The sequence below is a fragment of the Calliphora vicina genome, chromosome 1 (assembly GCF_958450345.1).
Source record: "Calliphora vicina chromosome 1, idCalVici1.1, whole genome shotgun sequence".
NCBI classification, from domain to species: Eukaryota; Metazoa; Arthropoda; class Insecta; order Diptera; family Calliphoridae; genus Calliphora; species Calliphora vicina.
In genome coordinates, this window is record NC_088780.1 from 91,658,011 (window position 1) to 91,730,099 (window position 72,089).

Genomic DNA, 72,089 nt, shown 5'->3' on the forward strand with positions numbered 1-72,089 from the left:
ATATATTTTAAGTAAGAATAAACATTTGTTTTAATATTTCTCAAAATATGTTAATTTTGTTCCTACATTTCTTGTTCGAGTGGCCTGAGACACGTTAATGGCCTGGCGATTTTTTAATAACTTTAACATTTTTTAACCAATTTTTGTCTTTTATATCTCATTAGAAGTGCACATTTCGATTATTTTAAATTAAATTGCAAAAGTAATTATTTAATGGCAAACATTTTAAAAAACTTTTTCCCCATGTAAATGCACCTGAAAACTAAATCGAAAGGCCCTTCTTAGAAGAAGCTAAACATTTTTTTGGTTGTATATTAGGTCATTACGAAAGTTTTCAGCGGGCACCGTTTCAACATTTCAAAAAATTGAATTCTAAGGGATACTCTAATATTCAATATAAATGTATGGATATATGCCTTTATTCTGTTTTAGCGAATCATTAACCACCAAGTTGTAGGTATACTTCTCACCAAAATTGTTCAAAAATTTGTTTACATTGGTTAGGTATGAGTTACAATATGTCTTAGCAAATATGGTAATGGAAAAAAGTAGATATTATGATGATGATTTTAGAAGAACATTGTTATCATTGAAAGTGAATTATAAAGCACGGTTTCTTAATCATCACTCATCTAATGGGCTTATAAATTTCTAAATATGACACAGTTAACATAACTATTTTAGGTTATCTATTTTGGAGATACAATGATCTAAATATGTATGTGTCAGAAGCTAAAAGGCCTAACAAAATAAAAATTTCAAAGAGTTCTAATTAGATAGCAATATAACAAAATTGAGAAATTTTCGAAAAGTGGAGTTAGGCATTTTAGCTTCTGGCACATCCATATCTACAAAAGGAATGTGGTACATGAATTTCAAGTTTCTGACTTGAGGTTGATAATGTTGAATAAATCAGTTAGTAGTCACAAATGCTAACTAAGCTAATTTCTTATTTTTTCATACAAATTACATACACCTTTGTGATGTTAATATAAGAAACCTAGGAAAATAAAATTCATACTTTAACCGAAATCTCATCGGATTATATGGATGCTCTTTATCTCAAAAGATTGCATCCATAGTTGTTAGTCCCAACAACTAGTCGTTACTCATCGGAAAGCTCAAACATTTATCTCGTGAGACACAAATTTAGTTAAAATGCGAACAAATATTTCGTCAGTGCTCGGATCTTTTTTGGTGCTTTTTTAAATCTTTTACCAGTGTAATTTTTTATGCTGTAATTCAAATCAAGAGAAACTACTTTCGAAATATACAAAAGCCGAAAAGTCGGCTTTAAATTCATAATATCGACTATTAGTTAATATAATAGTCATACCATAAAACAAATTTTAAGCAGATTTTTAAATTTTGTTTTAATATTATAAAATAAATTTTTAGTTTGTTTAAGTTGCTTTTATTTGAACTTTTAATTTTAATTTATGAATCGAGGTCTCGAGCTCAACTAAATTATTTATTTATAAAATAAACTTTTTGTTTTGATATTTGATGTATTGTAGTTTTGGTTTTTTGAAATTTCTTCGGCCATAGAATAAAATTTACGTAGAAGCGTTACTGAGAGACAAAAAACCTAATTCTACTACATGTAAATCAATTGGGGGATTCAAACGGTCTGCTATTAGGTCGTATTGTCATAATGTCGTAAAATATTTTTTTTTATATATTAATCTTGTATTTATATAAATTTAATATCATATAAATAAATAAATTTTTTTTGTTTAAACAAATTCTTGGTGTGCTGCAAACAAAAAAAGTGTTATTTTATGACAAACCAATAAACATAGTTCTAAAAGTCTTATTATTTATTTAAACTAAAAAAATATTTTATGGCAATAGGAGACCGTTTGAATCCCCCAAATGTATTATCAATGTAATATTTTTTAATATATTTTACTCTCAGTTGCGCACTATGTCTTTGAATTTAACGAAAATTAACTTTAACTTCTTTTCTAGTTAGGCTGACAGGACGAAAAGGATTACAGAATAAACCCCCAGTATCCTACTTAATATGTAAAATGATGTGAAAAGTATTTATGAAATCGTTAATTTTTTAATTGTATTTAAAGATAGCACAGTGATGCAAAAATAATGAAGTAGAAATACCCGCGAAGTGATATTATTTTGTTGGTAGGTGTTGTTGAGTACAATAAGAATCTGTTTTTGAAATTTGCCAAACACCTCCAAAATCTTGGGTTACGGGTATATATCGCGTTTTGCAATGCAATTATAATAAAAATGTCAAACAAACGCAATAAATTTTGCTGCATTTCTGGAGACTTGATTTGAAAAGGTCTGTAAATTTGTCATGAACTTTTAAAAAAAAAATTTTTAATTACCCAAAAGTCGAACTTTTTCTCTCAGCGATTTTTTTGCAATTCAAATATCTAGTGTTTTATTCTGTCACATATTTTTCAAGTTTTCTTTACTACTATCTTGTCTTTTCTAAGTTAACTTTCTTTGGAATTTGTTCTATTTTTGTATAAATTCTAATTTAAAACAACTTTTAAAGTAAAAATTATAGATTACACAGGTCAACAGCAAAAAAGGCTTGAATAAACATTATATAGATTTGATACATCATGGCTACCTTAGTACAAATATGGTCCAAATTTTAAAGTCTATGAAGAGATATTTGTAAAAAAAATTTTAAGTAAAGTTGTGAATTTTTTTAGACGCTTTTCCACATAATTTATATTAAACCAAAAACAGTCTGATATTACTAAAATAAACTTTGAAAATTTAAATTTAGATAACCTTTAATCCGTTTATAAATTGCGTTTTAATCGGCTCAGTAGTTTCTGAGTTATAATAGCGTTAAAATAGCTAATTTTTTGTTTAAAAAACTAATGAAAAATCAAAAACTGCAGGAATTGTTCAGGTTTATTACTTTATCACACAATGATATATCGATTGGTTCTTTACGACTTTATTCACAATTAAGTCAATTCGCTCACTTTTACAAAATTTTATGTGTGACATACATCAAATTGAGTAGTCAATGTTCTTCTTTTGAATGATTGGATTTTAAAAACATTTTTCCCATGCTATGTACAAATGTTCATATATATATTGCGCTACAATCGTCTCAGTAGTTTCGGAGTTATAATAACAAATTTAAGCAAAAAATAGCTATTGTTTTTTGTTTTAAAAAAATCATGAAAAATCGAAAACTTTAGAAATTGTTCAGATTTATTGCTTTATCGCAAAACGGATGTAAATTTATTGTAATAATATCGGAATAATCGTTTTTGAGTAATCATTGATTATGTGGAGAAACGTTTAAAATGTACCACAATTTTATTAAAAAAAACTAAAAAAAAAACTTTAAATAGAATATAAAATTTGGACCATATTTGTACTACTGAAACCGCAATGCATCAAAATTGTGTAATGGTTTAAAAAGCCATGAGATTGTTATCATCATTTATTTTTAGCCAATAAACCATAGATTGGTAGCCGCATAATTATAATTTATCTCATTGTATTGCAACTACAATATCATGCCTTGCCAAATACAGTTCGAAATGAATTATCATTTCCATTATTGCCTCATTTGGAGTTTAGAAAATCTAGAAATTGTTGCAACACAAATTGGCGCCTGAGGGCATCATTACAACACTCCTGCTCCAAACAAATCTGATATCAGATGATGGCATACATCTCAATTGAATTGTTATTAATTTTTACCAAATTTCATGAAAATGAGGCCAAAAAATATCTAACTATATCCTTAATATTGGCAGTGTTGGTCCCAAACATGGCCACAGTAACGAGCTAATCATATTACGAAGACACTGGCTGGACTAGCATATCCCGGATGAAAATAAAAACGGCATCACAATGTTAACCGATCGTACGTCTTCTGGGTATGTTGCGGATTTATATGCAAAAGCATGGTTTTTCTTGAGCTTCCAAATACCATGTAGAACAATTATCTATCCAAATCAAACATATTACTGTAAAATGGCACAGATTTGTTAGGCATATTTTATTGATATGAAAATCTTTATCCTAATTTTTAATAAAAATATTCGCCATGTCGAATTTGTTAAAGAAAAAGCATCAAATGTTGTCGACTAACTTCTTTCGATATCGAATAACATTTTGCTTCAAAAATTCATTGTATAAAAAGCATTTATATTTGTATACCCTACACCACCATACTGGGGAGGGTATAATGCGATGGTGCATATGTTTGTAACGCTCAAAAATATTAGTCTAACACCCACCTTAAAGTATACTGATCGACTCAGAATCACTTTCTTAGTCGATTTAAACGATGTCCTTCCGTCCGTATGGCTGTCCAATGCTGGCTGTCCAATGCACGGTGTGCAATTTTGAAGATATTTCGATTAAATTTGGCTCAAGGACAAACCCTATTGAAACGGGGTGAAATTGGTCTAATATTTCACCTAGCCCCTATACAAATGTCCTCCCGAAATTGGACTTTATCTTTCATAACTGTTTAATTTATGAATTGAACCAAGGTTAGTTCTATTGGATAGTAACTCAGACACAATTTTTCAACAAGATCGCTCGAGAACTCTCTGAGTTAGAGGGCGTAAAAATTTTACATTTTGGCCAAGCCGGTGTTTTTTCTTATCCATGTATCTTATTACCTATTGTTCTTAGCAAAATGGGTCCCAAATAGCTTAGATAGCCCTTTCTTCAATCTTTCGAAAAAATATTTTTTTTCCGAAATCAAAAACTTTTTTGAACTTTTTTTTAATGGGTCTTTTTTTTCTTAAAATAAGGCTTAGATATTTTCCTTGAAGACCTATTTGCTCGCTTAGTAAGATGCGAGTGGGATATCTATCAAAATAAATATTTTGTAACTCAAAACATACAATTTTTGACTTTACTTACTTACCCAACGATTTTGTTACTTCACATATACAGTTGCTGCCCATCACAGTCATTTTTTACGAGTACGATCAACTTAAGTACTTAGTTGTTAAAAATTTAAAGAGTTCTATTTTAAGAGTGTAATTTTTGGGCATTGAGTGATCCATAGCTAATTAAATGGACAAAAATATGGGACAATTTTGTTAAATTTTTAGGCAATATCTTGATTTGTTTGAAGCATATAATAGGCGCATATTTTCTAATAATAAATACATGACAATATGGCCCTAATTTACTAACTACGATGATTTGTAGTTTTAACCTTTATGTCAATGGCAGCATACCTGGGTATGTTCTGCATTTTTAAAATGCTTTAGCTCGGAATTGGATAATCGGATCGACTTGAAATTCTTGATATCCTAGCCAAAACTGTTTTCCGCTATTGTCCCAATTTTGGTTAGGATGGGATCACCAGTTTGGAAGATAAAGCCCATTTACAAAGTTGCACCCTTACGTCAACAGCATACATACCTGGGTATCCAAAGTAAAACGCATGCAAATGTAATGATAAAATTGAAAAATATAGTATTTTTTCAACGTTTTTACCCATCCTACTCCACACTTTTGATAACAGCGGGTCCAAATATATCCCGATTTTCTGCATTTTTCTTTTATTGGACTAACAACAAAAGTATATCTCAAACAAAAAAGAGCTATTTAAAAATCGTGACTATCTCCAAAGTTATATGTAAAATTAAAATTTAGGGCAAAAATTCTCAAATCCCATAGTCGATATCAAAATAAAGTAACCTATTTTGGATGGCCAAATATGTTTTTAATTATTTTGCAAAGTGTTCCGATAATCCCGCTCCTGGTGTGGATATTATAGCAAAAAAAATAAAAAATCCCACTTTTGAGATTTTTTCAAACTTTTTTGGGAATTACGGGATTCTGGATTATAAATTTCAAAATTTGTTTCTATTTTTCTATATCTAATAGTCTATATAACTGTAAAATTTCATTAAAAACTATTAATAAATAAAAAAATTATTTTAATTTGAAAAATTTGTCAGAAAATTTTTGAACCTTTTGTCTATTTCCAACAAACGAGTTAGATATTATCATTTTTATGCTAACGGCAGCCATTCACCATACAAAACGTATGAACATACCCAGGTATGTTACTGTTGACGTGAGTAAAGCAGTTCTGCTATTGACATACATGTTAAAAATGTTTTAAGAACTTACAGAAACCTTTTAAAAAACTAGTAATGTATTGCATCATTTTATGTTTTAAATCATGTATTAATAAGAACAATTTCATGTTGCATTCATTATAGTTTACTATTTAATATTAATCATTACTTAAATAAGTTGAATTATGAAATTAAAACTTGTTTCTTTAAGCTTTTTGAAGTATGAAAAAGGTTTAAGGGGTTGCATATCCCTCTCATACACATATCATATTTTTAAAAAGTCTGTAAAAGTAAACCTTTTATTTATTGTAAAATATCAAAATAATATTAATATTTAACAAACATTAAATATTTACAAGAATATTTAATATGTAATACGTACATTTGCACAATTACATACATCATACATACAGGATATTAAATAAGAATTTGTATATGAATATGTATGCATATATTTAAAAAAAATAAATTGTCTGTTGCAGTAAATAATATTTGTACGTTATTCCTTTTTTTTGTCTGTATTTAATAAATTTCATCTCAATTCATGTGCTTTTAAAATAAATTTATTTTTATTTCGTTTTCATTATAGATTTACAAAGTGTATGCTGTTTATTTGTGACTGATTTAAATGTTCCGGAAATTGTTGATTTTCGTGATAATGTCACATTATCATGTAGTTACGCCATGAGTGGACACACACTGAATTCTGTCAAATGGTATAAAGATAAAATGGAATTTTTCAGGTAATTCATGGAGCATCAGAGAAAAAAGTGTGTGTGATTTTTTTTATCACAAAGGATTTAACTATTTATTTATGCAGTGTATTCTTTTTTTGTTAATGATAAGTTAGGGTAGGTAACTTTAGTCAGCAATGACGAATGTGAAACATCATCCACCAAGAAAAAATATATTAAAATATATCTTGAGATTAAATGATAACTATTTTCATAAACAATTTTTAAATGTTATAAACAAATTTACCTTGGGTCTTCCGCATTTTATCATATTGTTTAGAGTCATTTGGACATTTCAACTTTAATTTTTTTTTTAATTAAACAATTTAATTTTTATTTGAATTTTTGGAAAATTAAAATAAAAAAAAAAATATACAAAAGAATCTAAATACATTCTATAGATAAACAAATACAACTAAATGAAATATTTTAAAATCTTCATGTGGCAGTAACAAATACATACTTTTATTTATAATTTCATAGTTGCGCCTAAATGTATGTGAAGTTTTTGTAGCAAAATTAAACTCCTCAATTGTACCATATGACTATTTCCACTTTCGTTCAAATTATGTGACACACATGATTGTGTATCTTTAAATATTCGTATCTTATGAAGTTTTTGTCAGATTTATCGATGCATTTGAAAGATAATAATGTCCTCTTTGGTCTACAATAAAATAATGTTTGTTCTTTAAAAATGCATTCATGATAACAAATAATTTATTTAAATATTTTCAAAATATATATAAAAAAAAATGTGTTTGTTTTTATCAGTGCCCTTTTCGGTTTATTTACACAGTGTAAAGGCTCATATCTTGCAAACTGTTCGGAATTTTTATTTACTCTCTGAGGCATAGTCCTTGTCATAAAGAACAAAAACTGTGAACATATAAAATCAAAAAAACTTAATTTTCAAGATCAAATCGCAAAAAACTTTAAAAAATTCGATTTTAGGTAGCAAACCGTTCAAAATTCAAGGAAACAATCAACTACAAAAATGTACCTGAGATCTCAGTAAACAACTTTCTAGAACATATGAACTTCCTAGGAATGATTATTAACACCGTTTCGGTAGGTCAATATAAGTTAGTAAGAAAAAACTAAAGGAATTAAGTGATTTGGGTCATAAACTATAAAAGTATTATAAACTAAAGCATACTTTTAGGCAGCTTTAAAGAAATTTATTTCTAAATTTATTTAGAATTTTTTAAAGTTTTTAGCGATTTTGATCTTGAAGATGATTTTTTTTGATTGTACAAGGTGGCGCAAAAGTAATCTTCCTATCAGAAAATGCTATAAATTTTGCGATTGGCCCCTACTGTCAGTTCTGTTTTGACATTTGTGTAGTAAACACATGCGACATACACGTTAATAAACAATGTTACGCTACACTGCTCCAGAACGCGGAATATTGCTGACTATTTATTTGACCAATAAGGAAGATGATTTAATAATCATGAGTGATGAGGCCCATTTACATCTTAGCGGGTACGTAAATAAGCAAAACTTACGCTTCTGGGGTACTGAAAATCCGCGTGTAACCCACGAAGAGCCATTACACCCGCTCAAAGTCACTGTATGGTATGCTGTTTTCGCTAGAGGAGTCATCGGACCTTTTTTCTTTGAAGATGTCGCGGGCCAAACGGTTACTGGTGAGCGCTACAGAGCAATGATCAACGAGTTCTTTTTGCCGCAACTTGATGAATTAGGATTGGAAAACATGTGGTTCCAACAGAACGATGCAACGGCACACGCTGCACGTGCCACAACCGATATGCTGAAGGATGCATTTCCCGGGCGCCTAATCTCCCGTTTTGGCGATTTGCACTGGCCAGCAAGATCGCCTGATTTGACCGCTCCAGACTTCTTTTTGTGGGACTTTTTGAAGTCGCGGGTTTATGTCAACAAGCCTCAGACTCTTGTAGCTCTTAAAGACAATATCCGTCAAGAATGTGAGGACCTATCGGAAGTTTTGGCCAAAGTGATGGAAAATACCATAAAAAGGGCTCAAATGACAATCAACTGTGGCGGCGGCCATTTACATGACATCATATTCTCGACTTGATGTAAAAACAATTAATAGACCAAATAAAAATAATCCACAAGAAGCATCAAAGTTTTTCATTATTTTTTTTAATTAGAGCCAAAAAACTTCGGAAGTTTACTTTTACGCCACCTTGTATATGTCACTTTGTTCTTTGTGACAAGGGCTACAACTTTGCTTCAGAGTGTAAATCAAAATTCCGAACTGTTTGCAAGATATGAGCCTGAGAAAATTATTTGGGGTACCATAAAAAGAGCATGAATTTGGGCAAAACTGGGAGCACGGGTCTTGTTTTTTTTTTGGGTATTTTATCGCGTAGTGGTTTACGTATACAGTTATATTTCCATGACTCCAAAAATTACACGCAGTATTATTAAACGTCATATTCATAAACAGCATTTAAATTTATCAAGGCTTTATAAATCAAATTTTGTATGGAAATTTTGTTTTATGGGGGTAAACTATAATAATTTTTTCAAAATTCAACAGGGATTAATTTAATGAAAATACATTTTAGAAAATTGAAAACACAATTGCATTATGAATGCACATTTAATCAGTTTTATTGAGTTAAGAGTGGCTATATTTACCTTCGAATGGTCTATTTCTACGATTATTAAATTCTAGTGGAGAACATTTCCAAAAGTACATCTGAAAATTTGATTGGCTTCATGAATTCATATTTTTTTTTAAATTATGTAGCTTAAAGAGGACATAATTGTCTTTCAAATGCATCTTAAGTCAATAAAATCCGACGTAAGGTTTATCATATACGAGTATATAAATTTACTTAGCTTTGAAAAAATTTAAATCGCGAATAAAATCGGGCACAAAAGAGTATGCGTTTAGCGAACTTGTGTTATTTTCTAAGCTCTTTGGTGGAATTCATGAATTTTAAATTTAAGACACTATCATTTTCAGTAACGGTTTAGTGTTGCATAAGTAATGCATAGTTGCAAATACTTGTTGCAATGGTGGAGGGTGTAATAAAATGAAATTAAAGCAATTAAATTTATATAAAAATATACATATACACGCATTTTAATCTAATTGTATGTGTGGATGTAAAAATAAAATTAAAAAAATAATAATAATAAACCAACATAATACTTGTAGATACTCACCTATGATGCATCCGGTTTATATAAAGTTTCCGGTGGTTGGTGTACATTTGCCAGATGGTAAATACTATTGCAATGAATCATCGTGTAGAGTGGAATTGAGTATGTTAAGTGCAAAATCATCGGGTGTTTACAAATGTGAAGTGTCTGGTGATGCACCACATTTTCAGCTGGCAGCTAAAGAGGACAATATGACAGTAGCAGGTTGGTAACGCAAATTAGCTTTACATTTACAAAAACGAAAAAAAAACACAACGAAAAAAATATAAATTCTATATAATTTATTTTATTCTTGTCGTTTTAGCTCTACCTCAAAGTGATCCATTAATAGAAAGCTTTAATCCCATGTACCGTATGGAAGACTATCTAAGTGCCATTTGTACCTCAGATTATTCCAGTTTACCCACCAGACTTACATGGTTTATCAATGGTGAACAGGTAAATATCAATAAACTCTCATGAATAAGTAAATACAAAACAAAATGATTAAAAGCAAACCAAAAACAAGTAAGAGCATTATATTTTATATAGCCACCATCATTATGAGACAATAAAATATATTCTGATACAGGGAGCAGGAGTCAATTATGGACTAATCTTCAAAAAAGTTGGTAGAAAGATTTAGGTTCATATTATATCTAATTTCATCAAGATATTTATTAATTATTATAAAACAATTATGAATATTCACGCCATTTTCTGAAGGGGAGCTTCTATGAGGAATAAGGAAAAAAGCTGCCCGATTTTCGTCACACTTTACTTTAATTTGAGAGCACTTAGAACTAATTTGTGCACAATTTTATCAGGATTGCCGCATTATCAACATATTTGTGGCTGATCAAACAGTATTTTGGGGTAACATTTGTATGGGGGCTAGGTGAAATTATGGGCTGATATTGCCCGTTTTCAATACCAAACAAACCTTATGGACATAATAGAGCATTTGTGCAACAAAATTTCAACATTCTAGCTACCTTTATTTCGGCCCTATTATGTTTTCAACAGATTGACAAACTTACGGACATAGAAATTAGAATCTTATGAGGTGCTGGAATAATGTGGGCCTGCGACAAATATTTATATGCGTTACAAATAGAGTTTTTCTTTTCTCGCACTTTTTCATTTCCCGGGAAATCGGGTTTCATTTTGATATTACCCGAGATCAAGGGAGTTCCCGCCTAGAAGAAATTTTAAGAATGTAGACTTCGTTAAATGTAATTGGATACAAATAAAAAATCCAACCAAAATTTAATATAAATAGTTAAACTGACTCGATGTATATATAGTTTAATTTGATTTAAAATTAAACACAAGTAAGAAAGTATAGTCGGTCGGTACTGTGAAATAACTCCCAAATTCAATAGCCTCCAATGAAATAACCCCAATGGAAGCCAAAATTAACTACGTACTTCCAAATCTTAAATACTGAAATAATAACGCTCAGTAAAGACTTCTTGTATTACAGGCCTTCGGCAAGGTGCACAGTGGTATTTTTTTTTTTGGCAAAAAGTAAATTTTTTTACTGTTATTTTTTAGAAATCTAATGATGTAATTCTGTAGAGAAATTTTTCATTAGTAGAAAACCATGATTTGTTTTCGAAAAAAGTAAAATTTTGTATAAAATAAGTAAGAAAGTATGATCGGTCAAGCACATTTTTCTTTTAAAATTTCAATAATTTATATTTTTGAGTGATTTTCGGAAGTGGGCCTTATATGGAGGATATGACCAATTATGGTCCGATTACCATGAAATTAGGTCGTTTTATGTCTATATTAAAGTTAACTACGTTGCATTTTGTGTGAATACAAATATTTTGAAGCGATTTATGCACGTTAAAGTGATTTTCGGAAGCGGGCATATATGGGAGCTATGACCAATTATGGACCGATCGTAACAAAATTTGGTGACATGAATATATAAAACTTATTTGGAGCGGAATTTGTGGAGATACATATATAAATTAAACATTTATGACCGATAAAGTCCAATTTCGGGAGGACATTTGTATGGGGGCTAGGTGAAATAATAGACCGATTTCAGCCAGTTTCAATAGGCTTGGTCCTTGAGCCGAAGAAATACTATGTCCCAAATTTGAATTTAATAGGAAAGAAAAAATATTTAAATTACATATATAGTTTAAGAGATCTGAGTAAATAAAAATGGCTCCAAAAAATTTAGCATTTACAGTTTTCATTAGAAAAGAAATAAGTTAGCTCGGTCCAACTCAGTGTTAGTACTACTACTAAATGAAAGTTTGTAATATTTTCTTTCATTTGATGTAAAATAATTCTTCGAATTTTTGCGATCGCTAAATAAACTTATAAATTTTGTGATAAAACTCACGTATTTTTTATGAATATTTACAATAAATTGCATTTCATATTTAAAGTACTTTTACTTTTTATATAGGGGACAGGAGCAATTATGCTCCTATCCTTATGAAACTTATGAAACAGATAGATTTGGGTTTATATGTCGAATTTCATCACGTTTACGTCGAATTTCATCACGATACTATTATTATACCCTTCGCAATGAGTGGCAAGGGTATATATAAGTTTGTCATTCCGTTTGTAATTTCTACATTTTTCATTTGCGACCCCACAAAGTATATATATTCTGGATCGATAGCGAAGTCGATATAGACATGTCCGTCTGTATGTTGAAATCAACTTTCCGTAGCCCCCAAATAACTTAAATACATGATTCATACATCAATATGTGGGGAATTCTTCCGGCTCGGTTGCTATTTAAAATCGAGATAATCGGTCCACAAATAGCTGAGATATCAAGAAAAAACCAGCACATCCTCGATTTGTGACCTATTTACTAAGTCATTAATATAGACAATATGGATATCTAATGATAGATATTTGAAAGTCCATTGCAACGGGTCTTAATCGGGAAAATATTTTTTAAACCGAATTTTATTTTCATAAACAATTTTTTTTGTCATAAATTATTTTTTCAAAAAATTTTAAGACAAAAAAAAATTTTAAAAAAAATTGGTAAAAAAAAAATAAAAACAATTTGGAAAAAATAAAATTTTTTAAAAAAAATTTATTTTGTTTAAATAAAAATATTTGTATGTATAATTTGGTGAAGGGTATATAAGATTCGGCACAGCCGAATATAGCTCTCTTACTTGTTTTTATGTGAGTTTTGAACTATAAAACTATTCTCAGAAAGGGACCTATATGTAGAGTAGGTTCAAATATGGACCGATTTTATTCATACTTTGTAGTATGATATATGGGCACTTGGAACCTACATATGCAAAATTTATGACTGATACGTTATTTTGGAAGAACCCTTGTATGGGAGGTACCCCAAGGGACTATCCGATATGAACCATTTTTATTATTTAGGTTTTCTGTATGAAACTAGCCAAGTGTACCAAATTTTATTATCATAGGAGCACTACTTCTACTTTTTGCAAAAAAATGTATGAAAACATACCACTGTGAGGCATAACCTTTCGCCCGGCAAATCAGGAAATCATTGCTGAGCGAAGCCGAGATACATATAAGAGGAGAACACATCCATAAATTTATTATTGAGTGAAACTTTATATCAAATAACTCCCTACATAGATGAAATAACTCCAATACGAAATAAATAACCTCCACACTATGGTGGTGTAGGGCATATAAATGTAATCATTCAAATATTGAATGAATTCTGCTGTAAATTAATACAATGGCGAATGAATGGTATTGAAATAAAAGCCTTTGAATGAAGCTAAATAATTAGATTTTGGGAATGGCGAAAAGTTTTTAATTCCGAATTCAGATTTTGGTGAATTATGCACAAATTTATTAAAGTAATTCGAAGCTTTGTATGATATAAATTAATTCAATGATGAATGACTGGTATTGAAATAAAAGCCTTTGAATGAAGCTAAATAATTAGATTTTGGGAATGGCGAAAATTTTTTAATTCCGAATTCAGATTTTGGTGAATTATGCACAAATTTATTAAAGTAATTCGAAGCTTTGTATGAAATAAATATTTGTCTTTATCACAAATATCAACAAATTATATAAATATAAATTAAATAATTTTTTAGAAAGGAATAGAAAAATTAATATTATTCTCTTACTGAAATATTAACAATAATTAACATTTATCATTATTTTATATATCCTTATAGGCTTCTTTAGGCGAATTACAACCAAATGTTGACACCAGCATTTCGGCACATGGCTACATTTTAAGACGACTAAAATTACAGGTTCATTTTTACTTAAGTGGGCCACGCTTCTATCAGGCTGGTAAAATTTTGCAATTGAAATGCATAGCTGAGATTGAAAATTTTCCCGAATTGACTCGCGAAACTTCACTGAATGCTGCTCTGATTCCTTATGACAATTTAAACAATCAAATGTTGATACATGCTGGTACAAATGGTAAGTTTTAGGCAACTTATAATACTAATAATTATACAACAATGTCATTTGATAAGGGAAATAGTACTTGAAAAAAATCGTGGATGTCTCTGCTCAACTGATTAAGTAACAATGTTTTAAACAAAAATATTTCAGATCCTTTGTAGTTTTGACATTCTTTTTTTTTGTTTTATTTTTCATATCATTAATTTTATTAGTTTTTTTTGTTTCTATTACTGGGCCATTTGGTCCTGTCTATTTATGCCCCTTCATATATTTTGATAAAATATGATTGCATTTAGATAACCTTTCAGGCATAGATTTTCGTAATCCTCATTATGTTTGTTAAGTGTATGGGGGCTGTTTGAGGATCATTGTGATTTCGGATAGCCTAATCCTCTGCTAATGAAACTCATTGAGATTATGATAGTTAGGATCATATGTGCCATGGGTAGTGGTCACAATCACAACCATTGTTTGGCTAACAGATGATCCAGCGCACTTTCATAGGACCGGAATCTGGATTAATTTTTATGTTGAACTAGCTGACCCGGCGAATGTTGTTTTGGTTTTTTATTTTGACACTTATAAAACAAAATGTTGCACTACAAACGTAAGTTAGTTCTATAGTGCTGCACTGCACTAAAAAGAATGAAAAGTCCTAGAATTTTTTTTAAATGAAAATTTCAAGAATTTGTTTTATTTTTAATTCTTAATGTTATAAATTTGGATATACAGACAATATTGTTGCTTCAATCAAATTCGGCATCAATTTTTTTTCTACAAGTTTAGGCCGACACACAGTGGTATAGAAAAAAAATAAAGGGAAATAAATATGTAACTTCAAACCCGTAAATCCGATTTGAATGAAATTTTACGTATACAAAGAGGAAGTGTTGTTGAGTTTAAGTTTTGAACTTGTACCTCATGGCCTCACCAGGGTCGCCACCAAGGGTCCTAAAATTAGGACACCTCGTGTATGTTACATTTTTAAAACTATCCTATTTCTTCATTAGTGTTCCAATTTGATTTAAACTAAAATAATATTTTAGGACATTATGATAATACGACCTAATAGCAGACCGTTTGAATCCCCCAAATGTCTTGTTCTAAAGTTAACCCAATAAGCATCAAAGCCCCAAAAATACAATCACTTGAACATTTTGTTGGAATTTGACTTAAATGCAAATGTAATTATGTTTTAAACTTGAAAAATAATTGAAAAAATAACAATTAAGAAAGTATGGTCGGTCAAGCCCGACCATATAATACCCTACACCAAGTAAATGAGTAAAATTTCAATAATTTATATTTTTGAGTGATTTTCGGAAGTGGGCCTTATATGGGAGCTATGACCAATAATGGACCGATCACCATAAAATTAGGTCGTGTGATTTATGTCTATATTAAAGTTAACTATGTTGAATTTTGTGTGTATACCAACATTTTTAAGCGATTTATGCACGTTAAAGTGATTTTCGGAAGCGGGTCTATATGGGAGCTATGACTAATTATGGACCGATCGTAACAAAATTTGGTGACATGAATTTTGTATATATAAAACTTATTTGGAGCGAAATTTGTGTAGATACATAGATAAATTAAACATTTATGACCGATAAAGTCCAATTTCGAGGGGACATTTGTATGGGGGATAGGTGAAATAATGGACCGATTTCAGCCAGTTTCAATAGGCTTGGTCCTTGGGCCGAAAAAGTAATATGTACCAAATTTTATCGAAATATCTTCAAAATTGCGACCTGTACTCTGCGCACAAGGTTTACATGGACAGCCAGCCAGCCAGCCAGCCAGCCAACCAGACGGACGGACGGACGGACGGACATCGTTTAATCGACTCAGTTGTGATTCTAAGTCGATCGGTATACTTTAAGGTGGGTGTTAGACTAATATTTTTGGGCGTTACAAACATCTGCACAAACGCATAATACCCTCCCCACTATGGTGGTGTAGGGTATAAATATATGGCCTGAATTTGTGTTTCTTTTTTACTAGAAAATGCTATTGAAATAAAGTGTAATAAAACTGCAATTCAATTGCTTGACTATAATTCAAGGCTTGAATTACACTTGATTTCAACTTGTGTTCCATTAAAAATGCTTATTGGGAAGCCTTTGTAAACTAGATTAAAGCCTTAATTCTCGTTACTCTGGATTTGTTTGAAAGAAGCCATATGCATTATAGAAATGCCTTTAAAAGATAATTGAAACATATTAAATTACTTATCTGGTATAACTGTATATTTAGCATGGTAAAAATCATTCAAATCAAAGTTGAAACAAATTATGAAAATATTCCTTAAATTAGTTACATAAAAATTTCTTTAACTTTTCCTTTCTAATTTTATTCTCGTCCATTTGTTTCTTCTTCTTGCATTCATAGGAGGAAGCTCGTCAAGCAAATTTGCCACAACTATTAACAACACAATCATCTTTAATATTGTCATGGTGATATTTTCAACAATTTTTAGTTTAAATACTTTATGATCTACTCAAAATATGATGTCATTTATTAAAATAACAAATTATTTCTAAAATGAAATGACAAATGCTGTAGTATTAGTTGGAAGGAAGTAAGACGGCGAAATAGGAGTCTATGTAGTTTGTAAGCACGAGCAGCAGTAGAAGGCGAAGCTGTTATACGAAGCGGAAACGGAAGTAAAAGGCTGAGTATAAGATGTTCTAATAGAAAAGGATAAAGAAAATGAAGCAAGAAAGCAACAACAACAACAAAAAATGTATAAGGAAGAAGTTACTATATCATATTAGTTAGTCTATAAATAAAGGAGAAGCAAGAACAAAAAATTAACAAAAAAATAAGGAAATAAATAAATAATTTAAAATAAAAACTCAAGTTAGTAAGTAAAAGTTACACACAAACAGACATACACATACATAAATACGAATATTAAGTATTATAAAGTATGTATTGCAAAAAAAACAAAAAAAAAATATATTTGTTTTTCATTTACATTTTTTTTTATAATTTTTTATTTTATATTTTGTATACTTTAATGTAAATATCTCAACATCAACATCTTTCTACCAGGTAAATAAATACGAATGGAAAATAAATATTTAACATAAAAGAACATATACATACATACTTACTTAAACAATATGATATGTGTAGTTGTAATTAAACATGAATTTAAGTAAAATTATTGTTTCTAGAAAATAAGATTTTTAAAAATTTAAGTTAAACAAAACAAACAGCAGAAAATTCAAACAAGAATTTAATTCTTATTTTGCCAGTAAAACATAGGAAAAAATAAAAAAAAATTAAAAAAAATTATTTTTAATAATAGTTAAACATAACGAATATTGTGTTTTAAACACTTGACTAGATATTATTTTACAAAAAAAACAAAGAAAAACAAAATAATAAAATAGAAGAAATCATAAAACAAGTACATTTATACCTACACTAATAAACAAAACTTAGTTATTAAACTGCCATTTTACATAAATAATTTAAATTCAATTTTATTTTCATTATAATAACTTAAACAAAAAAAGAAAAGGATTTGAACTCAGTACTGCCACAAATTTCAGTTTATACTTTTAAACATAAAGCATTGTTAATTTGAAATGAATTTTTTTGTTTTTTTTACTTTTTACATTAAAATCCAACAAACTAAGAACAAATACTCACAGAAATACAATTAAATAATACTTTTTAAATAAGTATAATAAAACAAACAACAAATATGTACTAAACTACAAAAAAAAAACAAAAACAAAAACAATTTTATTGTAAATGCTCTAAATAATGACTCTTCAGTACACAACAAATTTGATGAAATTTAATATTTAAGTGTTAAAACAAAGTTTCCAATTCTGACTCTGTGCGCTGCAAAGAACTTTGAGAACTTTTATGACTTTTTTGGTTCTTAATTTCAGCCTGAAGTACAAATTGCAGAAATATAATTTGAGTAAAAAAAATTAAAAAAAAATCTAAAGGTAATTGTACTAGATTAACCCTTTTATATTGTTAAAAATTCTTTGTTTAGTACTTAAGTACCTTAATTTGTATTGCCCAGCAAACATTTTAATATCAAGAGAATTTAATAATGAAATTTCGTTTGATTTACATTTTTCAAATATTTATCGAAAAACACTTCCAAAACTTCCATTATTTGAACTTGTGAGATGTTTTTAAATAAAGTCAAACATAGATTTTTATAAACTTCAACATAAGTGGCAAGGGTTTTTTAATAAATAAATTTGTCATTCCTTTTGTAATTTCTACATTTTTAATTTGCCGCTTTCTATTCTCATGATCGTTATTGATAGCGGAGTCGATATAGCCATATCCGTCTTTATTTTGAAATCAACTTTCCACATTGTTCATACATAAATATATTCGCTATAGTTCCGGTTCGGTTGATATTTAAAATCGAGACAATCGGCCCACAAATAGCTGAGATATAAGCAACAACCACGACTAACCCGACTACAGTACCTACGGAAATACGAGGAGAGCATATAGAGGTATGTACAAGATCCATTTGATCGCCGCTCGTATATGACAGCTTTGAACGACATTCACAGAGACGCCATCAATTCCGCGGTAGCAGGATACCGTATGAATGTCGTACTTGGAGATCGCACACCACCGATAGCAGACGCTGAGATGATTCTGCCGCGTAAAACAAGAGTCGTTCTGGCACAACTTAGATCAGGATGGAGCAACAGACTTAATGACTTTTGGTCCCGCATAGACCGTGCCGTCCTAAACTTATGCCCAGCTTGTGGTCAGGGTCCTCATGACATCCTCCACATATTTAACTATTCAGCCAACCCTACTTCACTACGTCCTATGGATTTATGGACTCATCTTGTTGAAGTAGCACAATTTCTTGGACTTGAACAAAATGCAGAACTCCCAGAACACCCAGATTGATTATTGTAAAATTGTTTATGTTGCTACAACAACAACTACCCCGATCTTTGAAATATTTTTATACCCTTCACCTTCGTGAGAAGGATATACATATATAAGTTTGTCGTTCCGTTTGTAATTTCCACAATATAATTTTCCGACCCTATAAAGTATATATATATTCTGGATTATTATAGATAGCGGAGTCGATTAAGCCATCTCCGTTTGTCTTTTGAAATCTATTTTCCGAAGACTCCCAGATATCTTCGGGATCCATATCTTAAATAAATCTTTCAGGCATGCTTTCCTACTTAAAATCAGCAAAATCGCTCCACAAATGGCTGAGATATGAGGAAAAAACCAGGAAAACCTCGATTTTTGACCTATTTTTGACCAACATATATCTGGATATCTAATGATAGATATTTCAAAGACCTTTGCAACGACGTATATAAGACCATAGTAAGTTGGACATACAATGGGTTAAAATCGGAAAAAAAAATTTTAACCCGAATTTTTTTTTTCACCAAAAAAAAATTTAAAAAACAAAAAAAATTTTTTAAATTTAAAAAAAAATTAAATTTAAAATAACAATTCGAACATTTTTTTTCCAAATAATGAAAAAAACAACTTTCGGCACAGCCGAATATAGCTTTCTTACTTGTTTATCTATATCTGGAATACTAAGTCATTAATATAGAAAATATGGTTAATTTTGTTCCTACATTTTTTGTTCTAGCGGAATTTTTAATAACTTTAACATTTCTTGACCAATTTCTGTTTTTTGTTGATCATTAGAACGACAATTACGTACACATTTCTATTCTTTTAAATTGAATTTCAAAGGTAATTTTTTAATGGAAAAATTTTTACAAAAACTGAAAATGTTGCATTTTCCCCTCGTAAATGCATCTCAAAACTTCAGAGGTCCTGAGGCACGTCTTAATCCCAACCGATTTACCTAAAATTTTTTCAGGATTGTTCACTAAACTGGGGGGGTGAGACTGGCAAAAATCCAACTTTTTTTATTAAGAGCCACCCTAATGTATTTCATGTCAAGTGAACAAACTTTTGAAACTGATGTTTTGCCATCGGAATGAAAATGAAAATTTTCGGTCAATAACTCTCTGACTTAGAGGCCAAACGTTTTGACCAAACGGGTGTTTTTCTCATCCATGTATCTTGTTACCCGTTTTTCTTAGCAAAATTTCTCCCAGATATCATAGATAGCTATTTAATTAATCTTTCGAGAAAAAACATAAATTTGAGCACAAAAAAAACCGGTCCATTTTGAAAAAAAAGTGATTTAAAAAAAGTTCTTGATTTAGCAATTTAAAGCGTTGGCGTATTTTTTTGTCGTCTCCAGTTTTAATAAGATCACAAATATATTTGGGCGTTAAATTTTCATGAAACTATTTTCAGCTTTTTATCCAGATGCGCTGAAATGTATACGAGTAATATAAAATCAGCAAAAATTTAAATCGGTTAATTCCGGTTAATTCTCTGCAATGTTTCAGAAACTGCTACAAAATATTTCCAGAACAGCAATACGTCTTTGTAGTTGATATATTGAAATTGAGTTGGTTTATAAAAAAATCCAGAAAATTAAGCATAATAAGTGATATTTTGGATCGGGCCAAAAATAGTTTAATATTTCTTTTTGTATACTCGAGGTTGTCTATTATATATTTATTATTTTTATAATAGGACTAGATCAAATTATAACGTACAGGCTATTTATTGACATTTGTAACCATTTAATACCTTTTTAGGTTTTCGAAATATTCTGCAGTGCCTACAAGTCAGTGTGGTTTACTTTGTAGCCCTAAATACAATTAATTTGCACATTATTTTGTTAATTGCACATATGTAAAAAAAAATTAAATAAAATTCGTGTTTTTATAATATTTTTTATTTGTTAATAAATTGTTTGTTTTTTATATATATATACTTTATGCGTAAATTTGTTGTAAAATATTTTCTCAACATTTTTAAAATTATATAAAAAAAATTAAAACTATTAAAACACTTTAAGCACACATTTTGATAAAGTTGTTTCATGGAAAAAAAAACGAATAAAACAGCACTTAAAACGGGGATAAAAAAATTTAAATAAAATAAATTGTAAAAAAAATTAAATAAAAAATTGCTTAAATAAGAATACGAGTATAAATAAAATAAAATAAGAGAAAAAAGTAGAAACAACTTTAAAAGTATAAATAGTATTAAGCCCTTTAATAGTTGGTAAAAAAAGCAAATAAATAAATAAAAATAAAACCAAAAAGAACTCTTAATGTTATTTTTTTTAATATTTATTATATACTGTAATAAATTGAGGAAAAAATCATACTACATGTAAGTACTTTAATATTTCATTGGAAATAGTGGATAAAATCGAAAAAATATATTTAAATAAACCTCAATTGAAAGCTATTCAACATACAATCATGGTGTGTTTTAACTGTGTACACTTCGTGGTCTTTTACATCATGTAAGAAGTCCGGTTGAACAGGTAATAGCCACTATGTGAAAATACATATGAATATTTATACCCTACACCACCATAGTGGAGAGGCGTTTATGCTGATGTTTGTAACGCCAAAAAATATTAGTCTAACACCCACCTTAAAGTATTCCGATCGGCTTAGAAACACTTTCTGAGTCCTTGAATATATTTCCATCGAATTTGGTACATACATTTGTATCAGCCCAAGGAAGAAGCTTATTGAAACCGGCTGAAATCGGTAAATTATTTCACCTAGTCCTCCTGAAATAGGAGTTTATAGACCATTAATATTTAATTTATATATGTAACTACACAAATTTTGCTCCAAATATGTTCTATGTATATACGGAATTCGTGTCACCTAATGATGATAATTAGTCATAGCTCCCATATAAGGACAACTTCCGAAAATTATTCACGAAGATGAATTATTGAAATTAAAAAAAAAAAAAAATCTCATTTACTCTGTGTAGGGTCTTGACCAACCGTACTTCCTTACTTGTTTTTTGTATACATAATCAATTATATTTTTTTATTCCATATATATGTAGAAATAATATTAATTGAATTTTATATTTTATAATATTTAGCAGAGATCGAAAATAACTCGTCCTTATACCAACAACCCATTTTAAAATTTCGGTTTACTTAAACTTTTGGGTTTTTTAAGACGGTTAACCAGTTTAAATTAGTGCTTATAAACCGGTTAACCGAAAAACTGAATTTTCATCGAAATCTCGCTTTTTTGCGAACCGGTTAATATAAAATGTTAAATTAACTGGTTTATCCGATTTATATCACTCGGTTAACCGGTTTTTAACGAAAAATTTATGTTAGATTCATATATTTTTAAAATAAATGTATATATTAAGGCTACAAAACCCCATCATTAACCAATACTCGTTGAAAAATCGCTGCTTTTTACAAAGAATGTACGATTTATTTTTCTGAGCCTACTTATCGTTGGAACGTTTTTTATATAGGTTAATAGGGGGTCGAAATTTGACATATTGTCCAAGCAGGTATTTTTTCTTATCGATGTAACTTATTACCTATTATTCCTAGCAAAATGTGTCCCAAATAGTTTAGATAGCTCTTTCTTCAATCTTTCGAAAAAAAAATTAAAAAATTAAAAATAAAAAAATTTTAATAATTTTTTTCAGAAATCAAAAACTGAACGCGCATTCCACTAAGCGATCAAATAGGTCTACAAGGACAATATCTGAGCTTTATTTTTAAAAAAAAGTGCACATTTTGGAAAAAAAAAATTAATTTTTTTTTTCGAAAAATTGAGGAAAGAGCTACATATCAAAACTATTTGGGATACAGTTTGCTAAGAACAATAGGTAATAAGTTACATGGATAAGAAAAAACTCCTGCTTGGAAAAAATGTCATATTTTGACCCCTTCTAACTCAGAGAGTTCTCGACCGATCATGTTGAAAAATTGTGTATGAGTTACTATCCAATAGAACTAACCTTCGTGCTAATTTCCCGATCGGAAGACATCGATTTCAAAAGCTGGTTCACTTGACATGAAATGCTTCATACACTGGTGCCTATTCCTAAAAACCAATCGAAGTCTTGGCTTAATGAACATAGCATTCGTCTGTTGGACTGGCCGGCTTGTAGTCCGGACTTAAACCCAATGGAGAACTAGTTTGGATACATGGCCCGTAAAGTTTATGCAAATAATGCCCAGAATGAAAGCATAATGACTGTGACAGAGCTGAAACTAAGAATTAAGGTACCGTGAAATAACTTCCAAATGAAATAACTCCCCACGAAAAGATGAAATAACACCCAACAAATTTTTCATACAACTTAGGACTTATTTCATTATGAAACAACTCCTAACGAAAAGGGAGTTATTTCATAATTTTTTATTGGGAGTTATTTTATAATGCAATAACTCCCAATGAAATTTTTGTTGGGTTTTATTTCATTTTATTTTGGGAGTTAGGAGTTATTTCATTTTTGTTGGGTTCTTCTTTGCAAAAGCAGAACCCATAAATATCAAAAACTGGATTCGCTCAGAAAAGTTTTTTTCATTGCGGGCCTTTGGCCGGGCGCAAAGGTTTTCTCCTCTGGGGTGTATCAAAAACCGGCTTCGCTCAGAAAATATTCTTTTTACATCGTCGGCCTTGTTGCAACGATTTCTTAATCTGGTGCGAAATGAAAATCGGCTTTCTGAAATATTATAAAACCTTTCTGCAATGAAAGAAATCTTTTCTAAGCGAAGCCAGATTTTGATACACCCCGGAGGAGAAAACCTTAGCGTTTTCAGAGTAAAGCCAGTTTTTGATACACCCCAGAGGAGAAAACCTTAGCGCTTCTGAGCGAATACAGTTTTTTATACACTCCAGAAAACATGCAAAACAAATTTTCTGAGTGAAGCCAGTTTTTGACACATCCCAGAGGAGTAACACTTTGCGCTACGCCATAGGCCCGCAATGCAAAAAATGTTTGGTAAGCGAAAAATAATTTAACTTTTGAAGTTCCTTTTTTTAGATTACATAAATAAATTGCTTCGGATTGGGAATTATTTCATTTCTATTGGGATTTATTTCATTGGGAGTTATTTCGCTTTTTTGGGAGTAATATTTTTAAAATTATGAAACCGCCGATTATTGGGAGTAATTTCATTTTACCCTTTGGTAGTTATTTCATTTTTCAAGTTTGGGAATTATTTCATAGGGAGTTATTTCATTGGGAGTTATTTCATTTGGGAGCTATTTCACGGTACCAAGAATTAAACAAGCCTGGGAGGAAATTGATTCCAATCAGCTTAAAAAATTAGTGGAATCAATATTAGACCGTATTTTTGAAACAATCCATAACAAAGGATCATCCACACATTATTAATAGTGCTACAGTGGCCCAAAAATTAAAGTACATTTATACACTAAGAGAAATATGACGATCTAAATTTAAGAAAAAAATTCTTGAATGTAGATTGCAAAATTTTTCACGTTTTAATCTTAAATTATGTTCAGTAAGATTTACGTTCTCAAATTTAAGAATGATTTCTTGATTTGTAGAACGCATTCTAAAAATCAAGAACGTAATCTTAATTTTAAGATTGTATTTTTGAATTTAAGAAATTTGACAATAATGAAAGCTTGTTGTATTATAAATTGCAAAACGCTGATCGAAGTAGACGTGTTTAAAAAAAGTGAACAAAATATTTAATTAATAATAGAAAATCAGAGCTCAGACAAACTATTTCTTATAAGTATATCTGTGAGTGAAGATTTCTTGACGCTGGCTGATGGACAATATCATCTGAACAGAACGCCGGAAGAAAGGATACACTTTCATACTTGACCGATATTTGCGAAGTTTTTCCCACTGAGAATGAACTTAAGGTAATTTCGTTATAGATTTTATTACAAAATTATTATTAAAGCTGCATCATTCAACAACAATATCCTGGATACAAGCTCATCTCGTTTGGATGAAGAAGAAATTGCTGAAATGTGGTCAACAAATCAAATGCAAAGTTCTGAAATTTGTGAATCTGTTGCAGCTGCTTATAAACTATATTTGAGCAGAGATAGTGCTGATTGGGAGGAATTTTGTCATAAATGGAAACTCACATACAGTGTCCTCTAGAAAGATTTGGAAAAAATAGGAAGTCTTGAGTTACTACGAAGGTGGCCAATAATAAGTCATTCAAGAGTGCCGGAATTGCTAATTCGATTGCTAATTTCAGATTAAGTTATTTTCCTTTACAAATTTCAGATTAAAATTGACTTTCAAACTATATACCCAGGAAAAGATCAATTTTGTTAATTCAAAACGAAGAAGTTCATGTTATTTGCAACGCATTCCTTAAAAGAGTTCGATAAACACTTCCAATCGTATGAAGTTGGTTCTTTACTTAGTAAAATTTATATTATTACAATTTCTGATTTTGTTAGCATTCCTTTACATTTATATCCAATCAATAATGGAAGAACATATGTAAGACCAAATTTGATATAATTTTAAGTATGTATTATAATATAATTGTTTTTTTTTAAATACATAAAAAAATATAATACATTTATTTCGACATTCTAATTCAATTTGTTTAATATTAATTATTAAGATTACATTCTTAACAATTTAAGAATACAATCTTAAATTAAGATTTTTACAAGACTATGTTCTTAAAACCGATCTCAAATGAAGAACTTCGTTAAGATTACATTATTAAATTTTGCAAAATGTATCCTTAATTTAAGATTGTAAATAAGAACACAATCTTAAATACGATCTTAAAATAAGCAATCGTAAAAAAATAAGATTTTATTCTCGAATTAAGAATTTTCGCATTTAACAGACCATTAAGATTGAAATGCTTTGATTTTGGACGTAAAATCTTGATTTTAGCACGTTTTTTCCCTTAGTGTAGGAAAATACCCTTAAAAATGGCTGTTAATCTCGAAAATGAAGTAAAAAATAATTTTTTTTGTAAACAATATTTTAAGTGAAGTCTTAACTAATTTAATAAACAAATTTGTAGCCCCCTAAATATGTTCATGTTTAATTTTCACAATCTTTTTTAAAAAAAAGTAGTGTGCGTTTATATGAATATACACCAGGTACCGTGAAATAGCTCCCAAATGAAATAACTCCCAATGAAATAACTCCGTATGAAATAATTCCCATCAAAAATGAAATAATTCCCAAACTTGAAAAATGAAATAACTACCAAAGGGTAAAATGAAATTACTCGCAATAATCGGCGGTTTCATAATTTTAAAAATATTACTTCCAAAAAAGCGAAATAACTCCCAATGAAATAAATCCCAATAGAAAGGAAATAATTCCCAATCTGAAGCAATTTATTTATGTAATCTAAAAAAAGGAACTCCAAAAGTGAAATTATTCTTCGCATACCAAACATTTTTTGCATTGCGGGCCTATGGCGTAAAGCAAAGTTTTACTCCTTGGGCTGTGTCAAAAACCGGCTTCACTCAGAAAATTATTTTTACATTGCCGGCCTTCGGCCGCGCGCTAAGGTTTTCTCCTCCGGGGTGTATCAAAATCTGGCTTCGCTCAGAAAAGATTTCCTTCATTGCAGAAAGGTTTTATAATATTTCAGAAAGCCGATTTTCATTTCGCACCAGATTAAGAAATCGTTGTAGTCTGACAAAGACCGACGATGTAAAAAGAATCTTTTCTGAGCGAAGTCGGGTTTTGGTTCTGCTTTTGCAAAGTAGAACCCAACAAAAATGAAATAACTCCCAATACAGTGAAATAACTGCTAATTGCCAAAATAAAATGAAATAAAACCCAACAAAAATTTCGTTGGGAGTTGTTTCATTGGGAGTTATTGCATTATGAAATAGCTCCCAACAAAAAATTATGAAATAACTCCCTATGCGTTAGGAGTTGTTTCATAATGAAATAAGTCCAAAGTTGTATGAACAATTTGTTGGGTATTATTTCATCTTTTCGTGGGGAGTTATTTCATTTGGGAGTTATTTCACGGTACCGAATTTTATTGGAATACCAAAATTTTTAAGAGATTTCTGCTAGTAAAAATTATAGTGATTTTCGGAAGTGGGCCTATATGGCAGCTATGACTAATTGTGGATCGATCATCACAAAATTTTGTGAGGCGAGTTCGGCTTACATAAAACTTATTTGTGCTGAATTTGGTTTGGATAACTATATAACTAAGATATTTATGAGAGCTTAAGTATTTACAGAGAGGGCAATCGTATGGGGGCTAGGATTCTAACCAAATTCAATAATCTTCGTCCTTGGGGCAATGGCTTTTGTCAAATTTTGATGAATTATATATGAAATTGCGACCTGTAGTTTTATTACAAGGACGGACATCGCTTAATCGACTCAGATAGTGATACGGTGCGGATTGGTATACTTTAATGTGGGTGTTGGGACAATATTTTAGCAAGTTACAAACATCAGCACTAACCCGATATACCCTCCCACTATGGTGGTGTAGGGTATAAAGATAGTAAAAAGTTTTAAGTCAAATTGTGGAATTATGATTTTATTGTTGTAATGCGTGTACAAATTTCACTTGCTTTGTATGAGAATAAGAATTGTAATCAAGAAAGCAGAGTTTTTGCGGTTTATGTTTAAATGTAGTTCAAGCAGCCATCAGAAATAACCAATATTAAGTTATGAATTCAATAAAACTATAAACATAAATATTGTGAAAAAAATACAATATAAATCGAAAGGATTTATTTTAATTATTTATATTAGTATCATCTATAATTACAATTATTTATTTATATTTCTGTATGTATATTATACTGGTTTTAATATTTATATATGAATGTGTAGGTAGGTATTTACATACATGTGCATTTATTTAAATTATATTTAGATTATTTTTTAACCGCAGTTCTTTTTTTTTATTTCTTCTTACCTCCACTATGAATCATTTGTCGCTAACTCTACGTAAATACGTCTGCATTTGAGAAAAAATATATACATGAGTATAAATATTAATTTATCGCTTGATTTGATAAATATACCATGCATGACTAATTTAAATAATCATAAACTATACGAGTATGAATGTGTGTATAAAAAAAGTAATTGCAATTTCAGTCAAATTGATGAGAATCTATAAATAATATCGCAATATTGCAATTTTTGTAGGCTCTCTACATAACAGAAATATGCATCATGATATTCAAATAAACATACATTTTTAAATGACTCTTTTAAATAATTCTTACATAAATCTGTATAATTGATGATTGTATAACAATCGTGCTATCCTAAAAGGCTATCCCTGAGTACTACATCAAATTATGTATTTTAATAGAAAAACATGTGTAGATCGTTTGTCGTATTTAAATAATTCGAAATAAACTTTGTTTAATAAAGAAAAACTAAAATTCGCTGCATGCCTGTTAGAAAATTTCGATCACGAATTGACTCTATATCAATTTAAAGTGAGGTCAAGTTTATTTAAAGCTTATGTGATACGAACACATAAACTAATTTAAATATTAATTAAGTTGTGACAATAAAATATATTTATGTTTTCATAATATTTCAAAAAATTGCATTTGATTGAAAAGTGCTATGTTAAAAGTTCATATAGTAAAATAAATTAAATTCAATAATAACAAGTCAGAAATTATGGTTGGTCAAGCCCGACCATATAATACCCTAAACAAAGTAAATGAGTAAAAATATTTTTTTTTTTTTTAAATTTCATAATTTATATTCGTGAGTGATTTTCGAATGGGAGCCATGACAAATTGTGGACCGATAACCATGAAATTATGTCATGTGATTTATGTCTATATAAAAGTTTACTATGTTGAATTTTGTGTGTATACCAAAATTTTTAAGCGAATTATGCACGTTAAAGTGATTTTCGGAAGCGGGTCTATATGGGAGCTATGACTAATTATTGACCGATCGTAACAAAATTTGGTGACATAAATTTTGTATATATAAAACTTATTTGGAGCGCAATTTGTGGAAATACATATATAAATTAAACATTTATGACCGATAAATTTCAATTTCGGAAGGACATTTGTATGGGGGCTAGGTGAAATAATGGACTGATTACAGCCAGTTTCAATAGGCATGGTCCTTGGGCCGAAAAAATAGCATGTACCAACTTTGATCGAAATATCTTCAAAATTGCGACCTGTACTCTGCGCACAAGGTTTACATTGACAGCCGGCCAACCAGCCAGACGGACGGTCAGTCGGACATCGGTTAATCGAAAGTGATTCTGAGTCGATCGGTATACTTTAAGGTGGGTGTTAGACTAATATTTTTGGACGTTACAAACATCTACACAAACGCATAATACACTCCTTACTATGGTGGTGTAGGTTATAAAAAGTGCGACGCGTCAAATGGTTTGAGAAATATGGTTTCTTTAATACCTCAAAATCTATACTAAATGTTTACAGTTATTAATAAAATAAATTAATCTTTTGAACAATCTATAAATTATTGTTTTAAATCCTAATAAAATAGAGTTAGTAATTAAAAAACAACAAAATATCTTAAATGATCTACAATTCACTTGTTGAAATTGCTGCCTTTAGCAAAATCATGTTTAAAAATTTTCAGTTCAACACTTACTTATTAAGATGTAAATTGTTTATTCATGGAAATCAGATAAAAAATGTACAACTTATTTAATAAATATCAGTTACTAAAACTTATATATGAGTTTTAAACTTGAAAGCGGCTTTTGACACAAAACACATTCATAATAAATTTGTAATTTTTCAAAATTTTTAAAAACATGGTAATATTTTATATTTGGCATATCAGATTATTAAACAATTCATGCAAGTTTTTTGTAAAAATGAAAAACTATATTTTTGCAAATTAGCTTTACTTCATTTTGAATATATTAATAGATTTCATAAGGTATTCTTAAGCATGCTAATGACCATAGTACAAAATGGGTAGTAGTATTGGAATGTTTGGTATAAGTAGGTCTATTTTCTTATTAAAAATATTTGTTTCATATCCATTACCAAAAAAACGGGTTGATTTTTTCATTCCTCAACTTCTTGGTCGTTGAGCCAAGATGGGTGCTTATATCTATATCTGTTCGTATTTTTATCTGTTATAGGCACGATGTATTCGATTTTTAAACCATTAATATGCATTTTTGGGCTATATCTAAAAATAAATTTTTGGTCCTATCATGAGGAGAAATGCTAAAATTGTTTTTTTACGTAGGCACTATAGCTTCTACAGGGATGGAATTTTTCTTTAATATTTTTTCTTGATCTGAAATGTTCGATACTGAAAATGGGAAAAATCGGAAAAGTAGAAGATCAAGATGTGAGACAAACTACAAAAAAGTAGATGTTTTCCAAAAATGTTTTTCGGAAATCAGCACAAAACCATATAATCATTCGTTTAGAAATTCCAAATATTGCAAAATTTTACTTTTGACCTTCACGATTTAAGGGTAAGAGTTGTCCGGTTGTAGTAAAACTTTCAGAGTATATTTAGAATTATATGGCCTATAATATTCTGTATACGTTTTACTTAAAATTCATAAGAGTAAGGAAATTGAGCTCATTTGCCAAAACATGGCCAACAAATTAGTTTTTCACATTTGTATTCCCTATTAAATTCTCAATAAATCCCTATGTGATGATCAAACAATTCTGAAATTTGTTTAACAAAATTTTGAATATGGAGTTTTGAAACCGCCGCACAGTGGGGGATCTGAAAAAAAAGTGGAAATAAATCTGTAACTTCTAAACGAATAGCCCGATTTTGATAAAATTTCCCATGGCTATAGAGGAGGTCGATAAGTTTAAGCTTTGAATTCGGGCTTAAACAACCAAGGGGGGGCCGAGCCACAATGCCCCAAAGTGGGGCACCTCGGGTATATCAAAAATGAAAAATGATGCCAAATTTTTGTTTGCGATCCGATTTGAAATATGGAATCTACTAGACGAGATCTACAAAAAACATTGCTTTAGCCATATATTATCTCTTATAGTTTACGAGTTATTCGTATTTGAAAAATAAAATTTTATTTTTTTTGCCTACCTTGGTCTGCCATTTTGCTAATAACGGATCCAATTCTTTCCCGATTTTCTTGAATTAACAACAAATCTATTAATTATCTTAAGAAAGAATTGTTAAAAAATATCTACTGAGTCAAAAGTTATGTGTAGCGGGCGGATTTATATGCAAATGCATGTTTTTTCTCGAACGTCCAAATACAATGTAGACTAATTATCTATCCGAATCGCACATTTTGCTGTAAAATGGCATCGATTTGTTAGTGCATATTTTTGCATATTTTATTGATAATGCATATTTTGTTATATTTTACTTCAAAATGCATATTTTAAAGTATATTATCCAACAATGGGCAACATATTGTCTGGACAAAAAGTTTTTTGTCGAATTTGTTATAGAAATATCTAACTAACTTCTTTCGACATCGACAAACTGGAATTAAGTTTCTCTATCAGCAATGGAAAATTATCATTTCAAAACATGTTGCTTCAAAAAAGTTTAGAATTTTTTTAAGTATTAAAAATTCATTAAATTCAAAAATTTCGTATAAAGTGACCAATTGACTTCTCTATGCGTTACAAATAGCACATATATAAATTGCAGTCAGCCAAGTGATCAAACATTAGTGCCAATTACTGTCTATAAGGGATACATTTACTACTTGCTGAACTGCTGGGTTATTACGAGATAAAAATTAAGGTTGGATGCTACTTTACAGCACGATCAAAATATTGACGATTTTAAACGGCAAGTCCCAATATAGAAGCTCTAAAGATTATAGCCTTAAACAAATATTCACACGAATATTAAACAAGATAATTAATATAACCATGGTTTTTTCAGAAGAACAATTATAACTTTAACAATTTAATTACCAGTATAATTTAAAGAGTCCTAATTAATGGGAACACTGTTGTGTATTTTTTGGACATTGCGCGGTCCATAGTTAATTATTTTATGTTTCTGCTCAAAATTATAAGTGCATATTTTTTAAATTTTTAGGTCATATTTTGATTTTTTTGAAGCATGAAATATAACATTTCGGGAAATATTACAAAAGTAAAATAATATCAAAATTCGTATTATTGCGTGGTCCAGAGCCTTCCGAAGTAGACCTATTTTTTATGTAAATTTCAACTTTAGACAACATATTCTAAAATCACATAGCTGCTTTCAAAAAATTAAGACCAGTTTTGTATGTCCCAATCTGTTCTTCAATATCATGCAAAGGGATTTCATAGCCCCGAGCTTGGTACCTTCAATAGATCCAAATCAAAAAATCCCAATTTTGGGATTTTTGGAAAGTTTTTTGGGAATTGTGGGATTTTCATTAACAATTCACAAATATCTTTTTCACTTTTGGATTTGCATCGAACGTTTCTATATAAGTGTAAAATTTCATTAAAAACGATTCATAAACTAAACTTTTATTGCATTTTAAATTTCAAATTTTCCAAAAAAATCAGCTATAATTTTTTATTCGCATATTTTTGAAAAAAGTCTTCAATAATTTTTTTAATTCTTAAAAATTTTGTACATTTTTGAAAAGAGGACATAATTTCCTAAACGCTGATATATAATATGTATATCTTTTCTTTTCCGCTAGTCAAATTTATGGATTCAAAATCAACAACAAAAAAAATCTTTCAAATCGGATCGCAAACAAAAATTTGGCATCATTTTTCATTTTTGATATACCCGAGGTGCCCCACTTGGGGCATTGTGGCTCGCCCCCTCCTTGGTTGTTTAAGCCCAAATTCAAAACTTAAACTTATCGACACCTCCTCTATAGCCATGGGAAATTTTATTAAAATCGGGCTATTCGTTTAGAAGTTACTGATTTATTTCCACATTTTTTTTTCAGATCCCCCACTGTGCACTGTGCGCCGTTAAAAAAAATAATTTCTTTTGGTCATACCTGCGAATAGGTTAACGGTTTCCTACTAAGACAAAAACTCATATACAAGTAAATATGGATATATCTTAAGTAAAAATGAGCTTTTATTTTAATATTTCTCAAAATATTTTAATTTTGTTCCTACATTTCTTGTTCTAGTGGCTTGAGACTAGAGTTGTCAAACCGGTTTTCGAATTATTCGAAAAACCGGTTTATTTCCTATTTTCCGGTTTTTTTAAACCGGTTTTTGAGTTTTTTTGTATCGAATTATTCGACAAAAACGAATATTTTTTAAAATTTATTTTAAGATTTTATGCGATTACTTCTAATAATTATCTATTCCCCTTTTTAATTTTAAACAAATTTGAACAAAAGAACTAATATTGCAACAACGAGCGACTTAAAAGAAAATTTTAATTATTTGGACAAATTTTCAAAACTATCGAATTAAATCGTTTATACAATGCAATTTTAACAGATAGTCCATGTTTCATCTTTAATAAAAAATAATTTAATGAAAAAAATACAATTAAAATTAACCATTATTATATAAAATATCTATTAATATACATCCTTTCTTTTGACTGAACTATTTTTTAATTTGTTTTAATAAAAAAAAAATTTAATATACCTTAATTCTTAAATTGACAAAAAAGACTAAATAACCGGTCTTTACCGGTTTTTGATAGAAAAAACCGAAACCCGGTTTTTAAAAAATTAGCCTTTTCGAATTATTCGAAAACCGGTTTTTAGAATATGTCGAATATTTGACAACTCTACTTGAGACACATTAATGGCCTGGCGAATTTTTAATAACTTTAATATTTTTTAACCAAACTTTTATATCTCATTACAACGACAATTACGTACAAATTTCGATTCTTTTATATTAAATTGCAAAATTAATGACTTAATGGCAAAATTTTTTACAAAAACTGAAAAATAGCATTTTTCCCCTTGTAAATGTTAGAACGACAATTACGTACAGATTTCGATTATTTTAAATTAAATTGTAAAAGTAATTACTTAATAGCAAAATTTTTACAAAAACTGAAAAAATTGCATTTTTTCCCCTTGTAAATGCACCTCAAAACTAAATCGCAAGTCGGCACGGGTTGCAAACATGATATAAAGACAAAATTTCATATTTAACTATAGTTTTATATATATAAATTCCAAAAAAAAAAATTGGCATATAAAGGACACTACTGTTAATGTAACCTCTTGCGCAAACTACTGGTCGCAATTTTTAAAATATTTCGATAAAGGACGAAGTCTGTTGAATCTGGTTGAAATCGGTACATCATTTGACCAAGCCCCCATAAAAATGTCCTCCGAAATAGAACTTTTTTGTCATAAATGTTTGATTTGTATAGGCAGCCACACATTTTCCTCCACAAAGCTTATCTATATAAAAATACATCATATTTAAACAAATTTTGCGGATAGATCCCTAATTGACCATAGCTCATATATAGCTCATAAACTACTTAAAAATTACCGTATTCACAAAGGCAGCACAAATAAGTTTCATATAGAAAGAAATCTTGAAATTTTAAAATAAAATTATATTTTCATATACTCTCTGTAGGATCGGACTTGATCGACTATACTTTCTTACTTGTTTTAAAATAATTTATGGAAAAATCTCAAGTATTATATAGGATTTAATTGTTTAACATTTGGTCAATATATGTTTCTAAAAGATTAACCCTAACCGTACTAATACGGATACCTCGGTACCTGGACGAACTTTAAAAGCAAATTTCTATTAAACGAAGTAAAATACAAATTTGATGTTCCGCAAGTTCCTTCAGATAACCATTTTCTAACGTTTTTTCCCATCCAAAGTAATCTTGATTCGTTTGGATTGACTCTGGAGCCACCCAAAGTCACATAGTCCTTTCCCTCCTGATAAGGGTACCCGGGTACCCTCATATATTTTTTTACATTTTATATGAAAAAAAGTAAAAATTATAGTATTTTTATGTTTATTGGTTATTCAGAAATAAAAAATATTTTAGATCAAACTTTGTACTAATATTGTTGCATAAAAGAAAAAATAAAAGCAATTAACATCTAGTGTATAGTAGAGCAATAGTTTTACTATGCGTATTGTTCATTGGTCGTTTACAGCCATCGCATATTTTTCGTGTTTTTCGATCAGATTTTGGATCAGTAGTCATACAAAGGTGACAGCGACTCTTTATTGGCAACCGTGCAGTTGTATATCGATTAGTTGTATCCGATGGTACTTCAGCTTCCTAGCAAACATCTTTAGGGATGATTTTATTTGCCAAAAGCTCTAGAGCTTCCCTGACGTTAGAGTATTTGATTATTATTGGTTCCTTTGTCAATATTTTTAGTTGCCAACTCCATGCCTAATGATGTCAAAAAACCTCGACGAGAGCTTAATTTTTTTTGGAGCATGGATTGAGGCTGGAGTATACACAAAAAACACCCAATGCAGCCACGCCAATCATGTTTTACATTTGATGGTATATTTAAACACCATCTGGTCCATAGCATCCACTCCGCCTTTTTTCAATAACAATTGTCTCCCCTCCAGTATAATGCATTGTTGACAGAAAGAAAACACGCTTCATATTCTTGGTCACAACAGACAAGTGTTCCGTTTTTATTGAAACCATATCGGGGTTTACCTATATCGTACGTAGGGTTTGTCCGTAGCTCTTTTGGAATATAGGCTTTGTTTTGTCGAAGGTACCGACGAGACTTATTCCTCTAACTTGTAGTCGATTGGTCAAAGGGGTGAGGTAAAATATTGTCTATTGTTACAGTATTCCAAATTGTTTGTAGAAATCGATCAGTTCTGGCTTGCCTGTGTAAAAGGATAGCTTTTGGCTGTATTACACAACCAAAATATTTTAATTCCGTATTTAGTAAAGAATTGAAGGATAATCGTTGCCACTATTTATACCCATGACCAGAAAAATTCCAATAAAAGCATCAAGTTCTTCCATTGAAATCAATAATATAAATAATAACGGACAAATAAATACACACGGGTACCCCGGTACCCTTGTCAGGAGTCTACGTTTGTAAATGTTGTTAGTATGGTTACGGTTAAAGCAAATAATTGTACCGAAATAGCAAAATACTACACTTTTATTTGATACCCATGCAGTCCTGTTATCCAGACCCTGTAATTTCATATCTATGTGGTGCGATTCATGTGTTAAAAATGTCGTAATAGGTAACGATTATTTATTTTCATTACTTGAAATCTAAGCTGTCACTTTTAAACCACAATTTTAAAATACATATCTTAAAGACAATTAAAACCACAATTAAAAATTGCTTTAAACATACATTTGTTTATATAATACTTTTAATATTTGATCTTAATTAAATTGCAAAAAAAAAAATACATATAAATGTTTTACAAATGAAAATAAATGTGTAAAGGAAAGACGTGCAAAAAGAATTCGTAAAACCAAAATGCTCTTATACTACAACATCGTATTATTCCATAGCAAAAGCTCTTGTCATCATTAATTGGAAATATTCGTCATTATCTATGGAGGCACTAATTGTGGCATAATAATTAACAAATTCTTCTTTGGTTACCTGCAAGAAAAATAAAAATATTATCAAGTACATTATTTGCCAGTTAAAATGAAAAACAACACAAAATTAAATTAAATGAAATAAGGAAAATACATAAAAAATATATTTATATTTCTATTTTTAATTTCAAGACTTGTGAGTTCATTTACCTTGCCATCCAAGTTACCACGACCACCTTCAAAATTATGCAAAAAGTCAGTTAAAATTTCATCTTCAGTCTTTTCACCACTCTTGAATTTGGGATGTTCACGAGCCGTGTAAACATTTTTTAAATCTTCCAGGGTTATGACACCATCACCCGTTTTATCCATTTTGGTAAAGGCTTTATCAATTATATCTAAACGAGCTTTAGACATGGGGGGCTGTAATTGTGATAATCGTAAAAAAAGTAATAATAAAAAAATAAATTTATTAAAATATTACTAATAAAAGAGAAAGGAGGAAAACAGAAAGAAACAAACACCAATGCCAAAACAACAAGATAATGTATAATGAAATTTTATACATTTCTTGAGTATTACAAAAGAAAACAAATTTTACGATAAATTATATTTAAAAAAAATAAAATACACAACATACTCTTAATTTAAGCAGAAATTCTGTCATATTTACTGAACCACTGCCGTCTTCATCGAAGCTGCTTGGCAGAACATTTTTGGAAAAAAGTGAGAAAAAAATGTTTTTAATGTTTAAATATGTAATTAATATTTATTTTTATTTGATGAAAAATCTTTAGTTACCTACGAAACATTTCCTTAATCTCTTCATTATTCAATTCCAAGCCCATTTCTTTAATTCCTTTTGTGAATTCATACTCATTTAGCGCTTTACTGCCGTCATCATCCATATTACGGAAAATTCTGTTTTTGAAAAGATATAGAAAAAATAAATTATTATATAACTTAACAAAAACATTCGCCTAAAAACAAGATTTTAAACTGTTTCATTTGTATTATTTAGGAGGAAATAATAGAATAGAAAATAATAAAAGTTTAAAGAGATTTATGCGAGTTGTAATTATTTACATCGGGAAGATCTATATCTGAACTATGAACAATTTTGGAAGAATTTTGTTGTAATATTCATATGATACAAATTTAGATTTCCTAGAGTGGATAATAATGGACTAATAACACTAGTAGTATTTAGGTCTTCTAACTTCGGAAAAAATATTAAAAAAAATCCTGGACGTCAAACTTTTGAGATAGTTATTAAAAATGAAACATATCAAAATGTACATTAAATTAGGACAAAAAATTAAAAGTGAAGTGTTTTAGCCCTCTTTTTATAATTATTTTCATTTGTCTCCCTCACGACACTCCAACAGTAGTCTCTTAGCATATTCTGATCCCAAAAACCTTGATAATTAATCCCGAAAAACTTTAAATCTTGATGGAAACGCTCTCTATGTTCGTCACTCATGTGTCCGAGGTTTTCCGGAAAAAATCCACAAGAGAATGTAAAAAGTGAATTTTTAGGGACATATTTACACCCATCAATTCAAAATTCTTGAACAACAAATTTAAAAGAATTCCATGCTGCTTTTTCAACATCGGTTAATAGGCACTCAAATTTGGTATCACCCAAAAAATTTTTTTATTTGAGGAACCACAAATATCCCTTCTTTTAATTTAGCCTCAGAAAAACTCGGGAACACGATGCATATTGAAATGCTGGTTTTGTCTTATCTAAAGCTTTTACGAAATTTTACATTAAACCTAATTAAATGTTGAGTGGCGGTAATGTTCATTTTACCTGGAATATATTCTCCACAATTTGTGCAAATCGAATGAGGGACCCACTTTTTATCCTGATTTGACACGGGGAATCCAAAATAATGTAAATAAGCATTTTGCAGTGTTTGTGTTATAGGAAAACCTCGATTTAACTGAATAATTTTTCCGCAAATAAAACAAAAACTATCTAGAAGACATTTTAAAATAGTTTTTACTTTAGAGTTTGGTATTTAATAGCGATTTATTAGCGTGTATCTACAAAAAAGGTGTACTTTTAAACAGTATTTATTTTTTGCCCGTTAATTTTTTTTGGAATTTGGCAAAAAAAATACAACTCTGAAAGTATCTAGTAGCTTGAAAAATAAAAACCCATATATATCAAAATTTTGACGTATAGGTGGGAAACAAAAAATGGTCAATTAACTAGCGTCTAGATCTTCTCAAAAATACAAGTTTCATTCCATGAGCAAACAAAAATGTTTGATTTGTAGACTAGTGTAATCAAATAATTTTATATATCATTTCAGCTTTAATAAGACTTATTTGTGTCGAATTAAATTATTATAGCAAGATTTATAACAGATTTATGAGTGTTAAAGTGATGTGTGGTGGAGACCTTTTATACCCCCCATTGGGGACCATAGCCAATTAAAGACTGGTCCTTAAAAAATTTTGTGTTTCCATAAAAGTAAATTGTAGCAACGTTTTTTAAAGTAGACATCGGTTTTTTGTTATATAATTGTTGACGGTTTAAAACTGATATATGTATCTAAACTGGAAATTATGTTAAGCTGGGGCCAACTTCCATAATTTTCAATGTTGCTTATTCTTTGGTTGAAAACTACTTAAGTAGTAAATTTCATCAGAATTGCAAACTGTGGTATGACTATCATGTTTAAATATATAGAAGAACATCTTAAAGTTGATTCAGAAAATGATTATGGGAGGGAGTTGAACCATTATTTTTCAGTTAATATAATGCTCCCTTTGATCAAAATATGAAAACTTTGACCCACTCTAAAAAAATTCAAACCAGCTGTACTACAAGTTTATTCTACAAAAATGATCTACTCAACATGCCTCTCAGCATTATAGGACAGTGTTTTTGACCAATCATCACAAAATTTGGATGATTTGCGTATATGTGAAACATTTTTTTGTTGGATTTTATTTTAATACTAATATATTTCTAAGATTTATGCACATTCAATTAATTATCGAGAATGGTGCTTATATGGGAGCTATGGAACATTGTGTACCTATCGGTACTAAATTTGGTAGTACGAGTTCAGCTTATATAAAACATATTTGTGCTGAATTTGGTTTGGATATGTTTATAATTGAGATACTAGAGCTTAACTATTTTCAGATAAGGCAGTTGTATGGGGGCAAATTTAATAGGCTTAGTGCTTGGAGCAATATAAAAGTTTGTGGCAAAGTTTGTCAAATTATCTCCCCACTATGGTGATGTAGGGTATAGAAAGTTTGTGTGATCTCTCATTGTCATTATTATCCGTTTGAAAGGCTTATCAATGACATTATGTATAGAAAATTTCCAGATTTAATGATACCAAAGCTCCGATAAACCAGTTATATTAACATCTTGTTTGTCAAAAGATTGCATTTGAGAAAGTGTTCCAAAGAAAAGCTATAAACTTTTAGAATTAAAAATAATATTACCATAACTAAACCATCTGGCTAAAAGCCCTTTTACACGTAAGCATTTTACGACACATACGTTGGGCAGCATTCAAAATAAACTAATTCGCTTGTAGATTATTTTTTTGAAAAACCATAGAGATCCGTGTCTGTAAAAAGTGGTAGTCTAAAGAAGGCTGTTTGATTTTACCAACCTAAACAGCTACAGCTAAAAAATTCACCGATTATGTGTACAGAAACTTATCATTCTATGTCAGTATATGATGGATTTTCTTAATGTTTTTAAAAGCTCCTTAAATTGTTTCGTAAATTGTATCGTGTAAGAAGCTTTTAAATATATCACATAAATATTGATAATTATAATTTGCACATATAACTTTATTTTTTTCTTTTATTAAAGCAAGTAGTTTAAAGTAATATTTGTCCACTGCAATATACGTAGATATAAATACTTAAATAAATATAAGCTTTAAAAATTACATACCTGCCCAAACCAATGATGCCATTGGCACCACGAGAAATGCAAAGAGCACGTAGCTTCGAAATCGGATCCATGCCACCGGCTGAAAGTTCCTGAATTGATTTATTCACAGTGTTAGCTTCAAGCTGTTGAAAGTCCTGTTGGAAGTCCACAAAAAGTCAACACAATTAAAGTAAATTTACAAATACGAAAAAGCCGTTATGTTAAATTATATGTATTTTATTAACAATTTTAAACAATTAAGGATATGCTGTTAAAAATGTCCAATTTAACTTTTGTTTCTTGGCATTAAATTATTAACACACATCACTGAATTAAGGATAAATACACAGACAGACAGATTCAATACAAGGGAAGTTATAAAAATAACAATTAATAAGCATTTTTTATTACAAACTTTAATTAAGCGTAAGATTAAATTGTATTATGCATATCTTTTTATTATTTACGAGTAAGAATAATATAAATTCATTTTATTTGTTAAAAAATATACATATACATACATATATTTCAGAATAAAAATTAAATGAATAATATTAAGTTTAATTAACAACGGTCTAGTAGTTAAGCAGACAAAAACTGGACTCACTGAATTTGTACACAAAAATTTGTGTATAACTGTGTTAATGTGTGAATAAAGATAATAATTAAATATATATAAAATTTACAAATAAATATAAGTATAATTCATTTAATTTCATTTATGAAGTTTATATTAGTGTCTATAAGGATTTTCTCAATTAAATTATCGTATTTACACTATTTATTAAATATGTATACCAGAGTCTATATACTATATACCTGTATATGCCAGCATTAATTAATGTATATTAGGGTGGCCCTTAATATGAACTTTTGCTATTTTCAATGATCCCAAGCTCTATCGGTTTCATTTTTGCAAAAAAAAATCACAGTGCAACATGAAAAAAAAATAACCATTTACGGACTACATTATAAAAGACCAATAAAAACCCGAGTCTCCCAGTTTTGCCCAAAGTAATGTACTTTTTTTATGGACCTCCAAAGATTTGGGGCCTCGGTGTCATTTTTGCAAAAAAGTGATAATTTTCTCATGCTCATATCTTGCAAACATTTCGATTTACTCTCTGGGGCAAAGTAGTAGCCCTTGTTATAAAGAACAAAAATCTTCAAGATCAAAATCGCAAAAAACTTTAAAAAATTCGAAATAAATTTTGAAATAATTTTTTTTAAAGCTGTTTATGGCCCAAAAAACAATTAATTCCTTTAGTTTTTTCTTACTAACTTATATTGACCTACCTAAACTGTGTTAAGAATCATTCCAAGGAAGTTCAAATGTTTTAGAAAGATCTTGGGTACATTTTTGTAGTTGATTGTTTCCTTGAATTTTGAACGGTTTGCTACCTATGGACCTGAACAAGGGAAAAAAGATAAAAACAGTCGAATTTTTTAAAGTTTTTTTTGCGATTTTGATCTTGAAGATGAAGTTGTTTTTTGTTCTTTATGTCAAGGGCTACAACTTTGCCTCAGAGAGTAAATCAAAATTCCGAACTGTTTGCAAGATAGTTATCACCTGAGAAAGTTATCACTTTTTTGCAAAAATTACACCAAGGCCCCAAATCTTTGGGGGTCCAGAAAAAAAAGTACATGACTTTGGGCAAAACTGGGAGACACGGGTCTATTTTATTGGTCTTTTATCACGTAGAGGTGTCCGTATATGGTTATTGTTTTTCATGTTGCACTGTGTATTTAAATATTGTTTTAAACTATTGCTACTTTTCACCCAAATCACGAAACTTCTACGAAACTGTACAACTTCGAAACGTCATCCGATTTTGCACAAATTTTCAGCATTTAATGTTTAGAAGAAGCAGGAAAATCTTATTTTGCTAAATAAGAGCCACACTAATGTATATACATTTGTAAATAATACAATATTTGTATATTTACTTCTTCATATGTATGTTATTTGAATATGTATGTATTTACTTATATGTGTATTTGTTTAGATATTTTGGTATTGGTGATACTTACATTTATAGATTTAGCTTGTAACGTTTGACGGCATGACATTAGTATAAACATTATAATCAATAAAAGTTTTCCAACCCATCCCTTTTTAGTCTATTAAAGAAATTATACAAAATTAGTCTTATTTCAGTAGTAATAATAATAATTGTAGGAGTTTCTAGTATTCATTCACCAACCAATTCATATGACATGCTTAAAATGGTGGGCTTTATTTATTGTTATTTGTATGTGTAGAATACTCTTGATTTATATAATCTGTAGCTTAGTGTGCAAATGTGATAAGTCCCTTTTCAAAAATACGTACTAAAATCCTTTGTTTCAAATGCTGCTTTCTTTTTACTTAATTGTTATGTTTTGTAATAGTTCTTAAAAAATATTATGATTTATGTTTTTTTGTTTAAATTAAATAAATAAGCTTGTATTTTAAACACCTTTCGTGCTTTTATATATTTTAATACCTTGATTATACTCAACTATATTTAATTGAGATAATAATTATGAAATTTTGCCAAAAAAAATGGACTTAAGACTTCTGCATATCTATGTATCACAAAATGGACTTAGTAATTTTGCATTCCACAGTATAACATCGAGGAAAAAATAAATAATTTAAAAAAAATTTTAAATAAATGAGCAGCCGCACAGCAGTTTAAAAACTTCTTTTTGGAAATAATTCGGTATCTTGGGAACTATTGGAGATATTTTAGTAAAATTAAATAATTTTATAAAATTTTGGGACTTCATTTACCTTAAAAACTAAAAAATTTTCATATGGTGATTTTTCACAAAAAAAAATATAAAATTTTAATTAATTTAAAATTTTAACAATTAAAGATATCATAACAAAATTAGGAACAAATATAGACTCAAATGTCCTTAAATCAATTGCAAAATGTGTTCCAAAAACTGAGTTTTTTTAGAAAAGTACCTGCTGTGACGTTATTTGCCGTGTGATAGAAAAAATACCCCAAAATATGTACACTTTTTACTTCCATAGGGTACTCTAAAATATGAACTTAGTGAACTAAGCTGTTCATATTTTAAAGTTTTTTAAAATATGAGTAGCTTATTTTTATTTTTTTAACGTATTTTATCTATCTACACAGAGTTTTTTTTTACGTTTATTATAATATTATTCCTGCCTTTAATTTCTAGGCATTACAATATGTAATTAAATCTTAAAACTAAACAATCATTGTTCTCTCAGTGGAGAATCATATTTGGAAAATTTGATGAATTGTAAATCAGCTCTACGCTTGCCTAGCCTTGCGAGCGGGTTCGGATGATGATGTAATTTTGATAAATAAGCTTCACGAGTTTTTCTGAATTCATCCTTGACCAAGAGTACATCTAAGTCTCTGTGGATGTTCTCGTTTCTTATGTACCATGGAGCTCCCGTCATGGTTCCAAGAATTTTAGAATGTGCCCTCTGTATAAGATCTATACTGGTATTGCTTGCTGTTCCCCGTAATTGGATTCCGTATGTCCAAATTGGTTTTAAGACTGTCTTATACAGGATGACTTTGCAGTTAAGACTTAATTTCGATTAGTGGTGGATTAGCCAGTGTAAATTATAAGTTTTTAGTTTCATGTGGCTTCTATGTGCCGAAGCCAAGTAAGAGGTCTATCTAAATGAATGCCAAGGTATGTAACGTGGTCAGACTGTGGGATGTTCATACTGTTTAGTGTCACTGGTGTACAATTTTCTCTCCTAAGTGAAAACGTTATGTGCTTACTTTTGTTTTCGCTCACTTGTATTCTTCAATTTTTTAACCACGTCTCCACGTGCCTGAGATAATTATCAAGGTTTCTAGACAGAGTTGAAATCTAAATCAACAGGGCAGTGTCTAAATTCTAATTCAAATGCTAAATAATTTTTGGACTTCCCTAGCTGTTGAATTAGATGCCATTCGCAAATATGAACAATCTTGTAAAAGTGAACTGGCCTAGTTTTAGAGCTTTTTCGTGGATCAGTGCTTTGCCTTTTTAGAATTTTTTACTCATACCGAATTTTTTTAAATTGGCCAAGATTGGATAAGACTGGGGGTGATATCTCCGCTTAAGTGAGCCACATTTTTCTTTCCACGTTTTTTCATTAAGTTATCTTTCCGGATAATATAAAAAATCTATATAGTACCGAAGAATTTTTTTTCTGCAAAAGAAAAAATATATGGGCTTTTTTTGGGAAAAAACGTAAAAAGACGGCCCTTATTACAAGATTCAACTTTGGATGCATATAACATTTTACAGAGAAGAGATAACTGTTAGCAAGTTCTCTTATTTTATTTAGAATTTTATCGCCAATATAGCTGATATTTTAAAAGTAAATTAATATATCTAAAAAACCATAAAAAGATCGAGCAAAATTAAAAAAAAATATATCAATAAACCTGAATATCTCTTCAACTAATAGAGATAACCTACACTTGTAAGCGTATTTTTTGTAGACCTTCTCAAGGACTATTTATATTCAAAATTCAGCTCATTCGGATTATAAATGGATTTTTGGAGATTTTTTACAAAAATTTGAGACCCGAGGTGACCAACTTTTAGGGGCTAGGAAGCATTAGCGCTAGGAAGCTCAATAAACGTAAATCAACTCCTATTAGGCCCTATGTTCCTTATAGGAACTAAAGGAATTAATAATAAAATAAAACTCGAAAACACCTCAGCTCAAATCATGTGAAATTTCGTAACAACATCTCCAGGTTCATGCAGTTTTTAAAGGGGGCGAAATAAATAAAACTCAATTTCCCAAAAATTTAAAATGAGCGAAAAAGTACCTTTTGTTCTAAGGCTCCTCAAATATTGTATTATTATTTATTCTTATTTAAAAAAAGTGGACTTAGCACGTTTGCTCACTAAGCTAACGTAGATTATAGTTATATTTGTATTAGATGTTAGGAAAGGTTTCATTTGTGTATTGGAACATAAGTGAACATTTTTCTTAAATATTCGTATTTATAGTGATATTATATATAATTTATACATTACTAAAGTAACTTTTAATTTCGGATTTTCGTGTCAAAAATATTATTTTTCGACTACTCAATTTCAAAAATCAATTTATATATGGGGCATTTCATGTCAAGTGAACCAACTTTTGAAATCGATGTCTTCTCATTGGCCAAATTGGTCTAAAAGGAATAGAACTAAGCTTCCTTCTGAGCAAAAAAAAAAATAAAAAATGTGTCCATTTTGAAAAAAAAGTCAACAAAGTTTTTGATTTTGCAAAAAAAGTCATAAATTGTATGTTTTGAGTTACAAAATATTTTTTTTATAGATATCCAACTCGCATCCCACTAAGCGACCAAATAGATCACCAAGGAAAATATCTAAGCTTTCCTTTGAGAGTAAAAAGGGCCCATTATGAAAAAAAAAATAAAAACAAAAAAAGTTTTTGATTTTGGATAAAAATGTCAAAATTTTTTGACTAGAGTCAAAAGAGGTTGGCGCTATTAGTGAATTCTTCTTTTGTTAACATTTTGAAATAACTAAAGGCCGGATTTTCAAATGAGATTTTAAAGCACGATGGTTATAAATAAACTAATTCAAAAAGACTTTCGAAAAACCTATAGCTCAAGTAGTTTTTCTTCGTCCAGCGTCAAAATCTGTGTTGGCTGCCCCAACAATGCAACAAAAAAGACTCATGCAATTTATGTCAACCAATCAAAAGACCTTTTTGTTCATAAAGTCTACCAATGAGTTGGACACAAACGGGTTTAGCCATGCTGAAAGTTCACTTTGTATTTGCCATTGAGCTTGAAACATTTAATATTTTCTAACTATTTCGAAATTTTTATTTAAAAGACATTCCATTGCGCATAGATTTTTTCCTTACTCCTAATATCACAATTTCTACCTACATCGAAGTATTTCAATTTGTACAAGTAAGTATACTATACTACATACATAAATATTTAGGTTTTTCCATTTTATTATAATCTTTCACCGTATTATAAATAATAAAATAGATTTTTATCTACTGGTAGATTTACTTAAGTACATAAGTGTGTCAACCAACCAACATCAACATATATACTTAATACTATAAATAAAATATAGCAAAACGATTCTACTTCAACTAATATATAAATGTAACATTTTTCACATTTAAGTATCATAATTTATTACCTTTGTTATGTGTATTGTGTAATTAATTAATGTATTTGTCATAAAATAAAAATTTATTTAATAGACCAAATTAAATTAAATGAAAATTTAATAAAATAAGGATACATTTTGTAGGAAAATATATTATTAGGCAACAATAAAATACAAAAGAGAAATTAGAGTAGGAAATTGTGTAATAAAGTTAATAAAAATAATAGATACACTAAAGATTATAATAATTAAGTAAATGTTAAAACTAAATGTGTTGGATAGGCTCCTAAAATGTTATGAGTGTAATTAAGAAAATTTATCAATTTATTAAACAATAATTTTGTAATCAACAAGTTAGTAAGGCTATACATATTTGTCAAAGGTGAATTTGAAAGTTAAACAAGTTATTTTATATGTGTGTTCGTTTTCACAATATTTTTAGTAGTATTTTATAATTTCCGTTTTCGTACACAAAAAATAGTACAATAAACTTGGTAGAATTATTAGGGAGAGTTGTTAATTAGTTACTTTGTTATGTTAAACTACAGCAACGAAGCCAAATAAAATATTAGATTGTTTCTTTAGATTTGCACCACTCTGATCTTTTATTTTATCTGCTGGACACTTCACAAAATTCATATAGTTGTGTTCAAAAGAACTGACTAATTTCCCTAATAATTCTACCTGGTTCCTTGTAACAAGATTTTTCCAAATAATGACAATAAAACAAAATAGTTTAGATAGCTATTTATTCAATCTAAGCTTTCTTTTGAAAAAAGCCCATTTTGAAAAATGTTAAAAAACTTTATGATTTTGCAAAAACAAGTCAAAAATATTTTATTTTGTTTTGCTAAGAACAAAATAAGTTACATGGATTAGAAGAAACACCAGTTTGGCCAAAATGTCAAAAGAAAGAAAAGCGACCAAAAAGTTTATCAAAGAAAAGAGCTTTCATTTCAGCAAAAACGTCAAAAAAAATTTTGATTTTGCTAAAAAAGAGTCGAAAATATTAAATTTTTTTCCAAAGAACCAAAATTGGACAAAAGAGAGAGTTCTTCATCGATCTTGTTGAAAAATTGTTTCTGAATTACTAACCTTAATGCATTTCAAGCCGATCGGAAGACATCGATTTCAATATCAGCAAAGTATGTATCGCAAAAAAATTGTTATGAATCTGAATCTGAAGTCTAAACTATTGCTCCGATTGCAAAATGATGTACAAAAGAATCCTAGAAGATGACATAGACTTAAGTAAATGAAATTTATGACCACTCTTTTGGAAGTAAAATAAAATAGTTTTTAATTTTTTTGTTTCTTTTTTAAAAAAAATTTTTTTTTTGAAAACAAAAATTTTTGGTTGGTTTTTCACGGTCATATGTCATTTTTGAAACCATGTATTTTTTCAAAATTTTACCTCTAGCAAATAATGGGGCAAGGGCGGGCAGATGGGAATTTTTGCATTAGGTAAAGGAGTAAACCAAGAACTTATTTTGAAAATATGGCAAATATAGAAATTGATAGTTTTTTGTATTTTCCATCAAAGTGGAGAAATATTGAAAAAATGTATAGTTGGTAAATATCGTTTGGAACCATGTCTTTTTTCAAAATTTTACCTCTAGAAAAAAATGGGGCAAGGATGGGCAGCTGGGAATTTTTGCATTAGGTAAAGGAGTAATCAAGGAACTTATTTTGAAAATATGGCAAATATAGAAATTGATAGTTTTTTTATTTTCCTTCAAAGTTGAGAAATATTGAAAAATTTTTTCAATATTTCTCAACTTTGAAGGAAAATAAAAAAATATCGATTTACCTGGACAAATACAAAGCAAACAGTACAATTTTTGTTTATTCTTTTCTTAATAAATATCTCTATCAAAAGAATCAAAAATAATGACGATCAGTTACATAGTTTTCGATATATTGTATCTGAAAGCGGACCAAATAACCAAAAAATTGTCTGTTTTTTTGAAAACTGAAAATCAGTCAACTTTGAAGAGCTTTATCTTCTGAATCAAAAATCTGATTGTAATAAGAGAAACATTTTATTTTTTAGGGGCACATGAAATTTTGATTTTTGCTACCTCACTTGTTCTACGGGCCACTGTGCGTCGTGAAAAATAATCAAAGTCAAAATTTTGAAATGAGTTTAAAAAGTGCTAAATTATGACAAATATTTTTTGGAATTTATTAGAAATAAGAGGATATTTTCAGAAAAATATTTGGACATTCATTACCGAATATGTTTGCGAAAAACATAATAAAGTCAAGGTATAAATCGAAAATTTCAAAATTTAAACATAAATATATTTGAGACTGCAAGAGATAACTTACTGAAATTAACATTGCCAATTGCTTTATAACATTTTCATTCATTGAAATAAATGGTGGATTTCATGTCAAGATGAAATCAAAATTTTACATTTTGGCCAAGAAGGTGTTTTTTCTCATCCATGTAACTTATTACCTATTGTTGTTAGCAAAATATGTCCCAAATAGTGAGATAGCAATTTTGTCAATCTTTCGAAAAAAAATTAAAAAAAAATTAAAAATTTTTGACATTTTTTTTCCAAAATCAAAAACTTTTTTTTCAAAAGAAAGCTTGGATATTTTTCTTGACCAAATCGCTTAGTGGGATGTGAAATAAGGTAGGATCACACATGACAAATATTTGACGAAAAAGACGTAACCACTAAATAAAATATATTTGAATTCTTTTATTTATTTCAAAAACTTATTTTACTTTGGATGATTCAAAACAAAAAATTTAGTTTTATTTTATTTGATGCTGTTTGATCTTACAAAACACTTGTAAGAGTAAACACGTCAAAAAAAGTGGTTACTTTTTTTTGAACAAATATTTGCCATGTGTGACCCTACCTTTAGATATCTATCAAAATAAATGTTTTGTAACTCAAAACATACAATTTTTGACTTGGCAAATAGTCAAACTCAAAGAATTCTCCACCGATCTTGCTGAAAAATTATGTCTGAATTACTATCCAATAGAGTTAACCTTGGTGTAAATTTCATCCCGATCGGAAGACATCGATTTCAAAAGTTGGTTCACTTGACATAAAATCCCCCATATTTATACAGTGGTGGCCAGCTATTTAAGACAAATACTTGAATTTTTTTCATCAACTGAATTTTAAGGGCGATAGAGCCAAAACAAAAGGACCTAAGGGTATGAAATTTATTATTAATATTTCTAGTTTCTCAAAAATGTTTGGAAAAATTGGTACAACATATATGGACAAAGATATGTGGAAACCACCTCACCGAACATCCGCAGAACTAAAAATACGAAATTTGGTCCGAATATTTTATAATAATAAAAATATATACAGTTGAATAAAACACACTTGTGTGTTAAAACAGTCCTCATGAATTCATATTTGTGGAAATATTTGAAAAAATAATTAAGAATCACATGGAATTTAGCAAATAATTTTTGTCTTAATTACCTGGCCACCACTGTATTTGTACAAGCCGAACAAAGTTTCCCTAAACAGAGGTGATCGAATTTTACACCCTTTATCTCACATTGTATTCGAGCAAAATGTACGTTTCTTAAAGCAATGTTATTCTCTATGATTTGTTCGGAAGTGTAGTTTCAAATTAATCAGATTTATTACCACCTTTTTTTTGGTTGTCCGAACTGGTTGAATCGTGACTCTTTTCACAAATTTAAATGGTTAAAGAAGATGCATTTCTAGAATTAATGATTAGCAGTAAGACTCTGAATATGTAGAAACCGATGCAAAGATAACGCACTAATGTGCATATGATAGACCGAAATTTATGATATTATATAAATTTATTGGAAGAGATTCTACGAACAGAAGAAGATGTGGTACGAAGTATCGCTATTGACATTAAAATTAAACTGTGTTGTGATATAAAGAGAACAGTGCAAGTCAAACATTTAAAAGACATATCATCATCAGACAATTGATATAATTCTGAAGCTAATGCTAATGCCGCCGTTGTCCCATTTCAGACCTCTATTCTGGTGCTTAAAAAGTTAATTTATAATCAATTGTAAGGGCCAAATGTTAAAGAAGCGATTCCGAATTAATATTTGTAATTTGGTAAGTATAAATTGTAATTAAAAACTAAAGTATTTTCAATAGTTTCTTCATCATAAATTAAACCATTAATATGAACCACTTTTAAATACTAGAAAGTTTAGCATAACTTTTCAAGTAAGATTGTCTCGAATAATTAGTAAAATTCCTAAAAATGGGCAGAATTTGTAATTGTAATGCTTTAGACCTCTACAAGAGGAAAACCCATCAGTCAAAATATAACAATTAATTCTTTAATGGACATTCATCCACTAAAAAGATCTAATATAATTTAAACACAAAAAAATAAAAAGAAAAAAACAACTACATAATACCACCAGGTTGTGTTAATTCTTAAACAAATGAGTTGAATGACTTTAAAAATTTAATACAAACAAAGAACTCAAGCAGAATTAATGATTTTAAAGTTTTTTTTATTTTTTGAATTTTTTGTTTAACATGAAAAGCCATTCAGTGGTGATTGTTAGTAACAATAAACAAAAAATACATTTGAACAACAACAGAAATATATAAAAACAGGCAAAATAAAAACAGTCAACAAAAATAATACACTTAAATACACGTTTATGTATGTATGTATAATATGGTCAGGTAGAAAACACAAACTACAGATGTGTACAAAAAATAAGATACATATACTTTCACCAGATACACAGTGAATCACAGTACAAACAAATTAAAAGCAAAATATTTCATCTAGACTTAAACAGGTAGGTAGACAGACACACACATAATGACTAATACAATATTTAATTTAATAATAATTTAGTTTTTATTGTTATGGCAAGCACAATATTAAATTAAATAAACGGAAATAATTATTTTTAATTATTATGACATTGAAGGTAATTTATAAATTATAACATTTGAAAATAATTAATTAAAAACTTACAAATATATCATCACCCATTTTGTAGGCTTAAATACTTTTATTTGCTGTCTTAATAACAATAACTTTAAATTAACAGAAATAAAAAAATAGAAATTTTAAATTAAAAATACAAATAATTTAAAAAAACAAAATAAATATTAAAACTCACTTTATCACTATAAAAACTGTTTTGAATTTGCTTTATTTTATTTTATAGATTTCTTTATAATTTTGTTTATTTTATTCTCTATATAAATTCCAACTAAACGTTGTTACTTGGCCGGCTTTGAAAATCTAACTGAAATTTCAATGCCAAACAAATAATTCCCCAACCACAACACTGCGATCTCTTTTAATGTGTGTGTTTGGATAAAAAAAAACAAAAACATACACAATTTAAAACAAACTGAAAGATACAAAACCCACCGTACACAAAGCAGCGATAGCAAACAATAACAACAAGTGGTTAAAAATGTAGAGCACGCCTATAATTTTATTAGTCAGCCAGTAGGTCGGTCACAAGCAGTGTTGCCATATATATTTTTTCCAAAAACTTTTTTATTTCTGAACAAAAGAAAACTTTTCTCTTTTTATACCTTTCTTCAAGGGTATCTATAAGTTTGTCATTCCGTTTTAATTTCTACATTTATATATATTCTGGATCGCTATAGATAGCGGAGTCGATATAGCCATATCCCCCTATCCGGCTCTATGTTGAAATCAACTTTCCTTAGCCCCAAATAACTTACACACATGATTCTTACATCAATATATCCGCTATAGACAGGGGATGGGTTATCTCCCATAAAAAGTAAACATTTATTTCAAAATATCTTGAGAATTATAATTACGAGTTTATTCAAACTTTGTCCGAATAGCTCTCTTATCATTTTACATAGTTTGGCTGAAAATGTTCGAGATTGAATTAGGGGAAGCTATAGTAGCTATCAATTTAGGACAGTATTGTGCGAACTACCAACAATTTTAAATAAATATTAAAATTTGTATACATGGGAAAACCTTCAATATATGGGGGGTTTTCAAAATTACACAATTTTTGAAACAGATGTCTTCCGATCGGTATGAAATTTATACCAAGGTTAGTCCTAGTGGTGTAATGTTAAAAAAAAACTTGTAAACTATTTGTGACTAATTTTGCTAAGAACAATAAGTAATAAGTTACATGGATGAAAATAATACCTGTTTGGCCAAAATGTCAAACATTGACCCCCTCTAACTTAGAGAGTTATTGAAAGATCTGTTTGAATAATTGTGTCTAAGCTACTATAGAATATGACTAAACTTGGTCCCTTTTTGGACAAGCTATAATAATTTCCAAAAAAAAAATGTTTTCAGCTTACAAAAAAGGGAAAACTTGACATATGGCAACACTGGTCACAAGAGTCGCTTTTTTCTCTCTCGCTGCCTTTCTTTACACTCTATATATGAGCGTCTAAATATGTGGGTATTCCACATAAAACTACAAGCTAGTTTATTTTTTCTTCTCGGAAATGTTTTATCACAAAAATATCATAAAAAACAGAGTCTCAAAAGATTGAAAACATATGAATGTTATTTAAAATACCTACTAATTATTCACACATTTATAACAAAAAGGTTCGTTATGCCCCACACCCGAATAGTGGGAACTGATCATTTTCAAATAATTGAAAATTATGCATAATTGGCCATATATAAATCACATGACACACTTTCGCAAATCTCAACAAATATTTATATTAAGATAAAATGCAATAATTATGTTTAACCCATTAATGCCTGACCCCAGAATCCGTTGTCCGATTTTGATGAAATTTTATACAGACAGTACTTAAGGCATTAATATTGCCGTGGATATTTTTAATTTTTATTATCTGCCATACCTGAGCCTGCAGGGTATGGGTATTTTTCTACCCACTTCGGCATATATGGGTTCTAAAATGTATGTTTTTTTTAATTAGCTACTTAGAAAAAGGAAGCTCCTAACGCACTTTTCGATGTTTTGATGATTACGTTATAGATTTATCAATACCTAGCTACAGGCGCGGATACAGAGGGGGGTAATAGGAATTCCCCCTCCCCCAAAACTGAAAATTGTTCATATAAAAAAGAGAAAAATGTAGAACAAATTTTAAATTCCAAAAACTAACCACACACCCCCACCCCCAAAATGGTTGATCTGGATCCGCGCCTGCCTAGCTGCCTACATAATTCTGGCTTGATAAAAAATATTGTTACATTTTTGGATAGAGTAAAAGATAATAATAAGTCGGTAAAAATTGACAAAGTTCTAAAATTTATCAAAAATTCTTCAACATCTTAAAGTTTTAACAGTTGTTGGCTAACAATTATAAATAGATGAGGAAAATAACGACGCAAACCACACATATTTTCCATCAGATAAAGTTGATACTTTTAGAAAATATTATATTGTCTGATGAAATTCAAAAAACTAATGAAAAGTCTGGTAAGTATGAGACGGAGTGTATTTATAAGATCTAAAGTTGAATCTTGACGTTGAAAATAATGGAAATATTGGTCTCCATAATATAGGACCATATTTTTGTTAATAAAGAGAAAGTCTAGGAAACATTATATAGAAAATATATGGGGTTATTGGGAATTTATTATTCAAGTTTTCTATGACTATTATTAAGACCATGGTAACTTTAATAATGGTTCTGGTAAAGTTTTCACAAATGACTAACAAATTGAGGAGGAATGGAACTCTCTAACACTACCCAGTAGTTTGACAAGAACTCAATATACCCGTAAACTACACTAATTTTCACTATTGTCTAAACACCTAGTTGACTCTAACTTGTATGTATTGGGACATTCTTCAAGAATGTACTCGTTGTAATGCAGAGTGGAGACGGTTGTTACTTAAACAATCCCAGGTATTGCATGGCGGAGGCAGTCGTCACTTTACTGGTCCTAAGAAATCTAGAGATGGGGACATTTGACACTTGTTTTTTTGTATAGTACTTCAGAAAACAGTTATTCAACCTATTATGACAATTTCGAATGCAGAGTAAATTGTCCACTTGCAATCGACAAAATGTAGCTATTGTCCCCAAAGAGTCAATTGACTTCCTTCTGTGGCTATTGGTAACCTGTAGATCGGATTGCTATTTTCAGAATGCCACCATGAACTGTGGGGTTTAAAAACCCCTACACACACATAACTGCCATTTTTTTCAACATAAGATAATTGTGGTAATCACCATCAATATAAAAGAACAGGTTTGGTATCATTATTTCATGGTCGAAAGATATTTTATATAGTCATGTATTCTCATACTTTTAAATGTTTTTATTATGATTTTCTAAAGAAAAAACTGAATTTTTACTTGAAAAATTAAATTAATATTTCATATGTTTTAGAACCCATATATGACGAAGTGGGTATTTTTATACCCAATCCACAAAATCGTACTTGTAGCTTAGGAAAGTGTGTCTAATCACTTGGTTATTTTGTTTGCTGATAGATTACATCTAAGACTATTAGACACATGGAGGGCATGGGGGACTTGCACTCCCCCGTTTTCTAGAGCCGTTTATTTTCGAATTTTGTGATTTTGTGAAATTGCTCAACTTTGCCCCACTAGTTTCCCACCAAGGAATGACCTAATGTTATCGAAAAAAATATTTTAAGTAGATATTTTAAGTTTATATCGCTCTCCTAGAATTTTCTAGAATTTTTCTAAAATTGTTCTATTTTTGGGTATTTTTCTACCCATTCGGCGTTAATGGGTTAATGTATGAACTGCAGCATTATTGCTGAATTTTAAGACGATTGGCCCATTATTGGTTATACCTCCAATATCAGACCATTATTTTGAAACACTTCTGCAATATAAATTTATTAAAAATATTGGCCATTGTTAGCTATGACCTTTTTTTCATATTCTGGTAGTTTTTCGCCAAATACTAGCTTTATCCAAATCAGTTGCACTCGGTATAGATTCCATGTGCTGGTCTGGTCTAATTTTAGCAGCTCATAACAGATAGACCCTTTTCTTCCCATCGAATACATAGCATTACCTTAGCGCCATGTATATTTGGCTGGTAGGCCGGTGTTCACGTACGATCACGTACGATCACTTACGCTTCGGGTTATTGTAATGGATCCATTTTTAATCGCAAATATTTATTCGGTGTAAAAATTATTTTCTTTTATAGCGTCCAAAAATCACTTTTTGGTTGGTCTATTGAGGCTGATCAAAGAGTAACTTTTACTGGTGTTCGATATGACTACATGATATCAGAGTTCTTAAATTATTTGCAATCCACAAACAAGTATAACAAGTAGTCCGACTCTTATAGAATTTGCGTACATACGGTGTTAATACACGTCATGAAATTAGGTCGCATGATTTCTTTTAATATGAAACTTATTTTTGTTAAATTATATTTGGATTTCAAAATATTTATGAGATTTATTATCGTTAAAGCGATTTTCAGAAGTGTTCCTTATATGAGAGCTATGGTCAATTCTGGATTGATCCGGGAGACATTCGTCATTCGTCCGCAGAAAACGTATATACTATAATTGCGGAAAGAGATTTATGCGTATTTAAGTGATTTTCGGAAGTCGACTTTCTTGTGTACCGAAACAAATAAAAATCGTTTCGTGATTTCTTTTTAAATGAAACTGGATTTTATATGGATCAGGGATGTTAAAGTTGGTACAATTGTACTTTTTTTGGTACATTTTGACCTTCTAAAGTACCGTGGTACTATCGCGACTTATTTGGTACAATTTACAAATGTTTTATATAAACAACTTTTACAAAAACCACAAGCAATTTGTAAACATAACAACAATATTGATATTGTTAAAGAAAATGCCAAATAATTATACCCTACACCACCATAGTGGGGAGGGTATTATGCGTTTGTGCAGATGTTTGTAACGCCCAAAAATATTAGTCTAACACCCACTTTAAAGTATACCGATCGACTTAGAATCACTTTCTGAGTCGATTAAGCGATGTCCGTCCGTCCGTCTGGTCGGCTGGCTGGCAGCCAGCGCACATGTAAACCTTGTGCGCAGAGTACAGGTCGCAATTTTGAAGATATTTCAATCAAATTTGGTACATATTATTTTTTCGGCACAGGGACCAAGCCTATTGAAACTGGCTGAAATCGGTCCACTATTTCACCTAGCCCCCATACAAATGTCCTCCCGAAATTGGACTTTATCGGTCATAAATGTTTAATTTATATCTCCACAAATTCCGCTCCAAATAAGTTTTATATACACAAAATTCATGTCACCAAATTTTGTTACGATCGGTCCATAATTAGTCATAGCTCCCATATATACCCGCTTCCGAAAATCACTTTAACGTGCATAAATCGCTTAAAAATGTTGGTAAACACACAAAATTCAACATAGTTAACTTTAATATAGACATAAATCACACGACCTAATTTCATGGTGATGGGTCCATAATTGGTCATAGCCCCCATATAACCCCACTTCTGAAAATCACTCAAAAATATAAATTATTGAAATTTTAAAAGAAACATTTTTTTTGCTCTTTTACTTAGTGTAGGGTATTATAAGGTCGGGCTTGACCGACCATACTTTCTTACTTGTTTTATATAAAATTTTGAGTTTTGAGAACTAAAAAAGTCAACCTTAATAACGAAGTGTTAATGTGGTTCCATAAATTTACTCCTGGAAATATTATTTCAAGTAGTATTGTACCTCTTCTAGAAAAAATGTACCCGAATGGGAATTGCAAATTTTGATTCAATCAATAACACAGGTCAACAGCAAACATAATCATGAATAACCACTATATAGATTTGATGGACCATGGCTACCTAAGTACAAAAATGGTAAAATTTTTCAATTCTATGAAGAGATTTTCTTTTTAAATTTTTCAGTAAAATTACTAAATTTTGTTATACGTTTCCTCACATAATTATTGATAACTCACAAACGGTTAGACCGGTATTATTAAAATAAACTTAGAAAATTTGAGATTTATATAACCTTTAATTTGTTTATATATTGCGTTTTAATCGGCTCAGTAGTTTAGAAGTTGTAATGACAAATTGAAGCAAACAATATATTTTTTATGTGAAAATAGCAAATTTTTTTGTTTTAAAAAAAATTAAACTTTGAGTGAAAATTTTACATGTGTTTTGTTACTATTTTCACGTAAAAAATATATTTTTGCTTCAGTTTGTTATTATAACTCCGAAACTACTGAGCCGATTGAAACACAATATATATGTTAAAATTTGTACATAGCATGTGGAAAATTATTTCAAAATTCAATCAATCGAAATAAGAACATTAACTGCTCAACTTTATGTATGTATATCAAACAAAAATATTGTGAATATGGGCGAATTCACTTAATTGTGAATAAATTCGATAAGAATTTATCGGTTTTTATGATATATATCTCATTTTGTTCCTATTATACGAGGCTTTGTGATAAAGTATTAAATATATTTTTTGCTTCAATTGTTATTAGAAATCCGAAACTACTGAGCCGATTAAAAGGAATATAGGTTATGTATATTTAAATTTTTATTTATTACTTATGTGGAGAAACGTCTAAAAAAACCACAATTTTACTTAAATTTTTTTTTTAAAAAACCTCTACATAGAATTTAAAATTTGGACCATATTTGTACTACTGGACCACAATACATCAACATTTTGTAGTGCTTTAAAAAGTCTTTAAAGTTTTTTTCGATTTTGTGGCCTTGTGTAATTAATTTAGAGCTTAAGCCGATGTCGAGCGACTGAAGTCAGTAACAAATTAAAACATTTGTAGTTTTTGGTCGGTAGTAGCTAATTTGATGTACATATGTAAATGTTAAGTTTTGTTTTTTTGTGTACTATTGAATTTTTATGTTTTTTTTTGATGTTTTAATAAACTAAAAAAAAATGGTACCACGAAGGTCCAAAAAGTACAAAATTGAAAACTTCATTTAACATCCCTGATATGGATACTTGTATTTTATGGGCATTTACGTACCATTTTTAATATTTTCAACAAGTTTAGCTTTTTATTATAGGCAAAACGTGTGCAAAATTTCATGGTATTATCCGCAATATATTTTAAGAAAATAGCAAAATATTTTTGAAAGCTTGTCTCACGAAATTATTGCTAAATTATGTGTCCACAAATTTACAGAACAGCTCAAGTCAGTAAAAAGTTTTGGAATATACTATATCACACACTTTTTTTCGGAATTACAACTATTCGAATTTTTCTCGACAACATTTGCATGCTTAAATCAAGGCGAAATTGAAAATATAAAATTATGCAAAATGTACAAAAATCGGTGCCGGTATTATATTCTGATTGAATAATAAACAACAAAATTGACAGACATCGTCAAAGATTATCAGCAGACCTTATTATTAAGGCTATAGGTATGTATTAGGGTAGTCATTCGAGTAATGATCGTTCGATTAATCGAATGACTTCTTATGAATAATTATTCGAACAATTTAAAAAATACCATTTCCGAATAACGAATTATTCGAACAATTTTATGTAGAATAATCGAATAAAAGGAATAAATATACATACATATATATTTAAATTTAATAAATTACTTAAAATGTTTCATAATTCCAAATTTAAATAAGTAATAATGACTTACAAAAATTGTATTGCTTCTAAAATTCGACAAATAATTAAATATAAAGGGAGTCTTTCGATCATTGTAGATGAGTGAGATGAGAATTTTACTTCAAGAAGTTACAATTCCAAAAACAAATCTTTCAAAATGTTTAATTTAGGACTGAACCATTGAAAATAAAAGGTACAGAATAAAATATTTGTTATTTAGTAAAAAAAGGCTGTATGATTTTAGAATTGATTACGAAACAGAAATTTAATATTGCTGGCGAAATATTAGAAGAATAGCAATTAATAATAAAAATATTAACTTAGTTAATCTGTGGAATTAGTGGTGCGGAAAGTGATGGCGAACGTGATTCTGAAACGGTGGTCGAAAGAGATATTTAGGATGACATTTATAATGATTACGTTGAATAAGATGAGCGCCATGCTCTGAAAATATATCTATATAAGTGATGTTATTAACCGCGTGCGTATGTGTTGTTAAATATTTAATAAATCTAATGATAAACACAAAATATTGCGGGTATAATACAATTTGTTATAAATAATTTAGAAAAAGTGAATAATTCATTTATAAATGAACGACATAAGAAAGTTCTTAATACGCTTAAATTGTACTTGAATTCAGGATCATGTCCAACTAGCTTAAATTGTTTAAAGCATAGCTCCAAAACGGAAACTAAAGAGTTTGATAGTCAATTGTTTTGTTGATTGTTCGGAATGGAATCTGATCAGAATATTTCTGATGAAAATTTAGTAATGGACTTTCTTTTCGAATATTTTTTTAACATTATCAATATTAGCTTTAACGTCATATTTGGTTTTTATTAACAATAAAATATTGAAAAACATACATCAAAACTTCATTCTTTACTTTAAAAAATTTAAATAAATTACTCGAATAATTCTATTAATTTTAAACGTGTGATCGAATTATTCGAACAAGAAAATCTCATATTCGAATTATTTGTTTTATTCGAACTAGAGCAAAATCAAATAATTTGAATACCCTAGTATATAGACTTATAAATATAAGTACATTGTAATTTCTGCAAGAAAATATTTTAGAATTGATTCCTTTTTAAAAATGTGAGTCTAAAAGCTACAAAATGTTATTGAAACGTCATAGCTGAAATATTAATTAGTTATAGCAGTTTGTCTGGCTACATAGTTAAAACTGGAAGCGTCAACTACAATAGTAATTTGCATTAAAAAGAGTCATTTAAATTGTCTTCCATTTATGTCTATGGGAAAATTAATAATTGCTTGTTGGCGTGTTCGCAAATTGTTTTGAGATTATTGAGATATAATATCTATAAAGTGTTTATAAGGTGACCAGATAAAATCATTTTTATTTTTAGGTGAATAGTTTAACCAAATTTAAACTTAATTTTATACCAGGTTTTTAAAACTAAATTTCCAAACAAAACTTATTTTAAAAACCTTTGAAAATTTCAAATATAGAAACTTTAGCTCTTTTGATATAAATGAAATTTTTCTAGACCTTATTAAACGTAGATTCATATCATACACATTTAATCGAGGGCCAAAACTATTTTAAACTATAAGAAGAGCGTTACATTCGGCTGTGTGGAATCTTATATACTCACTCACAGTTGTCTTGAGGAGTCAATAAGTGTAATGAAAATGCGAGCGTAAGAGCGGTGAGCGTCAAAAAACAAAAACATATGAAATACTACTGAAGTGGCCACGCAATTAATAGTATTTCATATGTTTTAATTTTTTGTCGCTCATCACTCTGACGCTCGCCGCTTAGCCGCTCATTGCGAGGCCTCGGCCTTAGGATGACAAAAAAGTCTTAGGGGAGGTAAACGAGTCTACGAAGTATTCAAAGTTACTTTTTAAATTTCCGCAAGGTCAAAATCAATTATAGACCTATGGTTTCTAGAATTCTACGCAGAATCATTTCCCATCTAACGATTTGTTATTTTTTTACATCCATAGAAATCAAACATATATCGAAACTTTCGCTTTTAGATTTAAATTTCTGTGACTGTAGATTCAAACGAGAATTATCTGCATGATTTTTAAAGTAATTTTTAAGGAATTTGATACATTTATTATTTATATTGTGCTAAAGTGTGTTTTTTCAAATTGATGCTATTTTTCCCGATTGTATTTTTTTTTAATTTTTTTTCTTCACAAACCATCTCCTGAAAATTTCGAATCGAATAAAAAACAAGGAAGAGTACTATATTCGGCCGTGCCGAATCTTAAATACCCTCCACCTAAATATGATGGTATAATCACTGAAATAATATAACAATTGTTAGAAAGACTAGTTTACGCAGAAGATATTTTATTTCAAAGGTACAAAAAATTGTATCTATTTCAGGAATTTATAACTGAAATTCCTATTAGAACATATGAAATTTAACAATTTATATACACAGAAAAAGCTATTTCTTAAACCGTTTCAATTTAAATATTTGTCACATATTGAACTGGTTGCAATTATTTCATAATTAAATCAAGTATTCATTCAAAATTCTATTGAATTTTGAGTTTTGAATTTGATTATTTTGACAATTTATTATTGAATAGATAATTTTCGTAATTGAAAACACATTTTTGTTATTTTTTGTGTTTCAATTACGAAAATTATCTATTCAATAATTCTTGTATTTGAAATTCAACCAATAACGAAAATTGTATATTCAATTGCCAAAATAATCAAATTCAAAATTCAATAGAAAATATCAAGAAACTTTGTTTTTGAGCAAATGAATTCTTGATTTAATTATGAAATAATTGAAACCACACAGAAAAAAGTTTCAACATAAATATTATGATTCGAATTCATTGATTTCAATTCATAACATTTATAAATAATTTCTTAAATAGTATGATTTTTTTAATATTTTATGTTTTGAAATAAAATCTAGAAGGCTTGAAAAATATAATTTCAATTTTATTTTTATTTTTATGTTGTTCAAAAATGTTTGAAATTTTTCATGGAAAATTTTTAGTTTTTTATGATTTTCAGCTACAAAATGATATAAAAAGCGCGAAAATGATTAAATTGATTTAAGAGGATGAAATGCTTTTATATTTATGAATGTTTTATTAAGTTTAATGATAATTTTTAAGTTTCAGATATTCTCCTTTTTATCTTAAAATATTGGCCAATATATGGCTATTATGCAAATATTCTTGCACTAATTCATTATATAATACAATTATAATGCAATTTATTAAAAAAATTAAGTAAAAAAAGCAAAAATTTCCGTCATGTAAAATTTTTTAATATTTATGAACATGTTCTTATTTTGAATGAAATAAGTTTGGGAAAAAAAAGTCAAGTTCGATTAATAATATTTATTACAAAATTCATTCCAATTATGAATTTATTTTTTCTGTGCAGTTCAATATGGGATAAATGTTTGAATTGAAATATAATTTTGTCTGTGTACTTATTAATTAGTTAATACGTTTGGATCAACATTTTTCCCTTTAACATCAAGTGAAAAAACAGAGTGTAAAAAGGGTATACAAATATATTTAGACAAATTTCAAAATATTTGTTTGTGGGACTTATGTGGGAGCTATGACCTATTATCATTCGATTGTCATAAAATATTTTAACGTGATTTCTATGTATTTATATGAGAGCTGTGGCCAATTATGGACCAATATTAACAAAATTCAGTATTATGATTTTTGAATATAAATTACTGATCTGTGTACTATTTTGGTTCAATATATGGAAGCTATGACCTATTATGGGCCTAAGTATTTGATGGCTATTTTTGTAGAATTTCATATAAACAACGCTATTAACAAGAGTGGACCTTATATGGGAGCTATGCCGAATTATGGATCAATATTTAAAAAATCTTGTAGTACGATTCTTGGTTACAAATTACTAATCGGTGTAAAATTTTGGTTCAGTATAGATTTTTTTGGATATTTGTGCAGGTTAATGTGTTTTCCTGAAGTGGTTCTTATATGGAGGCTATGACCAATTATGGGCCTATCATCATAAAATTTGGTACATCGATTTTTGTATATATTGAATTAATTTGTTTCGAATTTCAACCTGATAACTATATTTGTAAGAAATTTATGAGGATTTTAGTGATTTTCGGGAGTGGACCTTATATGGGAGCTATGGTTAAATATGGACCGATATTCACAAAATCCGTAAGTATGATTACTAGATACAAATTACTGATCTGTGTCTAATTTCATTTTGATATCGTTATGTTTTAAATATTTTTTAAGGATGAGTATTATTTTTGTCGAATTTTAGCATGATAAAAGTATTTATAAGAGATTTATGAGTACTTAACTGATTTTTGGAAGTGGACCTTATATGGAAGCTATGGTAAAATATGAACCGATATTCACAAAATTCGGTAGTATGACTTCTAAATATAAATTACGGATCTGTGTGAAATTTTGATATTGATATTTATATGGGAGCTACCACCAGTTATCGGCTGATCTTCATAGAATTAGGTACAGCGATTTTGGTATATATAGGAATTATTTATGTCGAATTTCAACTTGATACCGACATTTATAAGACATTTATGCTTATTTAAGAGATTTTCTGAAGTGTACTTTATATGGGGGCTATGGTCAAATATGGGCCGATCCACGAAAAATTTTATAATATAATTTCTTTTATCAAAAACCTTATTTTTGCTGAATTTTCTATGGATATTCCTGTTCTGTAGGCATTTATAGACCATAGAACCATATTTCGGGAAGAAATTTGTATGGGGGCTAGGAGAAATCTTGGACTGATTCTTACAATTTTCAGCAGAGTTACTCCTTTTATCATAGTAGTAACGAGTGCAAAATTTTATGATATTAGCTGCAATATATTTACAAAAATTACCAAAAATATGTGAAAATTATAATTATATTTTTTTTGAGGTTGTCCCACATTTTAATTCATAACTTTGGTTCCACTGTACCGATTTCGCTGATTTTCAATACCAGACTGCTTAGGACAATAATAAACATTTTTCTTGCAACTCTACTAAGTTCTTTTGCGTATTTTGGACGTGAGCGTGTTTTACAGAGACGGACAGACAGACGGACATGGCTCAATCGACTTAGAATTTCATAAGGATCAATAATATATATACTTTGTTGGGTCACAGATGAATATTTCTCAATGTTACACACGGAATTATAAACTTATATATACCCTCATTCACCACTTATGGTTGTGGAGGGTATAAAAAATCAGCCAAATCGCTCCAGCCGTTCTCACGTGATGCCATTACATACGTGGACCATTTAATTTTTATATATATAGAAGATAGAAGAAGAAGATTATAATGAAAATTAAAACACCAGACTGTGTTTTTGAAACATTTTTGAAAATTGGCCTTGTTTTGACCCCAAGTAAATCAAAGGATTATTATACCCTTCACCATGAGTGGCAAGGGTATATATAAGTTTGTCATTCCGTTTGTAATTTCTACATTTTTCATTAGCGACCCCACAAAGTATATATATTCTGAATCGTTATAGATAGCGGAGTCGATATAGCCATGTCCGTCTGTGTGTTGAAATCCACTTTCTGAAGCTTCCAAATAACTTACATACACGAATGATGCATCAATATCTCCGAAATTCCTCGGTTGCTACTTACAATCGAGAAAATCGGCCCACAAATGGCTGAGATATAAGGAAAAAACCAGGACAACCTCGATTTTTTACCTATTTTTGACCCATATCTGGATTACTAAATCATTAATATAGACAATATGGATATCTAATGATAGATATTTCAAAGACCTATGCAACGACGTCAAAATCGGAAAAAATATTTTTTAACCCGAATTTTATTTTTCACCAAAATTTTTTTTTACTAAATATTAAAAAAAAAAATTTAAAAACTAAAAAAAAAAAAAATTTTTAAATTAAAAAAAAATTATTAAATTTAAAAAAAAAATTTTAAAATTTAAAAAAAAAAATTTTTTAAAATTAAAAAAAAATTATTAAATTTAAAAAAAAAATTAAAAAACAATTTCGAAAAAACAACTGAAAAAAAATTAAATTTTGTTTACCTAAAAATATTTAAAATTTTTATTTTAAAGTATATTTTGGTGAAGGGTATATAAAAAAGGTATAAATGATTAAAATGTGACCTCTTGACCTCTATTAAAAACGTATAACCGAATATGCCTGTGTTACGATTTCATGTGTAATTTTAAAAATATTTCGATGTTGTACCACTGTGCACCGTTAAATAAATTCTGAAGTATTTTTTTTTTAAATAAAATCTTTTTAGAAAAATTAAATTTTATTATAACAACCTACCAAAGGTAATTTACTAAAAATTAAAATGACTTCCAAAATTTATATGAAACTTTGTTGAGTCTACTGAACAAATAAAACACATAAACTATAGCAGCAAAAAATCTCATTCATTGAATAATATATTCTATAGGAATGGTATGTACGTACGTACATACGAGTTTTTATTTATTCGAGTACTTTATTTAAGAGTGAACTTGAAAACAGTACACTACAGTATACACAATAAAGTAACATCGACATGAACATGTTCAATGCTCCTTCAATAACTACGTATGTACCTATATAAAGTTCGAATGTTGCATGTAGTTACAAACTAGTAGATACATTGATGAGCTTTGAATATTGCACAGATGTGCGGATGTAGGTAGAGATGTGTGTATCAATAGTTAATGTGTGTCAATAGCATACAATCTAAATTAGTGTTTACTCATGTCAACGATGAGAAATATTTAGAAAATACAGACAGCTACACATCCATACATTTGTACATTCGAGAACGATAGATAGACAGACAGACAGACAGCCAGTTAGATTTAAAACGTAATCACAGTGTAGGTTTAGAATTAGAAATTATTTTTATTACAGTTGTAGTAGTTGTCGATGTTGTTGTTACTATTGTTGTTTGTGATTTCGTTAGACTCGTTAGGTATATAGATAAACCGACAGACATATAGATAAATAGATAAATGTACTGGTATCTAATGTAGATTTGTCAGTCAGTGTTTGTATTGCATTAGCACACTTCAAGTACAAATTTAGTTAGTTCGATAGAAATTGGTAATGTTAAATGTGTGATTTGTTTCGTGTGGATGGATGGGTGGGTGCTTTTTTTATTTGGAAAATACCTTCGATATTAATAGATAAAGGAAACGACATTTCTTAAATGGGTGTTATCATTTGCAATCACTTAAAATTGACAATATTCAAGATAGTTAAGTTCATTTTTGAATTCTGTCGCACGAATGGGATTACAACAATCTGTATTAATAATTCTTTTTAGTAAAATCCCAGATAATCAAAAATTCTATCAATTTCACTGACCTAAACTTGGATTTGGGCTTCTATCAGATTACCGAATGACTGCAACGTTTTCTAAGCGAAGATTTACGCCACTCAAGAATGATTCGAGAGTATAATGTCGACTCGTCGACATTTGACATCTACGTGAACAGCCATGTATCTATCACGTCCTCAAATTTGTATGTAAAAAGTTCGTAAATCCAATATAATAAACGGGATCAAATAATTTGTGGTGTTTACTCACTTTTTAGACTGTGTGTCGGAACGTATGGGTTTGTTTGCACGAAGATGGGGAAGAATCGATTAAACACCAAATTTTTTATTTTTTTTTAAAGAATAATACCCAAGCAATTAATATGCCTATATATTAATTGTGTTACTTTCTTTGGAAAGGGGAGTGATTGTTAAAGGAAAGGTGGTGAATGGAGGAGAAAAGCTTGTATTTGACAAATCTGTAATTGTGTGTTATGTTTATTGTAGCAGCTTGAACAATTTTACAATATTTAATCTGGGGGTTCCTCAAGATCAATTCCAAGAAATTGTGCTATTTCTGCTGGGTGGGTCTATAAATCCACTGGGCGTAGTCACGTAGGGCAGGCTGGATAGTTGAAAATGTGTAGGGTGTCATGGGGACCCTGACCACATGCTGGGCAAAAGTTGAGGACGGCATGGTCTATGCATTAGCAGAAGGCATTAAGCCAGTTGCTCCATCCTGATCTAAGTTGTGCCAGAACGACTCTTGTTTTACGCGGCAGAATCTACTCGGCGTCTACTATCGGTGGTGGATGACCTCCAAATACGACATTCATATGGTATCCTGCTACCGTGGAATTAATGGCGTCTCTTTGAATGTCGTTCAAAGCTTTCATATACGACCTGCGATGAAATGGATCCTGCACATACATATCTCTGTATGCTCTCCTCGTATTTTCTATGTTATATTTGCTATTAGTACTGGCTGCAGCGGTGGCGTTTCAATGTTATACCACTGAAGGAAAGCGCTATGATAAATATTAGTTATTAGTAAACTAATAATTATTATTATGAACTGATGTTGTTGATTGGCAGCGGCTGGAAATCGAACCCAGACCGCAAATGCCATATCAGGTTTAATGATCAAACGCGCTAACCAATTAAGCCAACCAATTAAGTTACCTTTATATGCATATTTCTCGCTAAAATATATCGGCATGAACCTACTTCATGATGTTTCACAGATTGTTCTGATAAAATTTTACAGGAATAGGAGTTGGTTTCCAAATTCGTCTTATTACTTATTTACGTTTAATTTACATGGCTATCACAATAGGAAAGATATCACGAGCGTTCCATGTAATCTAACCTTGTCGATTGATTGTGCGTTTTATTAGGCAATTTAGGTTTGGTGGACATTTTATGTGATTATTCACTACTACTAAAAGAATTTTAAATAAAATAAATGTATCCAAAACATTTATTTCAATAATTACACATTTGTCTTACTTAGCACATATTTTTTTAGGGTAAATTTTGCTCAATCTCCGATTAGTCTAATCTTTGGATTTGATGCTTTCAGCAAAGACGGCTTTCGACAGCATGGTTTTATTATTTGGGTAGGTCAAACAGTAATTTTGCATAAGTTATTCTTAATTAATCCTATTTATCTACTATGAATGATTGAACATTCTAAACGGTTTTTTCTTATTTCTAATAGTAAAATATTGGTTTTAATTTTGTGTCTTTTATTAAAAATTAAACTTTTCATCAAAAACACAATTTTTAAGTATATTTATTTTACGCAAAGTATATGCGAAATCTACTAAATATAATAAGAATATTTGTGCTTGAAACCACTAGATGCAAACCCATTTGTATTATTCTACTTAACTAATTTAATTTAATTGAAAATAAAGATACACATACCTACTCATAATTGTATAAATATTGTACATATAAATTATAATTTACTTGATTAAAGTGTTTGTGTGTTGACATGCATATTTAAAAACTTATTTGATTTTGTAAATGAATTTAGTTTTATAGAATTGCTTAAAATTATACAGCATATATGCAAAAAATATTAGCATATTATATTATACAACATATACAAATTTAAACAGTAGGTTAAAATGCAACTGTGAGTTTATCTTAAAGAATTTCTATAAAAATTGTGCCTTATGATTTGAGATAATTTCGGCACCAGAATTTAAAATACATGCATCCGCCTAAGGTCGGCTAAATAGCAGACTTTTGTAAGGGAACAAAAATTCAACTACTTCAGACTTAGATGAAATAAATTTAGTATGATTGAATCTAGTATACTCCTGGGAGTAATAGCATATTTTGATTCCTAAAGAAAATCGTATACATTATGAATTGAATTTCGAAAATATATTATTTCGAATTGACTTCAGAACTTGAAATTATGTCGAAAAATTTAAATGTTTCTTTTAATAAATGAAGTAAGGATATTTTAGTTGACATAGCACTTCCAAAGTTTCAAAGAAACTTTGTTTAGAATACAACTATATTTTAATTGTTAAAATCGGCAAAAAATTAAAAAAAAAAGTTGGATTTTACTGTACATATTGGCCCATAATGATAGTCAAACACTAAAGTCGATTCTTTTAAGTGTGTTTTAAATTGAACCGACTTTAACTGGGTGCCACCTCAAATATAGAAAATGTTTTCATACAATATACAAAAAAATATAGACAAGTGGCACAATGGAAAAAATAAGATTAATATCATAATTTGGACATTTTGGTTCTAATTTTATTGATAACTGTTCAATAATTGCAAAATCTCTGCCAATATCTTGCATCATAAACATTTTGTCGAACTTTTTTTCTAGGTGAAGAACAGCTGATGCTGTTGTTAAATGAGTTAAAAACAGCATCAGCTAGTTTTATATTTACAGTCGACTTTAACGTCAAAAGTATATTTTATCTTGTCTATGGTAGACCTAAAGTCGACTCTAAAGTAAAGACGACTTTATTTCTCTTAAAATATACTTTATTTCTGACTATGATTATGGGCCATTGTAATTTAAATATTTTCACTTTTCATTTAATTTTTGTATCAACACCTAAAACTATGCAATGAAATAATATATAAAATATCTTTTTTAAGTCTTTATCAGTGCTATCAAAAATAAAATCAAAGAATTATGACATACTCAATAGGGCCTCAGTTCGAATAATTAAATATTAACTTTCAACATATGTGCAGGTGTAAAAAAATACAAAATTTTAAAAATGTCAAAGTGTTTAGTTTTCTACAATGCACATAGGGGCAAAGATATATTAAAAGGGGCGATAAATCAACCACTGGGTTTTGATGTAAGTTATTGGTATTATTGAAAAGGTAATTTTCTCTATATTTCAAATATGGAAAAATATTATAACCCACCGAACAAAATAAAGTGAAAAATACTGAAATAAAAAAAATGCAATTTTTTTTTTAATTTTTCTTATTATTTTATCAGTCATTTAAATTACATTATATGTAGTGTTTATAAAAAACCGACTTTTTAAAAATCCGGTTTGTCGGTTAACCGAAAATGGTCCTTTTTTAGAAAACCGGTTTTTCGGTTAACCGACTTCGAAAAAACCGGTTAAATGTGTTATAAAGTATACGCAGCTTTACAATTTTAGGTTTTTAGTAGTCGGGAATGTTAATATTATATAACTATAAATATGCAAAAGTGCTAAGTCCATTTTATTTTGTAAAAATTTCAAAATTATTATCTCATTCAAATGGAATTGAGTATAAATATGTTACTAAATATATAATACTTGTTTTAATTATTGGTTTCTTCATTAAATTTCAAGCAAAATATGTAAATCACAATTTTTTTAATTAAATATAACAAGTCCCAAAATAGAACGTATAAGATGCAAACGCACTTCTTCTTAACTGTGATTATTTGTCATTATAAATCTTACCAAATAATTAATAAAACTCCATTATCAGGTTTCAAAAATATTTCAAATCATGGATTTTAGACTGTTTATTTCTGAAAAGGAACTTTGTTCACTAAGCTAACGAAATGATTAATAAAATAATAATTAATATAAAAAATGCACCAAAACATGAGATTTATTGATTTTAGTCCCAAATTTTAAAAACCGGTTAACCGAGTGATATAAACCGGTTAACCGAAAATCAACATTTTAAATTAAGCGGTTCGCAAAAAACCGAGATTTTGAAGAAAATCCGGGTTTACGGTTATCCGGTTTGTAAACACTAATTATATGTGATTTTAAGAATAAAAAAGAAATATAAAAAATTAAAAATACATACATATAATACTACAATTAATCTAATATAAAAGCATAATTTTCATCACTACTATCGTCTATATCGCTTTCACCTGAAATTGATGTATCGCAGGTTGGCACGAAAAATTCCGATGCCTCCTGTGGATGCTCGTTTATATTTTTTTGGACTTTTTCGGAGTCGTGTTATTACAGAATCTGAATTTATGAGAAGAAAGTTACGTTTTTCAAATTTTGCCGATATAAAATTTTGTAACTGTTTTTAGCTTTAGTTTAAAAGTTAAACTAACGCAAGTTTAAAAATTTTCAAAATCTTATTTGCTTATATACAACTATTTATCAAAGATTTATAATAAATTTTCATACAAAATTTGTACTTAAGACTTTTGATAAACGTTTTTGAATAAAAACTTAAAATCTTAAAAATTTAATAAAATCGAAAACCGCAAAAATCCGCAAAATGTTAATATAGATTGTAATTCTATACATTCCCTTCTTTAATTAACATAAAATAGTTATGGGCATTTTTGCGCATTTATGCAACTTTTTTACTTCCAAAAAACTTTTTCATGTAAAAAAAAATTATAATAATTGTTGTTCGGAATTTGCCAAAATTAAAGTACGTGCATTCATAATTTCTTTAAAAAAAGATCTCAAATCAGTTCCCAACAACATATATCAATATTATTAATACAAAAAAACTATTTTATTCAATAAATATATACACCTTAATATTCCATTTTTAATAGATATTAAACGTAGCATTTTTTTTTATTACGTTTGGCCTGCTGCTACTCTTAAACTAAAGCTTTGAAAAAAAATGTTCTGAACAAACTATATGTAGAAAAGTGTCCTCTTTCCAATGACATATCATTTGTTTTGTAAAACGCATTTTTTCAGTTTTCATTTATCGCCACAAGTCACCATATAGCTGCCCCTATGTGCAATGTTAAAATTTCTTTATATAAACATTGTTATTTTTTTTTTTTAAATTTTACAAATAAAACATAATAGAGTCCTATATTCAGCTATGCCAAATCTTATATAATCTCCACCTAATTACACAAACTATATATAGCGCCAATTTAAGTTTTTCATATATTTTCAATCAAAACTGTTTACCGGGTTTTATCGGATCTCAACGTAAATAAGTCTCCTGGGCCAGATGGCATACCAGTGCTGGT

The 72,089-nt window shown here is 29.2% G+C and overlaps 2 protein-coding genes across 3 annotated transcripts; one reads left to right on the forward strand and one right to left on the reverse strand.

Moving 5' to 3' along the window:
• Nucleotides 1-6,641: 6,641 nt before the first annotated feature.
• On the forward strand, nucleotides 6,642-25,369 carry beat-Va (beaten path Va; the record flags this gene model as incomplete). Its single annotated transcript, XM_065501237.1, has 5 exons — nucleotides 6,642-6,802; nucleotides 9,954-10,162; nucleotides 10,263-10,396; nucleotides 14,113-14,368; nucleotides 25,164-25,369. Coding segments are annotated over 5 exons (966 nt in total), but the record flags the coding sequence as incomplete, so codon positions are not given.
• Nucleotides 25,370-36,473: 11,104 nt separating this feature from the next.
• Nucleotides 36,474-51,991, reverse strand: LOC135959112 (calcyphosin-like protein). Of its 2 annotated transcripts, XM_065510478.1 has the most exons (8): nucleotides 51,865-51,942; nucleotides 51,717-51,778; nucleotides 42,636-42,725; nucleotides 40,626-40,759; nucleotides 37,487-37,606; nucleotides 37,326-37,383; nucleotides 36,896-37,108; nucleotides 36,474-36,746 (listed from the first exon to the last, which is right to left on the reverse strand). In XM_065510478.1, the coding sequence occupies exons 2-8, from the start codon at nucleotides 51,732-51,734 to the stop codon at nucleotides 36,642-36,644; spliced, it is 738 nt and encodes a 245-aa protein (XP_065366550.1). In that variant the 5' UTR covers nucleotides 51,735-51,778; nucleotides 51,865-51,942; the 3' UTR covers nucleotides 36,474-36,641. The 2 variants fall into 2 exon arrangements, with proteins under 2 accessions (XP_065366550.1, XP_065367254.1); XM_065511182.1 differs by lacking the exon at nucleotides 42,636-42,725 and having other exon boundaries at nucleotides 51,865-51,991.
• Between the last annotated feature and the right edge of the window lie 20,098 nt (nucleotides 51,992-72,089).

Excerpts from the sequence above, each read along its gene's own strand:
- LOC135959112 (XM_065510478.1), bottom strand. Across the intron at positions 40,760-42,635 it reads TACAAGCTAAATCTATAAAT|GACTTTCAACAGCTTGAAGC; the intron begins GTAAGTATCACC and ends GACTTCCAACAG. Across the intron at positions 36,747-36,895 it reads GTGGTAACTTGGATGGCAAG|GTAACCAAAGAAGAATTTGT; the intron begins GTAAATGAACTC and ends TTTTTCTTGCAG.